The 72,089-nt window shown below is 38.4% G+C and overlaps 2 protein-coding genes across 2 annotated transcripts in view; both read left to right on the top strand.

Annotated features, from left to right (window-relative positions):
* The window catches only part of zdhhc18b (zinc finger DHHC-type palmitoyltransferase 18b), an 11,985-nt gene extending 2,799 nt beyond the window's left edge, over positions 1 to 9,186 (top strand). Inside the window, exons 3-8 of the mRNA XM_053490405.1 lie at positions 2,191 to 2,346; positions 4,103 to 4,240; positions 6,090 to 6,144; positions 6,358 to 6,460; positions 6,592 to 6,704; positions 7,848 to 9,186. Of these exons, the coding sequence (XP_053346380.1) occupies positions 2,191 to 2,346; positions 4,103 to 4,240; positions 6,090 to 6,144; positions 6,358 to 6,460; positions 6,592 to 6,704; positions 7,848 to 8,031 (749 nt within the window). The 3' untranslated portion in view covers positions 8,032 to 9,186. The remainder of the gene's footprint in view (positions 1 to 2,190; positions 2,347 to 4,102; positions 4,241 to 6,089; positions 6,145 to 6,357; positions 6,461 to 6,591; positions 6,705 to 7,847) is intronic.
* Positions 9,187 to 36,411: 27,225 nt separating this feature from the next.
* tent5bb (terminal nucleotidyltransferase 5Bb) lies at positions 36,412 to 53,734 on the top strand. Its single transcript, XM_053490410.1, has 2 exons — positions 36,412 to 36,823; positions 51,892 to 53,734. The coding sequence occupies exons 1-2, from the start codon at positions 36,665 to 36,667 to the stop codon at positions 52,903 to 52,905; spliced, it is 1,173 nt and encodes a 390-aa protein (XP_053346385.1). The 5' UTR covers positions 36,412 to 36,664; the 3' UTR covers positions 52,906 to 53,734.
* Positions 53,735 to 72,089: the final 18,355 nt, after the last annotated feature.

Here is a 72,089-nt window from a genome sequence, read left to right as displayed (position 1 = left end):
CTAGGAGCTGACTAAACACCAGTTAATCCATGAATGAGCAGAAAGGCTTAGCTTTAGAGCTAGCTTAGCTTTAGAGTTCATTTATATGCTAACATTATTTTGTGGTTGATCGATCGCTGTCATCACGCGTCAACTGATTAGCTGAAATGATGCATAGCACACAGCTAGCGGTATGACACCCGCAATCGGTTTTATTTAACTTTTTTATGTTATACATATAATACAGAGAATGTGTGTGGCAAAGATGCTACTTCTAAAGTTTACACAACATGGAAGTGACTAGTCTTGCTTCCCTAAAAATTTCAAGCTGCTTCAGCCGTTTTGGAGAGAGGATTTCTTAGGTGCCTCAAAAACTGCCATTTTTCCACCGTTACACTGTCTCGCTTTATGCAACAATAATAATTAAAAATGATAATTATTTATATTTCCTTATGAGATAATATGATTGATAATAAAATAAGTGTAAACTTCTAGAAGTCTATGACCTGTAAAAAAAAAAAATTGTTGCTTAGATTAAAGAATTCAGTGTAAAAGTAAGGATTTATTTTTCCCCCCAAAATTTGTAGTGTCCGTAACCATGTCAAAATCATTTTGCAATATTTAAAAAAAAATTTGCACTTTGTATTTAACTTATTAATACCCTTTTTTTTTCATGTGAAATCTTAATTTGCCAGAGTTTCACCTGAATGACAGTTAGGATCATTAAAAAGATTTGAATTCAAAAAAAGTTACGGACACTACACCTCCAGTAGGTGAGACACTTTTTAGCGGCATGTTTGGGCCGAATGCATCTGTCACTCAAATCAGGGATATGCCTAATTATGCATGATTTTATGGTCTAATGTAACTTTAATTGATAAGTTAAACATATGTAAACAAAGTAAAGTTAGACATTTTTAATTGGGGGGGGATGGGTCTATGGGTATTGACTCGCTTTTAGAGCCAGCCCCTATTGGTCATTCGAGGAACTGCATGTTTTGGACTCCTTTTCCAGTACTGGAGGTTTACTCACTCACTCATCTTCTATAGCGCTTTATTCTGTACTGGAGGTTTAATGATCACCAAATCCTTTGATGTTTCCATGTTTTTCCATCAGCTATAACATCAACACCACCGCCAGGTGAACTGAACAACACTGATCTTCAGCTACACACTGGTGAAACCGGTGACAGGATTACATTACTAATGTAGTGTAATGTAAACTGCCTGACTGCATTTCACTCAATTACTCACTTTCAGTGTCTGCTTATACTGGACAGAGGATACTTCATGTACTGTATAGGAGTAGGGCAACATGCACACACACACACACACGCACACACACACACACACACACACACGAACACGCTCATTCACAGTTTATCTTAGCCACGCCAACTACTGTTCTCGGAGGCAGCAATGCTCCCACTGCGCTGCCCCCTACCTGGTGTTACTGGTTATATTTGCCTTGATGATCTTATATGTTGTACACCTGCACCATGCAAACCTTAGCCAATTAACTTTTTTTTTTTATTAATGGTCATAACCATCAGTTTTTGGTCCAAAAAGAGAATGTCCATGTTGAACCTCCCCCAACATTTAAGGTATAAAACGAATTGATATTTACAGAAGATTTCAAACACGTTATGAAAGACTGTGACTTTTAGCCACAGTGAAACTTTTGAACGTTTTTATTTTTCGCTTTTCACATTTCCACATGTGTGGGACATTAAATGGGTTCCTGGGAGGCCAGCGTTTCAGGCGTTAAGCAGGCAGTCCGATTACGGCTCTAGAAATGACCGAGAAAACTTTCTACCTTGTTGATCTTCAATCACTAATGAGACGCTGGGGTAAATGCTTTAGTGTAGCAGGGAAATAAATGTAGTTTTTGCTCTTATAACTGATTTCTGTTATTCTATGATTTCTGACCTAAACTCCCTTCTCCAACAGGAAATGGGGTTTATCAGATACACCTTATCTAATTTCGACATCCCGCTATCTGATCATGGTTTAAGAATTTCCCACTGTAGAAATATCCTATTTTTAACACAACACGTCCCACAGCATCATGATACATTACACATGTTACGATAATATAAATAGTCCCCATGAATGCCATGATGTTTTAAAGCTTTTTTAACTTTGGTTGTTTATGAGCAACATCGTACTCCTTTGCTGTATGTATGTATTTATATATTCATTTATTTGCAGACAACCCCAACGGATGTACCTCATCTTATCGCCCTCCCCCTCGCACCAAGGAGGTCGTCATCAACCAGCAGGTCGTTAAGCTAAAGTATTGCTTCACTTGCAAGATCTTCCGTCCGCCCCGGACCTCCCACTGCAGCTTATGTGACAACTGTGTGGGTGAGTAGTGACGTAATGGCAGGGATGATATTTTCTTTCCCCCTTGGCACGGCTGTTCTTTTTTTTTTTAAAAAAAAAAGCTTTGCAGTTGTGCTTATCTACTTGTGAGTTTGCCAATTTCTATTATTAGTTCTTCCAGCCAGCCATCTAGGCATCTCTGTAGTACAAATGAGGACAGTGGAGGCCAATGTTGACCATTGTATTTATTCCCATTTTAATGACCGTGGTATAACCCCGGGTCAACATTCACACAAACATTCACACACCACAGGAGAATTTGGAGACACCAGTTAGCCTAATCTGCATTTCTTTGGACTTTGGGAGGAAACAAGAGGAAACCCACCAAGCACAGGCAAACACTGTGCGAACAGACCCAGAGGCGGGAAACGAACCGGGTCCCTGGAGTTTAAGTGATCTCTATACACTAGGAGGAGCAAGGCGACAGTGCTAATCACTAAGCCTTATTACTACTTAACACTGTCCTAAATGCCGCATATGTCTTGGGGAAATAAGTTGTAGTGCATATTTCAATTGATAGGATATAATCACCTGCTGGCTTCTCAGGTGGGATGGTTGGATGGGTGGTTGGATGGATGGTTGGATGGATGGTTGGATGGATGGTTGGATGGATGGATGGATGGATGGTTAAATGGATGGATGGTTGGATGGATGGATGGATGGATGGTTAAATGGATGGATGGTTGGATGGATGGATGGATGGATGGATGAATAAGAAATAATAGATGGGCGGATGGTTCTGAAATAAATATATGGTCAGATAAGAAATAATAGATGGTTGGATGGTTGGATGGATGGATGGATTTGAAGAATTGTGAACCATGTAGAAAACAAGTGTCAAGTGTCCATCATCCTCACTTGAAGGTTATTAATCATGGGATTCATCATAGCTAATGAATAAATGCTAACTAGGATGTTATAAGCTCATCCCTGTGATCTGAAAATGCATGTGACTGTTAAGGAAACTTGCCTCATTTGCTCCAAATGGGGCAAACATGCACAGAAAGTAAGAAAATCAAGTTTTTACATGACTGATATTTAGCAATTGAAGGCATTGTCAAAGATTTACACCACCACTCTCATTCTGAATAAAAACTCATTCAGATTTTGATGGATCGATTGGGCTATTATATTATATCCTGATCATTATTAGCGTAATAGGGTCCGTGTACAGTATAATGATAAACAAAAAGCCGTTCAGAAGTGTCAAGTTATTGGCCAGCGTTAAGCAAAGAAAGAAAGAAAGACTTGAATTGGGTCAAGAGCTGAACTGTCAACTCGGAAACAATAGTGTATAGAGATCACTTAAACGCATCGTGAAAAATGGCATTGTAAAAATAAAATCCCCAGTAGAAAGCGGAGCTACTGTATGCTTAATAGTGAAAGTAAGAGCATTTTGACTCACGCAATATGACGAGAACTCATATGATTAAACAGCTGTGCGGCTATAAGAAAATCACCTGTTAGTAAGGAGGAAAAAAAATAAAGATTGGACTTTAGAGCAATGGGAAAAGGTCATGTGGTCTGATGAGTTCAGATTGACCCTATTCCAGAGTGATGAGGGTAAAAAGTGATGCACCCATCATGCAACAGTGCCCATTGTACGAGCCTCTGGAGGAAGTGTTATGATCTGGAGTTGCTTCAGTTGCGACTCAGGTCTAGGCAATAAAATAAAATAAAGTCAGTGCTGTTTTAACTTCTCAATATGAACTCAGTCATGTGTTTTCCTGTTCTTTAGAGCGTTTTGACCACCACTGCCCCTGGGTAGGAAACTGCGTGGGCAAACGCAACTATCGCTTCTTCTACATGTTCATCATCTCGCTGTCCTTCCTCACCGCCTTCATCTTCGGCTGCGTGACCACACACCTGGCTCTGAGTATGTATGCTTATGTTGGACTTTCCAGCTTCACCTCAAACTGTGATCCCACACGAGCATTAACTCGCCACCGTTTAGTTAAGCACAGCAAGGAAATTAGGTCTATTTATTTGCAAAATGTTAACATTTAAGTTAGAGAAAGATGTGTAAGTAAAGTTCTGCAAAAGCAGACCATACAAACTGCTATGCACCTTCTTTACAAAATACTCTTGTTTTCAAGATTATTGCTTCATTAAACAATAAGGTAAAACACGGTTAGTGCAATACAAGCACTTACTGTACTGGGGTGTAAAGCAGAACAATGGGACTGTAATCAAAATATCATGAACCTTGATGGAAATATAAACACAGCCCATGTGCCACTCCATTTGAATTATTTAAACTATGAATTGAACATAAACAAGGTGTTCTTTATACCAGCGGACCAGTGATGTCTTTCAGGATCAGAATCAAAATTAGGTTGCTAGGTAAAACTAAAGCCATGTTTAAAAGTTAGTACCCCCTCTTTTTATTCTCTGCTTTTTATTGTGAAAAAAAAAACATATTTTACCATGCCAATATTTATTTACCAATAATTTTTGTAAAAAAATGAAGCCAAAAAGAAAGAAAGAAAAGAAAAAAAAAACATGTTTGCTATATTTAGTACCCTCATGGTTCAATAGCTTGTAGATCCCCCTGTAGCAGCAATTGAAGTAGGACTTCCTGTATCAGTCTCTCTCATTGTTTTGGTCAATATTTCTTTCCAACAGCGCATTTATGTTTTTGGGGCATTCCCTTATACACAACTCTCTTAAGGTACTGGGCATTAAGTCCACTAACAAGTCCACTTTGGTCTCATCTGTCCATAGGACATTGTTCCAGAAGTCTTGTGGTTTGTTCAACACAGTTTTGAGAACCTCACTCGTGCTTCCATGTTCTTTTTAGTCAGAAGAGACTTTCTCCTGGTAACAACTACAAACCAACCATATTTGTTCAGTCTTCTTCTAATTGTGCCGTCATGGACTTTAACTATATAAAAGGTCTGACCTTGGGGTGAATGTGCTGGGACGTCTAATCCTGGGAATATTGGCAACTGTCTTGAATGCTTCCCACTTCTGAATAATCTTTCTCAGAATGTTGGACTCAAACTCTGATGATCTGATGATTACGTATCATTTATTTTAATCATATTAATAATCGCAAGAGGTCTAAAGTACGACCGAAGATGAGATTTATGGATGCAGTGAGAGAAGGATATGAAGTTAGTTGGGGTGTGGGAGGAGGATGTAGAGGATGGGGTTGACAGAAAGACAAAGAAGAAGAGGCGCAGTGATAAACGCTATATGTTGTTGTTCGTCTGAGGTTGTATTTGCCTAATACTAAGAAAATCCGATGAATTTTTTTTTTTCACTTATGTATTTACACATATACACATAAAATCAAATTAAAAAGGGGGTATTAAGTTTTAAACATAACTGTAGGTAAGTGTTTAGGTCTACGAGCACCTGATGATGGTTAGGAAAAAAGGGTTTAGACAATCCGAATATGAAACATATGAGGGCATAAATAAAAGTTTTGGATTAAACTTGACCCCAACTATTTGTTCTCAGTGCAATAAAAAAAAAAAACATCAACTCCGTACCATTCAATCCACATTCTTCCACGAATTATTTTCTTATAAGCTTCAATCCCATGCAGTCATGTGAAATGTTGTGCTATTAATGTTCTTTTTCTTCATATCTTTTTATTTCTATATATTGCTAGCTTTATATCGAGTCAGAGAAACAACTTGCCACGTAGTACGGTCTCTTAATGTTTATTAATAACTTAACTAAGACCTAATGATTGTTAAATACAACTGGTTTTACAGGGTCGTCAAAAGAAGGAAAGGGGTTGGTTTACGCACTCCAGCAGAGTCCTGCCAGATATCCTTTTGTCTTCTACCTCCATTTTACTGTAGTCTCCTGTCTGAAGCCATTTGTCCTAAATAATTGATTATCCTCTCATTATGAATGCCCTCTTGTGCAATTACTGCCTTCTGTCTCTGTCTCTGCATGTTAAAGGCCATGTGTATCAACGTGATGCAATCTATTTGTGACTTCAGTCTTTTTTTGGATTTCTCCTTTACTCCCTTCCACTGCATTAGAGCTCGTGGTTTGCTTCTTTTCAGTCTGGTCCATTTTAGGCCTCTCGGGTTTTCATACGTACCTGGTTGCTGCTAATCTCACCACGAACGAGGATGTGAGTGTTGGACTGTACATTAATATATAAAGCTCAAAATTATGTATTGGATCTATCATGGAAAATAGGGCAATACATGATGTCCAATAATGGGGTTTATTTAAAGGCTTTTTTTTCAATCTTTTTTCCAGATTAAAGGTTCCTGGTCAGGGAAGAGTGGGAATGAGGAGACTGGGAATCCGTATAGTTATCAGAACATTTTTAAAAACTGCTGCTCGGTACTTTGTTCGCCCATGCCTCCCAGGTGAGTAAGCTTGACTGGTAGAATCGGACAGTTATGCAAGTTTTATAGATTTAATATATTTAGCAGTTGGAAATTTGACAAACGTTTGTGGACAATTGATCATCACACTAATCCTGGCCTTCTTCAAACTGTTGCTACAACCCTAAAAGCACACAGTTGCATAGAATGTCTTCGTATTCTATAATGTTATAAATTCTTTTCACTGGAACTAAGAGGTTCTAGCAAACCTGTTCCAGCATGTCACTGAAGACCCGGCATGACTAACCCAACTGGACACATTTTGTAATGAACTCCAGAACTCTTTGCATAGTGCATTTCTTGACTTACCTCACTAATGTTGATAATCCCAAATCCCCCAACCACAGTCCAGAATCTAGTGAAAAGCCTTTCCAGAAGAGTGGATGCCACAAAGGAAGATTGTCCATTACACCTTACCTCTGATTAGCAATTAAATACCAGACAGGATCATGGGCAACCATGCCTCATTTATGCCTGGAGGGACCAAAGACCAGCCCGTTCAGTCTGATCCCACAGAAAAGCCAATGAAGCACAAATCTTTGAAGCAAACTGGTCATAAAAGAAAGGCACCAGAATACTTAGTGCATCATAGACTTTCGCACAGCCAGCAAAGTGATCGCAATCTGATTGAGCACCCATGGTATGTGCTGGACAAACTGGTCCGATCCACAGAGGCCCCACCTCACAACCCAACAGCACACCCTCAAGGGTCTTGTGGAGTCATTTCCCTAGGGGCCATGGCTACCCAGCTGGCATAAGGAGAACGAACCTACACAATCCTGGGCATGATGTTTTGTGTTATAATGTTAAAGCTGATTACTGTTAGAATAGTGGTATCGAAATATTGGTATTAACTTTAGTGCTTTGATAAATCCCCAATGCATCCTTATTTATACAATTCTGCCCGGTCTCAACTTTTGAGGTCCACATTTTAATATTGTGTGAACTCTATATGAAATGCCATGTAACAGTAGCAAGGCATCAAGAAAGATTTCAAATAAAGACTATTTGACATTTAACAATGTATGGACTATACTATTGTGTCACTCTGGTCTTTTTAGATCTACTAACCACACCTCTGTGTAACAATTGAAACATGTCCCACTTTTTCTTCCACCGTCCCAGTTTGATAGACAGAAGAGGGTTCGTCCCGGCAGAGGACGCCATCCAGGCTGGTCCCACAGAGATCGCGTTACCTGCTGCGAAAAACGACATCAACCTGGTAGGAAGTGTGTCTGTATCAAGTCATGCTCCTCTCCCCATTTCTTCTACCCCAACCCTTCACATTCAGAACCACTCTACAGCCTGATCACATGCCTGCCCCAAACCGAGCATCTCCACCTTTCCTGGATGGAACATTAGGGACAACGTATGTTGCCTTTTATCATGTGAAACACAGATCCTATTGAAACTGAAAAATGTTCACGTCAAAGTCCGTGCTACTCCTCAGAATGGACACGGGGTTCGTGTTAGCTTTCGTTACCTCCTTTTTCATTTGAGGAACTGCCGATAAATTCAGCTGTCCAGCTTGCGTAACTCAACGTCACGTGACTCCATATCGGCGCCGTACCTCAGGACTTTGAATTGCATCCTCGGAATGGAAAGAGGAAATGAAACCTGTCGCCGTTTGCACAGATATGTCAAACATATGTGATCCGACTTCTTATTATAGGTTGGGTTGTGTCGATTACTGTAAAGGAAGTACTGTAGGGGCAGTGCAGATGTTACTGTAACTGAGATCATGGTATTGCACAAAGAGAGAATAAAAAAAAATGAGATAGTAGACCGTTTTTATTCAGCACATTTTTTTATCAGAATATCCGTTTACTTCTTAGCTCAGGGGGTTTTGTACGTTCTGTGGAGTTTGTGGTTGGTCGATTCACTAGCTGCTGCTTCGACTTCGGGTTCGTCAGTTACTGTCATTATTAACGATAATGTCAGTATTCTCCAAATGTCACATTGTTTACAGATCACATTGTTTTTGTATCCTCAAAACATAAGCACTATTGAAATCTTTCCCTCCCAGCAAGTCAAACTGTCCACGTGACTGTGTCTGTGTCTTATTTCCTTTGATCACAGAGCAGAGTAGCCATAGCCGTGCGAATCCTAATGCTGATCAGAATCAGGATTGGCTTTCTGTTTACGATTAGTTCAGGTCCTTACGAGTGGAGCCTCATACATTGTGCTTCGCTCTTGATGTTACTGTAGTCCACGTAGATGCCTTATGTGATCGGGTTGTGATGAGAGAAAATAGGTTTATATTCAGCCATTTGGATATAGAGAATGTGCAGTACTTTTATTTTGTTGGGAGAGTGATTCTATGTGATTTGCTGGAAAACAAAGCATATCTGGCGTGTTTCAAAGATTTTATATGTCTTTATTTAACTAATGGATCATGCTGTCTGATTTGTGTGTTTTTTAAAATCTATATTTCACAAATGTTAAATAAAAGTTTCTTTTTTTTATTGAATTTTTCCATGGAGGTTTGTAACTTTGTGTTGGTTTACACGTTAATAATAATAATAATAATAATAATAATAATAATAACCTGTTATAGATCGGAATCACACCATACGCTATCATCATGATACCTAGGTGCTGATCCGATTTGTGTTATGATTCTTTAAGTCACACGATTTGATAAATTTTTGATCCATACAGTATGTATGTTGCTGTGCTGCCTGCCAATGTGCGAATAGTTTAGAGCGCACTACTTTGACAGATTATAGATAAACAGAAATAAATACATCACTGAATTGATCCTCCCCACCTCTAATCCATACGGTTCTTAGGTTATCTATCTATTAGTGTCACAATAGTCATAACTATGGGTGTATGTTTAGGAGGATGATTGTCTGGACTTTGCGCTGTCCTGTTCCAGTTGATGAATAACGCGGCAATAAGACGGCAGTGGGATGGGGAGGTCAGTAAGACGTAGGCATCGGCTTTGGTTCACTAGTCAAGTCGATGGCATGGCTGGGTTCTCTCTGCATGCTGCCTGACTGAACAGTGAGCAGCAGTTTCTAAACCACAGCGCTGATCCTTACACTAACAGACAAAATTATGGTGTCAGATCTTCTTTCGCACTAATCAGGTCACGATGGTGGTTCTCAACCCACTGCCCAGCACATTTTAGTGTTCTTTTTTAGTTACCAAGACAACTGAACCCGATTCGGGCCTCTATTATTTAAAAAAATAAAAAATAAAAATATTTTAACCCCCCCCCCCCCTCAAAATTCTGTTTTTTTCCCCAGAAGGATTATGACATTAAACTCAGAATTCAGTTTTTTCTCTCAGAATTCCGACTTTATGATCAAAATTCTTACTTTAAATTTAGAATACTAACTTCAGAATTTCACTGATCTCAGAATTGTAGAAGAACTCGGACTATAATCCTACAATTCTGACTTTTCTCAGGTTTAAGAATTTAATCCCATAATTCCGTTTTTCTTCACCTCAGGATTTTGACTTCTTTTTTAGAATTTACTTTAAACTAAACATTCTAATCTAAGAATTATTTACCCCCCTCAGTATTCTCATTTAATTTAAAAATTCTTACTTTAAATTCAAAATACTGACTTTTCCGACCTTTTTTTTTTTTTTTTTTTTTACTCAAAATTCTGACTCATTTCTTCAGGATTCTGACTTTTTTTTCCCCTCAGAATTTTTACTTATTTTTCCTCAGCATTCTGCCTTTTAATTTTTTTAGAATTCTGATTTTAATCTTAAAATTATTTTTCCCCCTTAGGATTCTGATTTAATTTTAAAATTCTTACTCAAAATGCAGTATATTGACTTTTTTTAAAACAAAATTCTGACTCATTTCCTTAAGATTCTGACTTTTTTACTCAGAATTCTGACTTTTTTACTTATATTTTTTCCCCTCAAAACTGTGACTCGTTTCTTCAGGATTCTGACTTTTTTCCCCTCAGAATTTTGACACTTTTTCTCCTCAGGATTCTGCCTTTTTTCATTTATTTAAACCTTTTTTTTTTTTTTTTTTTTAGAATTCTGACTTTAAACTAACTGACTTTAACCTAAAATCCCCCCCTTTAAGATTCTGATTTAATTTTTAAATTCTTACTTAAAATTCAGTATATTGACTTTTTTTTCCTCAGGTTTTTTCTCCTTAGATTTTTTTCTCCTCAAAACTCTGAATAATTTCTTTAGTATTTTAACTTTTTCTCTCAGAATTTTGACTTCTTTTCCCCTCAGGAGTCTGACTTTAATCTAAAAAATATTTCCCTCCTCAGGGTTCTGATTTAATTTTAAAATTCTTACTTTCTTAGATTTTTTTTTCCTCAAAATTCTGAATCATTTCTTCAGGATTCCTCAGACTTGTTTCTCAGAATTCTCTAAAAATGTTAATATGTCTTTAGTAAAATCCTTATAATGCTCTTCTGTGTGATTTACACCATAGGATAATTAACAGCCTGTTACTGAAACACTTGAATGTACAGGACATGGGTTTCTTCAGGACTACAAATGGGAACCACGGATGTAGATGGTTCAGATCCTGACTTTAAAGTACATGTTGTTTGTCTGCTTAGTGTATGAAATAGGTGTTTGAATGTGAGACCATACAGTATCATGCTGCATAAGCTTAATATTTGAAGTTTGCAGAATTTGCAAATCTTTTCCTTTTTAGCTATAAAAAGGGGCATAATACATTGGCAACTTCTTTTTGAGCTATTTTATTTTAACAATGCAGCTAAAAGCTTCTATCGTTAACCATTTTCATAGAATGTATGGACACGCTGTATAAACACTGTGGAGTGATTGAGTGGCTCGCATCAAGTGCCATTTAAGTGATGGTACGACTGCCAGGGATGCAGAAAGTGCTGATGAAGTCATGAAGAAATGGCAAGTTTACAGAGTGGCTTCGTGTGTCCATAGCGTAGAGTAAACTTGCCTGATCATTTTCCTCCATATTACTCATCACCTGCATGAAGTCACTCCTAAATTTTCCTGTCTGCACGTTCCTGCCTTTTTGTCACTGGTTGCTTTAACTGCTCATCCTTTGACCTCTCTGTCCATTATGGATATCTTCGTTTAATCTTTTTCTATCTGTTCTTCTTTTTCTTTCTCTGCACACTCATCTCTCACCATTCTTTCTCCTTTGCTTCTTTTTTTTTTCTGATTTCCAACTTTCTTCGCATTTACTCTTCATCTTCCTATCAGGATACTAAAGGCATGTCGGATCCCATCGCTTGCTCTTCGCACCGCACCAGCCCCTGTCCTCAAGGCAAGTCCCAAGCCTTGTCCGCTCTGCCCACCATCACTCCTTCTTCTCCTGCGCAGCCGAAGGTCTCAAAGGTCCGGAAGACGCCGTCCCACAGACATCATCGTCATCATAAGGGGAAGTGAACCAACTCACAGTCTCTTAATCAAATCTACGTCTCCGGTTCTGGCTCTGGTACACGGGCACAATCGTGAGCCTGAGACGCTGGAAACATTCATAATTATTTTTCTCAGCAACAGATCACCTGCTTAAGGAAGGAAGTGGATCATTCCTTACAGAGCAGTTTTAAATTAGGGGACATGAGACTCTTGTTGATCTTTCAGGGTTCTCTGGATTGCTTGAACATTACAGTAACAATAAAAAAATGCATTTTTAATAGGCTGGTAGAAAACCTGCAGGTCAGATGTTTTCACATAGATGTCCAAAGTTAAGAAAGTGTCTCATCTGCGATAAGGAAAACCATGGAATGTGTGGATTTGAATATGGAGGTATCATCATCCATCCTTTAATATTTTAAGGCTTTTTGTCACATGATTAACAATTTAAATGTTTCTTGTCAAAAGGACACTAATGCTAGACTATCAATTAATATGGACCGACCATAAAATATCCGATGGTGATGATTTCGCCATCTAGCACACGACTATTTAGTCTCATACACGACCAATATACATATAGTCACAGCAAAAAAACAAGACGGACCAGTCAGGAATACAGTACCAACATTTACCTCAGATGTGTTGGTAAATTTCATCTGCTGAAAAAAAAAAAAAAAAAACCAACCATGTACTACAACAAACAATTAATAAACTGTCAACCACATTTTTTCAACGAACAACCTGTGCCAAAACAGCAACACAACAATATGCAATTGGAAATTTAATTTAAACAGCAATAATTTATGATTAATTCATTTCTTTTCTACGTCGAACAAACTCTGGGATCCGCGTATCTGTCCTTTCGTGGCTACATTTGTGTACACCAAAAAAGTGCACCAAAAACCAGCCTTCTTTATGCAAATGACTGTGCATGCAGAAAAAAGATTGCTTGCACTTTGTTGCCTGCCATGGTTTTAAAAAGTCTCATGACAAATACGAGGATTGTTCAAGTCAAACTGGGACTTTTAATTGTGCAGAATAATTGAAAACAGTTATGAGAGTGAAAATGAGCATACCTTAATCTCTGTACTGTATATAAAGTCCTGTTAGACTAATGCACTTATCTCATGGTTTTACTAGTCCTTGGATATCATCAAGGTAGAAAGTTTCCCCAGAACGCCAGAGCCATGATTCGATTGGCAGTTTCATAGTTCCAACGCTGGCCTTCCAGGAACTCCATTAATGGCTCAAACACGTGGAAATGGCTTGGAGCGAGGTCAGGACTGTATGGGGATGTGGCAATAGTTTCCAGATGAGTTCCTGTAACGTGCAAGTGGTGTTAGTGAATGATAGTGTACAGTTCCCTTTGACAGATGCATCTTTTCCGCTAGTTGGCGACGAGTTATCCATCGATTTTCAGGAATCAGGCGTCTCACTCGCTGAATGTTCACAGGAGCGACTGTATAGGGCTCCAAGCCACCTCGACAATAATGGTCATCCACGGATGTACAGCTTTCTTTAAAATGTTGGCACCATTCAAATGTTTTACTGTGGCTAAAAGTCACATCACCGCAGTGCACTTGAAGTGTTCTGTAAATGTCGATCGGTTTTACGCAGATTTTTATTCACAAGAAATTTCATCACAAGTCCCAGTTTGACTTGAACGCTGCTTGTAGTTATAGTCTCTCTTATTTCCTAGTTACTGTAGACTCACAGTAGATCTTATAATTACCTAGTAGTGTTTAGCAATTGTATCCCAGGTCATGTGATTTTCCATTAGCTTCAGAGTACTTGGTCATATTTAAAAGAAAAAAAAAAATCACTGCTCCTTTGTATTGAGGTGACAAAACCGTATTAGCATTCCAATATAAACTGTATGAATACGAGTGTAGGGTTTGTATGAAATACTATTATTCAGGTATGATTAATTAATATGCAATTTTATTATGGGTAAATATGGGTGCAGAATGTTCATGTTTGCCTTGCAATATTTGCACAAATAAATTCAGAAACTCGCTGGACTCCTGGATTTGGTGTACCGTTCATGGCATTTGCGTTTTATTTTAAATATCACGATTAACAATTATTTTTTCGTCAACTTATAGGGAACTTTCAGTAAATGCAAAATTAACTTTTAGTCATTTTTAGACATTCAGATGAGTCTCAGTGTTATTTTCTATCATTTTATTATTTTCAATATTGTACATTTAATGCTGTAACCTTGCACATACAGGGTACAGGTTCAATTCCCGCCTTGGGTCTGTGTGCATGGAGTTTGCATATTCTCATTGTGCTTGGCTCCAGGCCTCATCGACCCAATACACAGGACAAGCTGTATAGAAGATGAATGAATGAATGTGCATTAATGCTGAAGACATTCAAAGTATGAAAGAACACTTATTTAATTCTCTCATCAGATTCATGATGTAGTCGTCTGGAATGGTTCACAGGTGTGCCTTGTCAAGAGTTAATTTGTGACATGTCTTGCCTTCCTAATGTGCTTTAGACCATTAGTTGTTTAGGAAATTAAGGTGAGTTAAAAGCTCAAGGACTTTGAATGTATCTCTAAGTGCAGCCTCCACAACCATCAAATGCTATGATGAACCTGACTCCTGTGGATTGTGAGATAATCCACAAGAATGTGAGCTACAAACCATAAGAAGGTGAGTTAAATCTTATTGCAAACATGTGTGACAATCATATAGCATAGTATTTCCTAAAAAATACTATTATCAGTAGCCCCTGCAACCTGCCCAACCAGTTTACTGTATACCTGGACAGCACTGGTCGGTTTTTGTAAAACTATGGTTACAGTATTTCACCCCTAGGGCATTCATATGCAATTACCCTTAATATCATATCATGTCAAATAAGTCAAATCTTTGTGCAATGTGATATAGGTTCTCCAGATGTTAAGCAGCACACCTGGTAGGCCATAAAGTTGTTCATGGACTTTTATTAATCCTTGCAAAAATTATATATTATATGAATGATAATTAATATACAATTGTAAATAGTATAGAATTTAATACATGTTTTTTGTTTTATCATATGTTTCTTAACTACTTAGAAAAATGTTATTGAAAATTCTTTAGATGCTGGAATTGTAAAAAAAAATAAATAAAAAAAAATGAAGAAGTACAGCAGGTAATGTTAGTAGGTCTGCCACTAGATGGCAATAATTACAACCAAATAACTCTGGGTTGTTGCTGGTCTCAAAAGGGGGGATAATCTAATTTTTATTCTGTTTTGGGTTAGAATAAATGCATCTGTTCAGAATTATTTAATCTCACTGTTAGCAAAGTTATGATTCCTGATTAATTTAACTTTAACTTTAAATAATTTAACTCTTTTTTTTACTCTTTTTTTTCTTTATTTATGTTTTTTTTCTTCTTTTTACTAGATACGTTTATTGAAATGTAAAGCGCTGTGCAAAGTATACTTAATCACCGGCCTGATTCGGTCATCATCTGCCCCTGTTTCTTACTGGTTCATGCTTGAATGATTCATAGGTCACTGCGTGGCTTAAAAAGGCAAAAAAAAAAAAATTCCCATGAAATTAATCAGGTACAGGGCCGGGACTGAAAATGAGATCCAAAATGTCCTTTAGGAAGCGTGGAGAACTGTTCCTCAAGGCTACATTTTGCTGACTTTTTCTGCAGCAAAATATGTATAAATGAGTAGTGGCTCAAGCCTTTTTACACAGTATTATCACAACAGCAAAAGTATATATATTTTAAATAGGGACATACAAGTATACTGAAATAGTTTGCTAAGGTGATTAAAGCACAAAGCGCTAAATTGGTGAAAAAAATCACAGAAATGTATTTATTGCCCAGATAAAGGGCGAATCAAAACAATACCTGATTAATGAGGAGTCGGTCTAAACACGGATTAACATAATACACGGCATGAGGCATTACATAAATGTTAAAATTATGTTAAGGTTCATATTTATACTGGGAAGCAGAAGGTGTATGATAGCTGATGAAGGATTGAGCATTCTGGGAAGAGGGACCTCTGTAATGTGACTGAACCCCTATTTTCCCCCCAATTGGCAGTTCCTAAAGTTGTGCCACCCCTAAGATGGGGTCTGCCCCTTTCTCCGTAATGTCCCATGAATTGCCTACGATGTCTTTACTGACAACCCACCAACCCACAATCTTTTCCCAGTACTGTAAACACACACACACACGCACACAAGATACAACATCTGGTTGCTCCATTACCTGGAGTCAAGACACATCCTGAAGACGTAAGTATGCAGTTGTGAGTAAGTCCTGGATTTTTGGAGGCTTGTTACTTCTTTCTGGCTCTTTGGAGTTCCCTGGTGGGTTCTCCAAACTACAGAAATACTACTGTGGTTGGTAATGGCCTAGACTGCTCTAGGATGCTGCTGTGACTTTCTGCAATGTCTGTAGGGCTGCTTCAACCCAATAAGATAATAAGGCTTTCCTTTAAGGAATGAAATCAGAGTGGACGTCATAGAAATGAATCCTCCTTGAATCATCAATAGAGGTTTGCAAAACCCAGAAACTTTCGGTGTGCCTTGGTTTGCTGAATCATGATCATGACGTTACTATCTCCAACTTAGTCATGTTAATTTCCACCCCATGTTCCTCAAGGATGTAGCCTAGGAACTCGATGAATGGTTGGTGAGCTTCACATTTTTTGCCCTTGACAAAGAGGGAGTTCTCTCGTTTTTTTTTCTGAAGTACCTGACAAATATGGTTAACAGAATGTTTTTTCGGTTTTGAGAATGACCAACTCTTCAGGGATTCATGGAGCATAACAAAACAAAAGCTTGGAACACAAAAGGAGCATTAACCAGACCACAAAGCAGGTCTAAATATCCCTAGCTAAGCATTAATGTGGTATTTTATTGCTCTCAGTCCCTAATTAGTTTGGGGGTATACGCATATGGACTGGTCTGGCTATGTGAATACTTTTGCTTCTCTATATCTGCATTCAACAGTTGTCTCTACTCACAACATGTTCTGACAATCCACCCGGGCCCCCCCCCCAATCCCTAATATTTTTTGGGGGTGAAATATACCCTAAGTCCAGAACTTCCTTCGTGTACACTTTGTTACTTTAGTTTCTGGAAATGACGGGGGGTATGCTCTGCTGCGGGAGCCAGAAGCGAGGTCAATGGCTCAATCTCTTGGGCAATATTGATGCAGGAAGTGATTTATGATTGATGTAGTGAAGAGTCATACTTTGTTGTCATGAAGATGTAATGTTCTGGGTGGACTTGGCATTCATTCACACTTGGGTGTATCATAATTTAGCACAGCCAATCAATCCACCAACCGGCATGTTTTCCCAGCACAAATCCAAACAGCCATTACGACACCACATAGACAGTGACCCAAAATCAGCATGGAATCACAACTCTGGGGTGATTAAATGCCAGCCCTATTGCCTGTTCTGACATTGTGAAGAACCATGCGGTTTTTATTAGTGAAAGATGGATCAATACAAAAGAAGCGGGATTCCGAATAAACTCTCAGGGCGGGTGTGAAAAAGTGAAGAAGACTAAATTACATGTGGCCTAAAAAGTTTACACTGTTCACAGATAATTAAATACTTCACTCGGTGCCAGTGCTGCTAAATGATTGGGTTAGCCCATATTATCCCAGATTACTTTAGTTAAGCATTTGTGACTGCCCTTTATCACCGTGGCGTGCACACACTCATCTCTTATTCTCACGTCTCTCAGCTCTCACTCTTCGACAAGCGTGGGCATGCTGTGTAACTCTGTTTACCTCCTCTACTGTGACTGATCATGGGGGAGATCCAAGTGGTGCTCAGGTTGTAACTTAAACCTATACTTCTGTTGCCTACATAGTGTGTGCTGCTTTATGAGGTTAAATCTGTACAAGAAGGCACTGAATGAAATATTAATTTCCTTGTTTCCCCCCCCCTTTTTGAAGAGCAGCTAATAAGTGAAGAGAGGGTGACTCCTGTCTCTGGATCTCATTAGAGGCAGCATTGTCTGGTCTGCTAGAGGCCCATATCACAACGTTTCATCACAATATTTTATGACTTTTTTTTGGGACCTGGCTCAGCTTACTCAGCTTCTGAAGAAAAGCACGCACTCGTTTCCACTAGAGTTAACAGCCCAGACACCACAGTTAGCCCCGCAATAAAGTACCCAGTGTGCATTTTTGTATGCACCCGCATCTGATTAGATATATATTACTTTTTAAATATACAAGACCTGTTAAAACCTAAACAATCGTGCCAAACTTAATTACTTCAACTTGATTGCTGGTATCTAAACTTTACTTACTGATCTCCCTTTACATGCTGTATTCGAGAACAATTTGAACTTGATCCTAAGCCTTTGCAAGGTTGATGGTGAAGGGTATTATGAAGGTTTATCACTCATCAATGGTCACAGCGCATACACTACTGTATATGGACAAAAGTATTTGGCCAAACCCGCAATGACAACATTGCTTCCAAATACATTGTTTCCAAATACATAAACTTCAATAGGGCCCCTTTTGCAGCTATAACAGCTTCTACTGTTCTTCAAGGGCTGTCCTCAAGATTTTGGAGTGTTTCTGTGGGAATTCATGGCCATTCATTCTGTAGAGCATTTATGAGGTCAGGCACTGATGTTGAATGAGAAGGCCTGGCTCGCAATCTCTGTACCAGTTCATCCCAAAGGAGCTTGATGTGGTTGAGGTCAAGGCTCTGTGCGGACAAGTCAAGTTCTTCCACACCGAACTCATCAAACTATGTCTTTATAGTCCTTGCTTTGTGCACTGGAATAAAAAAGGGCCTGCCACAAAGTTGAAAGCATACAGTAGCATTGTCCAAGATGTCTTGGTATGCTGAAGGATTAAGATTGCCCTTGACTTGGGATAAAGGGACTGATTGAAACACCTGATTTCAATAATGAACAGGGTTGGCCAAATAATTTTTCCATATAGTATATCTACAAGCTTGCAGATCTTAAGATTCTGGGCAATGTGGAAAACATAGAACAATGAAAACAAGAGCACACCAGTAGAGAGAGTAAGAGATGAGGGCTGTACTGAGGAACAGCAACAGTTTTTAGCTAACCATGCAGTAACTTATGCAGTATGTGATTGGAAACAAGGCTAGGATGTTGATGAGGAAACCTAGGAACCATGGAGTTTTAAAAGTAGAGAATGAAAATTATACACACTGCTGAATAGATGAGGATGAAGGATGATGAGAAGGATGGAATCCAGCTTTGGAGGACAGAGTGCCTCAAGGTCAGACTCTAGTCACAAACTGTAAGACAAATATCTTTGTAAGGTTCTTGCCTCATACACACAGCAGAAAAGAATGTTTGGGAGTATGGCTGTTGCATTGATTGCAAAGTTTTGTATGTGTGTGTATGTACCCACTGTGTTTTAACTATGTCGCTTACATTCTAGTATATATTTTAGTATATCAATGGCTGTTCTATTTGCTTTGCCATTCCATTAGTCCACATCTGACTCATCTATAGTGGCAGACACTTGTTATACCTGCCATTGTTCTCCAAGAAGGTTCTAGCTCCTCCATCAAAGACAAGATGCTCACTTCAACCAAGAATACTGTAAAGTTGTACTTCACAGTAGCATGTAGGTCTGTATTTATCATTGAGTTTATCTCCTCCAACAGCAGATCCAACAATTCATGTTTAAATAGACCATGCTTTGAGTTTTGTACACCTTAAATTTAGTAGATGAGCCATTAGGTCCCCCGATCAAAATGGAGAGACTTTACCCAGGCATGGGCTATACTGGATTCTTGACGTGCTGTACAGGAATGTTATACCATGTGAAACTGATTGTCTTGCAAAGTTTCTGCAAATTAGAAAGCTGAACAGCCAAAAGGCGCTTGATTGGGTTACACTTGAGGGACTGGAGGCCACAGAAGCAATGAAAGCTGTTACTAGAAACATCTGGAGACTTGCAACCACGATCAGGTATCATGGCCCTAATATAAGCCAGCAAACCAATCCTCGCAGCAGCACACTGGTAGGGCTTGCCTGACCTGCTGACAGTCAAGAGGGTTGATCTTGATACTTCGAATGAATGATTGAACATCATCTTAAATAGGAGAACCCACCCAGAATTTGATGCACAACCTAATTTATTTGGGTTATCTAATATCAGCACCTGGTTAAAGTCATATAGGGTCAAATATTTGGTTGAATGTCTTGTAGCAAATTTTCACGTTTTGCAGATTAGTTTTTGAAAGCCATCAACAAGTTTCTGGCAGAATTCTGGTTGGATATTTGGCCACTCTTCTTGGCAGAAGTGATTTATAAAAAAAAACTTTTAATAAATTTGTTGGTTTTCTAGCATGCCCAAAAGGTTCTACCACCACCATGCTTAATACTTCGTACAATGTTTTTGTGGGTCTCACCTTTAATCCTCCAAACATGCATCTGTTTAAAACTTTTCTCCATGAGTCTTTTTCCTTTGTCCATGTGGTCAGCTTCTTGGATAGTCCATAGCAATTTAAACCTCACTTGCCTGTAAACACTGACATTGGTGTTTCAGCAGCTTCCAGTTCATGGCATGCTTGTGTCTTGGTCATTCCTGGGTTGTTCGTAACCTTCCAAACCAATCATGCCTGAGCTTACGGGGTGACAGTTTGGGTCTTCTCCCAGACATTGGCAAAGTGTCTACACCACACCTTGGCTTCTACTTACATACAATATAATTGCTCAAACTTATCTTGGAATCTGCAGTTATTCAGGATTGGCACCTAGAGATTTTCCTGAGTTGTGTAAATCTACCATTCACTTTTCAGATCTACACTGAGCTCCTTATACTTTCTCATTGCCAGCTGTAGTCAATCAGCCTCACTAATAGGCAGTTGAGAGGCAGTTTGCTTGGTGAATTACATGACATTTCAGAACTTTCATCCTGACTGAACTGATAACCTAAGTGGGTGTGTATAATGCTGACTGTGTTGATATCAGAAAGAAAAAGAAGAAGAAAAAAAAGAAATTAAACCTTTTTCCTGCAAATTATTGGTGGTGTCTACCATTAAAATATACACAACCTGACCTGCTTTTAGTTTTTAATTGCATGCATTTGTTGTGGAATATTTTGTCCAAGGTCATAAATATTTAATTCCATCCATTGTTCTATGCGTTTGTATTAATGGAAGACTCGAACCACTTCTGAAGTGTTCTCCAGCACAGAGTTAAGGTTGGGACCATGAAATTGATTCCTCATGTACCCATAACCATTATTTTACAATTTTACAGTCCTGCGATATGGCTTGCCATCAGGGAAGAACAAAACCATTCAGGTCATCAGCTGACTTCATTTTATTGCCACATAACGTTGATGAAGCTAGACTTGACTGAAGCACCCACAGATCATAACACTGTCTCTAGAGGCTTGCACATCGGCCACTATGTTTGATTGATGCTTTGCTTCATGTGCTTCCCTTTTTACCCTGACACACCACATTCGTGTTTTTTTCTAAGTCACATTTCTTTCACAAAGTTGACAGTTCAGCGTGATCCATCCAGGTTTCAATAATGTGTTGGACAGTTCTTCACCCAGTTCCAGTAATTCTAATGTTTTCTTTGCTTGATCGAGGCCAACTATTTGACCCTTTGGAAATACATTAACAGTTTTTCCATGAACACGGGATATGTCTTCCCAAAATGATTGTTTAAGAAATGAGAAGCACTCTCTGCATCAGAATTGTTGCCAGCTGAAACATATTAATCATTCCAGTAATGATCCAATCAAAGGCTCTTTAGTATTTGCTTACATAAAACCATTTTTTGGTCAAGAAGCGTGCTGTGTTACAAAGGCCAATATTGCCATAACATTCCCATTCATAATGAGTGTAGAATATGTTAAATTCTGACCGCAACTGTAGTCAAAGGCTTATTATTATTGTAACGGACCCTATTAATCCGGACACTGTTGTCTACTTTATTTCCTTTATGTTTGGAGTGCTTTTTAAAAATGATAATAGCACTCATTTAAAATGCATTAGTTTAGGCATCTGTGATAAAAGTGTATCCATTTAAACAGTAACTCAGTTGAATGTACTATTATGATGACATAGTAATACACTCAGTCTCTCTTTCACTAATCACTATACTGCTTTATCCTGTATACAGGGTCACGGGGGCCTGGTGCCTATTCCAGGAGGTACACCCTGGATGGGGCGCCAATCCATCACATGGCACACACATACAGTACACATTCACAGACTACAGGCAATTTGGGAAGGCCATATAGCATAACCTGCATGTCTTTAGATTGTGGGAGGAAACGGGATTACCTGGAGGAAACCCACCAAGCACAGGGAGAACGTCATGCACACAGCCCCAAGGTGGGAATCGAACCTGGACCCTGGAGGTGCAAGGTGACAGCGCTAATCACTAAGTCATTAATGGTACATTCTTTAAAAAAAATAAAAACTGCTTTTAGTTATCTTGATAACATTATTTTGTCGGTAAAAAAAAAATCATTTAGTATGACTAAATTAGGATTTGCAGATGCTTATCTCTGTAAAAAGGCAGTTATTTTACTTTTATGCCTGCAAAGAGATTCTGCAACAATGGCAAGACAATACATTATTCTTTACAAATTTAGTAACTTATTATGTCTTTCATTTCCCTCTTTTTTTTAAAAAAGCTTGGTTTTCCCTGTCGTTTCATTTTCCTGTTGTCCCTTCTAAATATCCAGACTCAGGAAGCCTTCGCAGCATTCTGGTGGAAACTGTGACGGTGATGACTTATCCTATATATGTGTTTGCGTTTAAAATGGGGAAGCCACCGCATTGTGTAAGCATAGTTAAACAGAGGCAGGAAAAAGTCTGGGCTATTCCTCTGGGCTCTCCTTCACACCCTGTGATTAACGTATCTTTGGCTTTCAGAGCTATATATGCATTTTTTCGGGATAGAATTCCAGGGAAGCACTTCTAGGAAAATCTTGGCATCAAATTTCTCTATGCTTTAAAATTGCTTTGCTGCACTGTATTAATCTTCAAGTTCAGTTTCTGCTCAAGCTTTTCTCTGTCAATCTTCAGAATTAGTCTTAATATCCTAATATCATTTATTAGATTACATTATCATCATTCCTTATTAGGTTACATTATTATCATTCCCACCTGTTATCTTTATGATTGTGCAAGATTGTGCCTTTGGAGACAATTTGTCACTCTTAGTATTTCCATGATTGTAGCCAGGTCTACGTTACGTCCTAGACTTTCCAAGAACCAAAGGAGCATAAAGGAAATAACATTTGGATTTACACGCTATACAAGCTTGCGGCCCAAAGTTTGGAGGATGGTGGTAGAGAAAATTATACCATACTGTCCAGTGCATTACAACTAAGTTGTTTAAAGAATCATTCACCGAGAATTTGCATTCCAATATCCAGTCTTATACAGTTACAGTATTTTTTATGTGTATTTCTGTAAGGAAACCACACCTCCCTGCCCCTGAGAGCTCACTGTACTTACAGTACTTCTGGGAAACTGTCTCCTACTGTACTTGAAAAGTCTGGGGAAGGAAACCAGATCTGAGTACTCCTTTGTCGGTTTGTTTTGGTGTGCTGTAATAACAGGCTTCGTCTTTCATGCTATGATGAATCCTGTTTTCTGTGTCAGTCGCTTCTGTTTATTTCCCTGGTGTGGAATTTTTGACGTAATCTGCTTTTCACTAGAGGGAAAGCCTAAAGAAGACAAGCTGAAAGGCTTTCGGCTACCGAGGCATGAAAGGTTATCTAGATAAGCAAGATTAAGCGAATCAAAACATGAATAGTGGGGATGATATTCACACCATGGCCTGAGGTGTGCTTCGTGCTGGCTCATTAGGAAAAGTGAACCATCAGCATGATGTGGTCTCGAGCAGCATGGAGGGTTTAACTCCCCTCTTAAGCACCATATGAGCCAAATTTTTTGCAAAGCCCCTAAATAGGGGTCATCCAACTAAGAAGCTAGGCAAAGCTTTATCCTTTGTACAGTGTCACAGGCACCCTAAAGCCTATCGCGGAGGAAACCCACCAAGCATGGGGAGAATTTGCAAATTCCATCAAACAGACCCGAGGTGGGACTCTAACCCAGATTCTGATGGTGCAAGGCGTCTGTGCTAACCACTAAGCCACCCTGCCACCCAAGTCAAATATTTAAAATAAATAAATGACAATTAAAAAGAAATGACGTTAAAGGTTCTGAAAATAACTTGGGTGGTTGGACGACACTGTTAATCCATTTTACCATTGTAATGGATGTGCGATGGTACGCATTTCCAGATAACGACTGAATAGAGTCTTTAAGAGGAAATTATAGGGTTTTAAATTGGGGAAAGTGGCCCTGCAGTGAAAAGACCACCCCTTGATAAACGACAGTTTCCATTTAGGTTTCAATTAATAACTTAACGCACTGTAAGTTATGCTGATTTTAGCAAAACAGCATCGAAGCTGTGCATTTTATCATTTCTTCCATATTCTCCTCTCTTTCTCTCTTTATCTATATGAACTGTAAAAGCAAATATATCAAATCAAGATTAACCATCAATGCAACTTTAAATAAAAACCTGTCTTAAAAAAATGGTAGGTTCGACTTCAAAGCTCTGTGGTACATCAGCAATATGATGCATGCCTCTTGCCCTCACTTCAAACAGTGCTCGTGATAAATTTACGTGGCTATAAAAGAGCATTTTGGGCTAACTGCAACTGGTGAACATCTGTGCTTAATTTTTGGAGTAATGTGTAACAGCTAGCATGTGGTCTTTGTTCTTGCTGAAGCTGGTAGGTAGAGCTGCCAGGTATGGATCGTAAGGTACCCGAGCACTGCAGAAATGTGTAGCACAACACTTTTGTGCATGTTTCAGCACTGTAAAACTGTAGGTATATAAAACTGGAAGAGCAAGAGTTTCAGAAATTTTATGTATTTATGTACTTGGTAGGCATATAGTTACATTTAATGAATGACAAACACTTTCATAATATGTAACAGTTTGACAGCAAAATGAGATAAATCCATTCGTGGAGAAAACCAAGTTTTGCAAACTCAGAAAACATTTTTCTGCATTACTCACAATCCGAGGTTCCACTGTACTATTTTATATTAACTCTGCGTCTCATCTTTAAAAATTCTGTAATATTCTTTTACACTAATAAACTGTTCTATAAATCACAGGATTTTCAGGAAATTATGATATATCATTTACTTGGAGGCAATGCAACAAAGATTTGCATCCCAGCTTTATTATTTTTTTTCAGGTTTACACTCCTAATGACTTGCCCTTTTATAACCAGTTCTATTGATGTGCATGGTTACATGCTCAGTTCGTATAATAACACATATATTGCATGCTATAGGCAGCTACAATGTTCCAAATTATTAAGTAGACTTAATCACATCAAAGGTTCACCATTGTTCCAAATTTTCTCCATTTGTTGATAACGGCTCTCACAGTGGTTCACTGGAGTCCCAAAGTCTTAGAAATGTCTTGTAACCCTTTCCAGACTGATACATGTCAATTATTTTGCTCATCCCTTCTTAAAATTTTTTAGATCGCGGCATTGTTTGTTGCTTTTTGAGATTTTTTGCGTCCTTCACTTTGTCAAATAGGTTCAATTTGAGTGATTTCTTGATTCAACAGGTCGGGCAGTAATCAGGCCTGGGTGTGGCGAGTGAAATGATTCATGATTTAGCAATTTTTTAAAAACTTTTTTACATAGGGCCAGGTAGATTTAGACAGCTTTTTCCCCTTTCAATAAAGGGAATTTAAAAACTTTAAACATTTAAAAACCACATTTTATATTTACTCAGCTTATTTTTGTCAATATTAAAATGTGTTTGATTTTGTCATACAAAAAAACAAACAAAAAAAAAAACAACAGAAATTACTTTTCCACAGCACTGTAATGTCGTATCTGGGTGAAAAAAAAAAAAAAAGCAATTTGGAAATGTGATAAATCAAAGATTTGACATTCCAGTTAGCAAAGCTGTATTGCAATTTATAGCTCAAAAAGTTACACAGGTTATTTCTGAGACAATAAAGCATGGGTTATTGAACCAATAAAACCTTATTATTCTGTAAACCTAACTACTGTTCAGTTTTATAAGGTTCTATTTGGCAGTTGTTCACTCTTGAATTTAGTAGAAGATTATTTAAAATTGGCATTTTAATTTTATGTGAAGAAAGTTGTTAGCATTCAGGTGCTCAGGCTAATTTCAAGTCAAATAGTCAAGTCAAGTAGGCTTTTATTGTCATTTGAACCATATACAGTTTAGTACACAGTGGAACGAATTTTAAGAGAAGACAGGATTCAGAATATCTTTTTTTTTTTTTTTTGCATGATGAGCCAAAGAAGTGATAGCTCAATGGTTAAGACTGTGTGTTACTGATCAGAAGCCAAGCTCATTCTGTTGGACCCTTGAGCAAGGCCCCTTAACCCTCTCGGCTCCAGCATTGTTGTCTCATAGCTGACCCTGCAGTCTGACCCCGGCTTTCTAACATGAAAAGAATGTTGATGTCACTGTGAAGTAATGCATGTGCAACAAATGATGGCTTCTTGTTCTTCTAGATGTAAAGATGAAAAGAGCAGGTAGCTTTGAAAGAGGGGATACAGTGTACACTATCAAGAGCAAAATAAATTTTTGCTACTAAATAGAGAATGAAATTGTATTCATTTTCTGTGTGCAACATGCAAGCTGAGGCAGGACACAAATGTGTACAACTGGTGTGTTGGTATTTATTTATCAAGGTGAATCCATGAATCATTATCTATAATCCAGAAAATAAAGAAGAGAGCATAACGCAAGTGTAATCTATAATCGGAAATAAACAATAAACACACAGTATAGTAAATATTGAAAACACTCAGTTAACCTTATTACTTAGTTAGCCATAACTTCATTAATTTATCATAAGCCAAGACCGGCTTTAGGGCTGGTGTTGTTTGGAAAGATTGAATAACTGTGTTCTTTTATTCTGCACAACCAAAAGTCCCGGTTTGACTTGAACAGTCCTTGTAATACATATCCTAACATGAGAAAATCTCCAAGTCCCTCGCTACGTATCATTTTACACTTGCCTTCCCCTCAAAATGACAGTCATCTAGTAGTAATGCAGAATAACCTTTTGGAGAGACACAGGATGAGATGTGAATATCAATAATTGCATGATTTGTTTTCAGTAAGGATGAGGTACATATGTACTATTCTATGAAACAAACAGATAAAAAAAAAATCACACTCTGCATAAGAAAATCATGTTCCGGATGCATTGGTATGTATACTTTTTTTTTCCAGTTAACTGTTAGTTACCAAATACACAGCTTCATTTAACAATATAACACCTTACAGTCTGTAAAATTATGGGATGTTTCTGTTGCCCATTGAATGGTAACCTCTTTAAGATGTCATCAGGTTTCTTGCCTTTATGTACATGCACTATGCCAATCATCTATCTAGGAACCTCTGTAGTCCATCTAGGGACCGTGGAGGTCAATGGTGACCATTGTATTAATTCTAATAAATGGAAGGACCATGGAAGGACCTCTTGTCAACATTCACACATCCATTCTAACACTATAGGCAATTTGGGAACACCAATTAGCCAAATCTGCATGTCTTTGGACTGTAGGGGGACGGGGGATGGAAGTACCTGGAGGAAACCTACCAAGCACGAGGAGAACATGCAAACTCCACACACACAAACCCTGAATTGGACCTGGACCTTGGACCCATGTACAGTTAACACTGATGTTAAATCCTTGATTCTTTAAGGCTTTGATTAATTTTCTACAACTGCACAACTCTTAGGTGGCACGGTGTTGTAGAAGTTAGCACTGTTGAGTTGCACCTGCAGGGTCCGTGTTCGATTCCCTGCCAGGCTCGATTCCCGTCTCTGTGTGCTTGGAGTTTGCATTCTTGGTGGGTTTCCTCTCTCAGTCCAAGGACCTGGGCCCGTATTCACAAAGCTTCTTAGAATTTCCTCAGTGAGCTCCTATCTTAGCTTGAAACGTCCTAGCTTTGGACTTTTAGTCTAGGACTCCCAGCTTAGGCCGGGAGTCCTAGACTAAAATTGATATAGGAAATTTCTCAGAGCAACTCTTAGTAAGAAAGTACAAAAACCTTTAACTTAGTGAGGAGGTGTGGTTAACCCTGCTGCTAGGAATGATGTAGCTATTTAAGAGCTGTGATTGGTTGATATAATCTCTGACCTCTGCAAAGGTCTTGAAATGTGTTTTTTGTAAAAATAGAATACATGATAATAGAACAGTTGCTCTGAAAAGTTTCCTAAGCCACTTTTAGTCTAGGACTTCCAGCTAGGATTTTTTAAGCCTAGCCTTTTAAGATAGAAGCTCCCTGAGAGAATTCTAAGAAGCTTTGCAAATACGGGCCTGCCTGAATAAATGAAGCGATAAAGATGATGAGTAAGAGTGAGTAAGTGCACAACTCTTGTCACGTGTATAGTATGAAACTCATTCTCTGGGACTTGCATCCTGGATGTGCTGCATAATGTAAGACAATAAATAATAAATGGTATGGAGAAGCTTTCTGTAAGCAGATGTTCATAATAACAGAATGTATCTGTCAGGATTTATTTTTAAAGTGCAGGTTAATTTGTTTTGTGTTCATTATTTTTATGTATTTATTTTTTGGGATGTGTAACAAACAATTTGAATTTCCATGATTTCCTATGCTTTATGAGTGTTTTGGAATACGATCCCACTTCCGAACGAATTATGCTCGTAATCCAAGGTTCCACTGTAACAAGTACCTCTGCTTTGTGGCTGGTTTTACCACACCTGCAGATCTTTAATAAATTTCCTATAACTTTCTATATACATTTTTATATAAGTATGCTCTGTCATGATATATTCCTTATAAACATCCTGAAATGAACCATACAGGAAAAAGATGCAAAACCAAAAGTAGAGCTGAAACTTTACTACAACTGGGAATGACCTTTAGGGAAAAAAAAAAAAACTTGCACACCATTTATATTTAGAAAAAGTATTTTCTCCCCACTTAAAATCGATGACACAGAACAATGGAAATAATATGGCACAAATACCACTATGATGCACACAGATGTAGAAAATGTACAAAATCCTGTCGGCCTTTAAATAGTAGAGTGCAAGCACCAAGATAAGGAAGCTGCAACACTCAAGTACAAAGCCCAACAGAATACAATGGGCTACCCACTGTGTGGCTCTGTATACACACATATACCAGTAGAAATAAGTGATAAAAAATGCTTTTATTTACCAAGATAATGCTGCAACTGTAATCCAAGTGTCTAACTTTAAACAGCTTTACAAAGATTTTACTACAGTAAAATGTAACATTTTCTTGTTTCATTATGACTTATGAGCGATGTTATTCATTAATGTCTCAACTTCCTTGTTAAAAACTTTTTTTATGAGAACTGCTGAGATAACACAGTAGCCTATTTTTTTTTTTTAATGAAGAAGAATATCATAAAAGAAAAAAATGCATAATAGATAAAACATAAAAACTTTTTGATCCAATAAAATTTATGGACCTGTGCCTGCCAGCTTAGGATGCAAAAAACTAGGCTAGTTGGCACTGTATCTCGCTCAAGAACTTCTCCTAGAGCTTTTCTCTCATACCTTACTTACTGTATACCTCATGCACTGCTTTGAAGCAGATGTTTCCATGATGACTACTGCATCAAATGGGACGCATGCTTTTTAAAACATTTTACAATAGAATGACCTAATCATCCAGTTTGCCCTAGAAGGACTGATCTCTTGAGCTTAAGGTGTTAGAAGAACCATAAAATGGCTGAAGAGTGACCTTATGAGCAGCCCAGGGATGGATGAGGGATGGATGTCAAATACTGTAGAATATAAATGTGTTCTTTTAATGTTGCACCTCGAACTCGATTCTGTTGGGTTCACCATACCCAACAATATATATATTGTTACTTAGCGAATTGGATAATTACTGCAGTAATTAATGTGGTTCTGCTGGCTACAAGTTATTTAACCCTAACTGATGCACTGAATAGCTTCTCATTTCTTAAACAACTATGTGAGAAGACACAACCTGTGGTTGAGGCACAGATGTTACCAGTCAATAAGGGGCAGGGCGCCGCCCCCTTAAAGTTAGGCAGAGAAGAATGCTACTTTAACATTGTGTTATTTAACATAATTATTTATTTTAAAAATGAAATTAGGTAATTTAGTCACGATAGTCTGCTGTGTTTAATATACTTTATTTACTTTAAAAAAAACAACTAAACTGTTTTACGTTCATTTGTGTTTATGTACTTTGCGAATTAATATTTCTAAATATTTGGGCTCATGTGTTTCGACCATTCTCACCGAGTCTTATTAACAGTCAGCAGATTGTTAGTTTATGTATTGAATAGTGATTAATGTGGAAGCAGATAAATATGAGAGAAAATTCTGTAATTTCTTTTCTAAAATACCCCTTCGCAAGGCGATCGGACGAAGAAAGAAAAAAAGTTAAAGAGCTTGGACCAGATTGACCTGATCTTCTAATTAAGCAGCAGTCAAGTGATCACGGCCGAGCTTACACTCTGTGCTTTTCCAACATTTCTTATGGCTATTTCTTCTTCTTCTTCTTCTACTTCTTCTTTGTCTTTCGGCTGTTCCCTTTCAGGGGTCGCCACAGCGAATCATTTGCCTCCATCTACCCTATCCTCTGCATCCTCTTCTCTCACACCAACTAACTTCATGTCCTCTCTCACTGCATCCATAAATCTCCTCTTTGGTCTTCCTCTAGACCTCCTGCCTGGCAGTTCCAACCTCAGCATCCTCCTATATTCACCATCTCTCCTCTAAACATGTCCAAACCACCTCAATCTGGCCTCTCTGACTTTATCTCCAAAACATCTAACGTGGGTTGTCCCTCTGATAAACTCATTCTTGATCCTATCCCTCCTTGTCACTCCCAAAGAGAACCTCAACATCTTCAGCTCTGCTACCTCCAACTCTGCCTCCTGTCTTTTCTTCAGCGCCACTGTCTCTAAGCCGTAGAGCATTGCTGGTCTCACCAATGTCCTGTACACCTTTCCTTTCATTCTCGCTGATACTCTTTTATCGCACAACACACCTGTCACTTTTCTCCACCCATTCCAACCTGCCTGTACCCGCCTCTTCACCTCCTTTGAACACTTACCGTTGCTCTGGACCGTTGACCCTAAGTACTTAAAATCCTGCACCTTCTTTACCTCTGCTCCCTGTAGCCTCACCGATCCTCCTGGGTCCCTCTCATTTACACACATGTATTCCGTCTTGCTGCCACTAATCTTCATTCCTCTGCTTTCCAGAGCATACCTCCACCTCTCCAAATTTTCCTCCACCTGTTCCCTGCTCTCGCTACAGAGCACAATGTCATCTGCAAACATCATAGTCCATGGAGACTCCTGTCTTACCTCATCTGTCATCCTGTCCATCACCAAAGCAAACCAAAAGGGGCTTAGAGCCGATCCTTGATGCAGACCCACCTCCACCTTGAACTCTTCTGTCACACCTACAGCACATCTTACCACTGTCTTACAGCTCTCATACATGTCCTGCACCACTCTAACATACTTCTCTGCCACTCCAGACTTCCTCATACAATACCACAGCTCCTCTCCTGGCACCCTGTCAGTCGCTTTTTCTAAATCTACAAAGACACAATGCAACTCCCTTTTACCTTCTCTGTACTTCTCCGCCAGCATCCTCAAAGCAAATACTGCATCTGATGTACTCTTTCTAGACATAAAACCATATTGCTGCTCACAAATGCTCACCTCTGCCCTTAACCTAGCTTCCACTACTCTTTCCCACAGCTTCATTGTCTGGCTCATTAGCTTTATACCTCTATAATTGCCACAGCTTTGCACATCTCCCTTTCCTCTGGAATCCTCTCACTCTCCAAGATCTTGTTAAACAAACTTGTCAAAACTCTACTGCCACCTCTCCTAAGCACTTCCATACCTCCACAGGTATGTCATCAGGACCAACAGCCTTTCCACTCTTCATCCTCTTCAACGCCCTTGTCACCTCACTTCTACTAATATTTGCTACTTCCTGTTCCACAACACTTCCTGTTCCACAACATTCTTATGGCTATTTACAGGCAATTATTAAATTGTTTCATTTTAATTTTGTTTGCGAAATCACTTAAAAATTTTATGAAATCAAATCATAAAAAACAAAACAAAAGTAGAACTACTGACTATGTTTGATGGTGAAATTAAGAGCATTTTCACATGCAAAATAGAAAGAGGTATATAAGAGTTTGGGACTAAACAGCTGTCTACTCTTAAGAAAACCACTTATAAGTTGCTTCAGTTGGTCAGGTCTACTGTTGGTCCTGCAATGTTATCTAGAATCTTTAATTACGTTAGTAGTTAAACTAGCTAACAGCTACTGTAAAAAGTATTGTATGCATTTTGCCATAGGCATACTGCAAGCATACAGAATACAATATGGTTAAATGACATGCAAAAATTGATCACATACAGTATGGAAAATACTTTTTTGCAATTTTGTGTGATTGATACACAATAAGTAACAAGACTCGTAAAACATAGTGAGTTAAAGTACAGATATTCTATTAAAAAAGACTTATGTATAATAACAAAGTAGTTGCCACTGCCAGAAAAATGTGTACACTTGAGTATTTTATTTAACCGCCTTCAGCTTTGATCATGGCATGCAATGTGGTTTCCAGTTCATGTGTGGAAATGATTCCTCATGCTTCCAGAACCACTCTTTCGCAATCCTGGAATATACCCATGCCACAGTCCTGGCATATACCCATGCCCCCAGGGGTGAAAAACTCCATAGATCTGATAACCTGGTAATTCAGGTCAACATCAACTGACTTCATTTTATTGCCACATAATATTGAGTCTAGACCTGATCGAGTGAAGCAACCCCAGATCATAACACTGCCTCCGGAGTCATGTACAGTGGGCACAGTGCATGATGGGTGCATCGCTTTATGTGCTCCCTTTTTACCCTGATATGCCATCTTTATGCTGCCTAGAAAACTGAACTGGTAAAAACTAATGGTAGTTTATTAACAAATGGTTTTGTTATGACCACACAATTGTTCAGTCGCACTGTGAGTATAAAAATCGTTTTAATTTCATGATTAAACATGGCTCTGATGCCCTGTTGATTTTTTTTATTTAACTTCAGAAAGCATTTAGGCAATCTTTGATCACATTTAAAAAAGATTATCACATTTCTATCAAGTAGTTGACATTTTAGCAATAAACGTCTAGATTTTAATAAAGCAAAGGAGATTTCCTGACCAAATTCCAGTAATTTTAATATTTTCCATATTTCATGTAGGCCAATAAATTGATCCTTTTGATCCTTCTTAAACTTCAACTCTTTTTTTTCTTTTTCTTTCTTTTTTTTTGGCCAGGCAGTATACATATCTGTGCATAACATCAGCCAATACAGTTTAAAGAGAAAAAAAAAAAAAAAAACTCCATAAGCAACAAATCCATGTCCAATGCAAGTCCAGACCAGATGAATTTAGGACGCAGATGATCATTCCCGGGACTCTTTCAGGAATTATGCAAGTTAAGAATTTTTACTTAATCCCCAAGAGGGGACCAACTTGTCTTGACATGGTTCGTTTTAAAAAAGCCTTGATTTTGTCCAGGTAATAAAAGAGAGTTTAGTGAGCTTGGTGTTTAGTCAGACCTTTATGCTTTTCTTATATCGTAAAAATAACTTTCTGGATGCAGAGGTGGAAAGCACACCAACACATTTGCAGTGGCAAATCCTGGCAGTGTTACCAGAGACCAAAGAATACTGTGCAAATAAATACTCAGTGTCTCATGCCTACCGAGTTTTACTGGCTGCAATAACATTACTTTGAGGGGCTTTCCTTATACAAACCAGATTTTATCCAAAATGCCAAAAAAAGCAAATGTCAAGTACCCAGAAGCAGCTGTTTTTAAGCTTCTGCTTTTCCTGAACAAACGTAAACACCTATTTAAGAAGAATAAATAGGTCGACATTGGATCGTTCCCCGTTTACTGTCTCTTGTCTTTGGTGTATGTGTGTTGGTTTTGGAAATATTTGATTCCTTTTCTGTTTATGTTCCCTTTTCCACCAGAGACTCTGCTTTGACTTTACTCTGTGAAACTGCGTCCCATCAATAAAGAATTTGTTGCTCATTAAGCGTGAATTAAAAAGTGCCTTGTTTCTCTTAGGACTGAATTTCTATTAGTATTGTGACACAGGTCATGTAACATTACATAACCGGGACAGCTACAGTTGCCAAGGGAACAGCCAATGATACTCTACCCTATACATTCAGTCTCTTATCATCATCTTTCAAAAGAATGCCGTCTCGTATATCAGTCTAGCTCTTTAGTTCAAAAGCACTTCTCATGCTTTCCCTCCTCACATGCAACTTCACATGTGGTGTTTTTTAACCCTCACGTGAACCTTCACATATAAAATTTTTAAAGGTAAAAAATAATTATAAAAATATGCAATTAAAAACAAATAAAATTTTTTTAAAGTCAATTTTCAGTTTGACTTGAAGCCAGTTTCTCTTTAGATTGGGAGAAATATATTTGAATTTACGACTACCCATCAGTAGTCTAGCTGACGCATTCTGGTCCATTTGACGGCATCCAATTAAAGACTGGTTTGCACCATAATAGAATGAATTGCAGTAGTCAAGACATGAAGTAATAAAAGCATGGATAACAGTTTCAAAGATTTTTTGAAAAAGAAAAGATTAAACTTAAACAAGATATCGAAGGCAAAAAAACCCCCAAAAAAACGGAATTAATCTATTTGACAAACTTAAGACTAGAATCAAAGAACAATCCTATATTTTTTGCACACGAAAAGATGTAAGAACTGAGATCGTCAAGGTTAAGATCACCAACGTTATAGGTTATAGGTGCCAAACAGCACTACTTTGATTTAATTCTTATTTTGGGCCAGAAACTTTACCGTGTAGGCCACCGTTTTACTTCCTGTAGACACTTAACAGGACCTCAATGGAGCTTAAGTCATTATGTTTAATTGGAAGATAAAGTGGGGTATCATCAGCATATAAATGAAAAGAAACTCCAGATTTGAAAAAAAAAAATGGAAGAAGGAAGTAGATTAAGCAGATATAAAGAAAATAGGGTTGAAGAGAGAACAGAGCCCTGCGGAACACCACAGGAAAAATAAGCAACTAAAGAGGTGTATTTTCCAATACATACAGAAAACTTCCTATTTGTTATAAATGATTGAAACCAATTTAAAACAGTACCCTGAAAGCCAAAAAGAGCTCTCAGTCGAGAGAGAAGTATTGCATGATCAACCATATCAAAAGCTGAGCTGAGATCTACAGTAGAAGGATCAAAGCAACAGCACTCCCACTATCAATGGGCAACATTATATCATTAGTTACCTTCAGTAGGGCAGATTCTGTACTATGTAATTTTCTGAAGCCAGATTGAAAAATGTCATATAAAGAATTAGGACTATAGTTGACTAAATACACTTTTTTCCCCCAGTATCTTAGAACCGAAAGACATATTTGATATTGGTCTAAAATTATCCAACTCGGATATATCAAGATATAGTTTCTTTAGAGGCATGTTATAGGCAGTCAGGGACCGTGCCAATATAAAAGGTACTTTAAATCTCCTCCATCTTTATTTTTCCATGCAATATTCAAAGTTTTTTATTTATTTTTTAATTAATAAACATGTTTCTGGATTTTTTCCAAACTGAACTGGTATTTTCATATTTGTTGTTGCTCTTATGGTAGGTTAATTTAGCTTTTATTATTCAAGGATTCAAGGATTCAAGGAGCTTTATTGTCATACCAGCACACTTCCATGTTCTGGTATGAAATTAGGACCCAGGTCCCGTTTAAGCCACAGAGATAGCATAGTAATATAAATATGAGGGTGTAAATATGTATATACATGAATATAAATAAGAGCAGTCAGAGATATATTATGCAGGAAATTAGACATAAACTATACATAGTGTACATACATTATATATTATTATTAATTTTTAGTAAATAACAATTTATTTATAAAAGGTACACACATTTTATTTTCCACAGTGCAGTTCTTTAGAAGCCTGTGTAGCTAACTCGCTACAAATCTGTTAAATCTCCCTGTCCTTGTGAAAACATCTGCTCCCCACCACACGCGCAGATGCGCGCACGCACGCACGCACGCACACCACACGCGCGCTGGCTCTGTCCTAGGAACCAATCACTGCAGGTCTAATCATGTGACGCAATAAATGTGGGCGTGGCCGTGTGGACTCGGTGTGTAATAATTCATGAAGGCTGGCTGTAAGGCGCTGTGCTGCGGGGACTGATCCCTCCTCCTCCTCCTCCTCCTCACTGCGCAGAGAGAACTCCGCCACCGGACTCCGGGTCTCACTCAGGACCAGCGCGCTCCTTCTGCTCTCTCTCTCTCTGTCTCTCTGTCTCTCTCTCTTCGTGCCGAGTCACTCTGAGCTGCCTGAGCTACAGTATGACAGCAGATGTTCCGCTCATTTAGTAGGAATTAGGGACGTGTAGGCTGACCGTACAGACTTGTAACGCTTTTTTTATTCTCATCTTTATCGCGGGATAAACCAAACTCGGCCATGACATCGCGCGAGGACGCACCGGAGCAGAGCCGGCGTTTCTGCGTCTTGTCCTGGGAGCAGGTGCAGCGTCTCGACTCCATCCTCGGGGAGAGTGTGCCCATCCACGGCCGCGGAAATTTCCCCACCCTGTCCATATCCCCACGCCAGATCGTGCAGGTAACACACACACACACTGAATCTGCACTGCATACTTTTACACTACTGTACAAGTTACTGTTTCACTCTTAAAGCGATATATATATATATATATATATATAGGGTTTTGTCTGTTAATTGGTCAGAACTTGCTCTCCTTTACATTTGATATATATTGGAGGACCCGAAACCAGTCTCAAAACATTTTCTGTCTGTCTGCATGTCTGTATGTCTGTCCAGCCAGATTTTTTTTTCCGGACAGAATGTAATGAAACTTTGCCAGTCCTTATATATCTGCCTGAAGTTTAACCTGCGCCATACAGTAAATAAAATTAAAGTACAAGTGTTAAGTAGAAGTGAAGTCGCGTGCGTCAAACTGTGGGCGCGTCTTAAATCTACCGCTGAACAGAATTTTATGCAACTTTCGCAATACTTTGATATCTGTCTGAAGTTTAACCTGCAAAAATCGAAATGGTGAGTAAATGCGATGTTATGGACAACTACTGTGTGTGCCGGATTTAATTATCTACTTTAAAATAAGCTACTTTGCGTCATGTAAACAAACAAACCAGCACCAATAGATATTAATTAGAAAAGTTACAAGCTGAATTTTTTAAAATTTATTTTTACTGAAATAACAGCGCTGAAGAGTGTGGTGGAGTCGTTTTACTAAAAAATAAATCTTTATCCAGTCGATTTTTCCTCTGTGATTCACTCTTCGATTACCGAACAGTGAGTGTATTTGGCTGACTACAAAAGAAGTACAACTTGGCGTAAACAAGATACTCAACCTAACAAAATTTAAGAATTAAAGTTGATCAGCTCATTTTTAGCTGTAACCTTTTAACAGTTTTTTTTTTACAACCTTTTAACTCTTTTCCCATCAAGTACTAACGCTTATTTTTTTTATATATAGATGGTACAGTGTCATAGTGGTTCGATTCCCACATTGTGGAGTGTGCACTTTTTCCCTGTTTACTTCAGGTTCCTCCGACAGTCCAAAGACATGCAGATTAGACTGATTGTCATTCCCAAATTGCCTGTAGTGTGTGTTTGAATGAGTGTGGGTGTGTGTATAGGCTCCAGGCTCCCCATGACCCAGTACACAGGATAAGCAGTATACAAAGAGGCATTATATATCATATATGTATATACAGAGGGGCCCAAAAATGTACAGTATACACACTTCATCATGCCTTTTCTTTTGACAGTCACATGATAGCATCAACAATGGTGTGAGTACTGACTTCTTTAAAAGGAAACATAATACTACACATGGTTGCCATAATTCAATTCAAGTTTTAAAAAAAGGGCATCTAGGTATCTGACACCTTTGATATTATGATCTTGTGCTGTAGTAGTAGTAGAAGTAGTAGTAGTAATAATAACAACAACAACAACAACCATAATGTTTCTCATAAACATACAGCATAGTGAAATTATTTTTCCACCAGATTGTCAGGAAGGATCACAGGGTCAGTCATGATACAGAGTTGTGGGCCTTGCACAAGGGCCCATCAGATCAGTAGTGCCCTAACCTAACCCCAACCTCCAGACTTTCTGATTACTAACCCAGACTGTTAACAGTCGAGCCGTCACTGCCAATTAGACAGTTTTATCGAACAAATAAAAGAGCAGAAAATTGCAGCTTTATTTAAAAAAAAAAAAAGTTTCCTGAGGTTAAGGTTAGGGTTAGATTTTGGTGCAGGCATAGCGGTAATTAGCATGTGTGTGTGTGTGTGTGTGTGTTGGATGCACGTGTTATTGCTGCTATTTTTGTCAGGCTCAAACACTCCTTACAGTTTAAACCAAACAAGTAAGTGTGACTACTAGGAAACTAAGCTGATTTTTCAGACAAACCCATTTCATTTGAGGTTAAAAAGCATTATTTTCACATGTACGACAAAGTCGTGTATCCATTAGGCAAAATGGTTAAACTCAATGCTGCAATTTGGAAAAGTCTAATGTTGAGGCTTGAGTCAGTCTGAAAGATGTGGATATTATCTTTTAGTTTGCATTAAATTGTTAAAAAGAGTCTATTAAAATGAATGATGTATAACAAGACAAATGAAATTGTCTTTTTATAGTGTTATGCAAAAAAAACAAAACGCTATACTGATCTCCACTGTTAGAAGGGTGTTTGCGCAATCCTTTTGTTTTTCTTTCCTTAATAGATTTCCCATCTGTAATTCCCAGGGTGCAACTCAAGAAGCTACTGTTTGCCTTCTGTCTCATAAACAGAACACAGTTATTTAAGAGACCCAAGATTTCGTCTGGGCCGATAGTTCCACTTGGGATTTTTCGATACTCACATAACCTAGTCGTATCCTTCCTCATTTCTCAAGTGAAGAATATTTTGGATCTGATTATATTTTTATTAAATATTTGTTTTTGCCCTAACCTATTTGAACTGACATGTTAAATATTAAAAGGATTTAGATCTCCTTGTTCTTTTATAGTGATCCTTTTTATTTTTTTTTTAAGAGCTATCTATTTGTCTTGTGTGGACAATACCCAGTCAGTCATTCTTTAAATATTTAACAAAGCCTATGTTAAAAAAGGAAAAAACATTCCTCTTTACATAGATCTCTTTCTCAAAAACAACAATCCTTATTTTCCTGATTAAAACGTAAACAAAAAAAGTATATATAGAGGCTTATGGGGTATATAGTTGGTAGATGTTATTGGATTGAAAGATATCCCTGGCCATACAAACAAAGCAAGTCGTATGCACCAGCATCTGTATTAAACATTAGTGGATGTTCTCAATGAGGCTTTTCCTTCCTTTCTCTTAAGTTTATGGAAACCTGCACATGGAACATAAATCAGATCCAGTCGGGAATTTCCAAGTATCCTGCTTTCAGTGGCTTAATTTGAGCATTCCAAGACTTTGCTGACAGCCATCACTGATCATTTTAATTCAGATTGAGTTTTATAGACTGTTTTTTGTAATCCAAGTTTGATACCAGTACAAATGTTAAGAACATGTTATAGCTGGTGAAGAACATTTTTTTTTAATGTGTTGGGCAAGCTATTGCAAAGCTTCAGTGGAAAAATGCATCATGTTTTCTACAGACTGGCAAGAAGTAATGCTCCTATTCAAATGCCTTGTGTCCTTACCAAGAATGGAAAATTACAAAAACTGATTACATGGATTTTTGTTGCAGTACTTGAATACATGATTAACTGTGATTTACATTTTTTGACCATACATAACATCAGTACTTTTTCATATTGTGGAAAAAGTTTATACAATTTGTTCTTAAACTACAATTTATGAGAAAATTGCAGAATGAACAAAATTTTGTATTAATAAAGAGATTTAAAAGATAAACAAAAAATATATAGATTTGTTTTCGGAATTAATCATTTTGGATGAACTTGCATAATGAATATGAAATTTTCACAGTAAAGATGTGACATGTCCGAATAAGTCCTATACAAGCTACAGCACATAAAGAATAAGCTTTAATAGTTATTTTAACCAGTATATTTGATATAAAATTTTATGAAGAAAATCTAAATAGAAATTAATTATATCAGCAGTTAGTGACTTTTATCTCTCCCTTTCTTTTTCCCTCGTTTTTTTTCCATACATTTTGTGCCTTTCATTCTTTTTGTCTACTTTCTACAAGTGAAAGTTTAGTCAGTTTAAGCAGATGTAATTGTTATATACTTTACAGTACAAGAGTTGTTCAGGTCAAACTGGGACTTTAGATTATTTAGAATAACAGAACAGTTACTGTATGAGAGTAAAAACTACCTTTATTTCTCTGTATAATCCCCTGATATACTAATGCACTTATCCCATAATTTCACTAGTGCTTGGAAACCAGCAAGGTTTTCTTAGTCCGTCAGAGCCAGGATAGAACTAAAACTCTATACTGTAAATTATGCCTATAGTTCTCCCCATGGTAAGCTTAACCTTTGCATGGAATTGCCCACAAAGACCACAATTTAAAAAGACAGTATTTAGGACATCTTTATATTTTATGTCAATTTAAAGTAAAGCCCTTTTGTGAACGTATGTCTACAGTTCACATGCGAATAGTTAGCAGCAGAATATCTGTGATGGGGAGACAAATGAACATCCCTATCCCGATGTATCAGATATCTCAGTGTGATTGAAATAAAAAAAAAAAATCAGCATGATAATGATCTGCAAATTATGCGAGCTAAATCCTGTATAGATATAAGCATTTCTTGGCTCAGCTTTCAACCTGTGGAAGCACGTACAGGTGAGATTTTAGCTACATAGGTGATTGAGCTACTTGAGCTAGCCAGATGTTTTGCAGTATAAGAGCTGTGTGTTGAAGCTAAGATGTCACGTTGATGTTTGGTACGTAGCAAGTTTCAGTTGTGCTAAATCTATCTTATGTGCTGCTCTTGGATTTAGGGACTGTACCAGGAATTCGCCTAGGTTAAAGAAAAAAGGAAAGAATAGAAAATTTCAGATTAATTTATTAGCTAAAGTAGCAGTCCTTTTACTTGTTAGTACATTTTGTTCTACTTGCCTTAGCATAAACATGCACATTTTCCTTTATAGATTAATGTATAGACTATTTTTCTATATGAACTTTTAATTACACTGCATACATGTCTGTCTTCTGAAGCCTTACCTTTGACGAAATTATTAATGCAGCTAATTCATGCTATGCCTTAAGCTAAACCTCCGTATACTTGATAAAAGGAAGCCTTTAACTTGTTAGGACCAGCTAAATGTCCCACCAGGGTCAACGCTGACAGATTTTCTAATCCTTGTTGTTATCATGTGACTTAAGTTTCCCTCGGGCAAATCATATTCAATATGTGGAATTTAATGCAAAGCTTTTTTTTTTTACTTCAATGCCTGTAATTAACTCTTTTTGAGAAGAGCTTCCAGCACCTTTACTGTAAACCAAAAGCATGATGATTTGAAAACATCACATAACAAATAGCCAATTATACTCTGGGTATCCATCGTCTTCAATGAAGGTAATAATCTGGGGTTGCTTCAGTTGGTCAGGTCTAGGCTCAGCAACGATATGTGGCAATAAAATGAAGTCAGCTGACGACTTGAATGTACTGAATGAGCAGGTTATCACAACAATCAACATTTCCCCCCCCCCTGAAGAAACGGGCATATTCAAGGATTCAAATTGTGAAAGAATGGTTCTGGTCGCTTGAGGAATCATTTTCACACCCGAATTCGCCATGTATGTTGAAGACCCATATAGCAGAAAAGGTCACTGTCTCAGAAGGGTCAAATTATTGGAGTGCTGAGTTGTCACCTTTGCGGAAGGAATGTGGTTAAATGTTTGGTGAAGTTGCTTTGTAAAAATTGTACAGTGGAAATCAGAGCTACACTATATGGCCAAAGGTATTCGGACAAATCTGCAATGACATTCAAATTTTCCGAATATATATATTTCAGTATGGAGTCGGTCCCATTTTTTCAGCTATTACAGCTTCCACTCTTCTTAAAAGGCTGGCCACTAGATGTTGGCGTGTTTCTGTAGGAATTTATGTTCATTCATTCTGTAGAGCATCAGGCACTGATGTTGGAGAAGTAGGCCTGGCTCACAATCTTCGTTCCAGTTCATCCCAAACGTGTTCGATTGGGGTTGAGGTGAGGGTTCTGTGTTAGGGCCAGTCAAGTTCTTCTACACCAAACTCGTCAAACCATGTCTTTATAGTCCTTGCTTTGTGTACTGGGGCACGGTCATGTTGGATCAGAAAAGGGACTTCACAAAGTTGAAAGCATCGCATTGTACAAGATGTCTTGGTATGCTGAAGCATTAAGATTGCCCTTCACTGGGGATAAGGGGACTGATCGAAACTCTGCAACTTAACAGGTTTGGCCATGAACTTATGTCAATGTAGTATATGTTTAACAGTGAAGGTAAGAATATTTCAACTAGTACAATGTAATGAGAACTCAGGATTGGGACTAAAGAGTCTTGTATACATTGAAAAACCATTTGTTAATGAGACTTATCAGAAAATCAGAAAGCTTCAATTTGTTAGTCGGTATAAAGACAGTCATGTCGTCTGATGATAGTAACTATAGTGTGTCTAGAAAATAAGGCCATTTTGAAGTAGGGATCTGGAAGTGTGATCTGAAAGTCTTGAGAAGAGAAGGCAAGAGAAGGGATCAAATTGAAGACCTTCTTGAGATTAATTGCAGCCAGATGGACTTTCAAATTATAAGGGTGAAGGTGGAGACTTGAGTAAGTGTAGTAGTGAAGGCATGGTGTTAGGCTCTCAAAATGAGGTGTCCTTATTGTCTGTAAAAATTCAGTCAGTTATCTTTGTATTAGAACGACTCTGTTTATCCACTGACGGCTCTAAAGGACAGCGAGGGTAGTAAGGTGTGACTTTTATAGGTTGAAGTATTGGCTGACTCAAGGATGAGAGAGGGAAAGTTCTGGGGTAGGAATGGCAAAACATCATTTCTACAAGAGACTTGTGTGTTCAGTGACAACGTTTGGTTAGGAAAAGTGACTCATGAAATAATGTTGCGGAGAAAGGGGAGTAGACTTGGCTACAGGAGGAAGAGGGGTGATTTTATAATGCATTGTCACCCTTTGTAAGGTGAGCAAGGGAGAGAGTTAGGGTTGAATAGAGGGAAGTAGTTGTGATAAATGTGTGGGAGAGTTAAGATACAATAAGTAAATAAGGTCATGAGGAATGAGGGCTTCAGAAGGAGAGAAATCTGAACCCGGAAGTTGCCTCCTGCAGCGTGGCGATGTTGGATGTGCAATTAAGTTAGCTTGGTGATGCATGATGATATCGGTCGTCTGGTAAACATTGTATGGAGTAGAAGGGTAGTGAAAATGTTGTTCTTAAAGTTTGTGCGGGGAATACATATGTGACTTGTAAGTGTCGAGTTAAAGCTGATTTATACTTACTCTTAACTTTGTGAAGGCATACACAAGATGATCCATGATTTTTATGGATGGGAATGACCAGATACGATATTACCACGATACCTAGGTGCTGTATCAATCTGTATTGCGATCGTGATTTCAAAAATATTCCAATTAGTATTAATTATCAATGTTATTATTATTTATTTATTTATTTTTAGATAGTGTTACAGTTCTTAACAAACATTTCAAATAATTTGCTCCTAATATGCAGGTTGCTGTGATGCCCTCCAATGTAGGAATAGCTTAGAGTGCACCAGCTGTAGGATTATAGAGGAACTGCAGCATATTACCACCTTAAAAGCAAACAAATATTAATAAAAAATATATATATAAAAAAAATAAAAAAAATTTTGGGTTGAGTGCCACACAAAAGTATCATGATGCATACCTGAATTGATTTTTTTCGATATCTTTAATGCAGAATCATTAGTAGACCTGGACGATATGGACCAAACACGATAATTTACGTTATTTGATAAGATTTGGTCTAAAGGTTTAGTTGCTACAGTACATGTACTTGGTCACATGTGGTTTTATTAAAGCATGCTGTAATCAGAATCAAATGCAAAGACAGGGTTTCGCTTCCTGCTTGAAACATGGAAATGAAAGATTATGTGTAGAAGAAATCACCTACTGTATATTAAAAGAAAACCAACCTGTCTCTGAGAATGTTCATTCATTTGTTCAAAACAACAATAACAGACTGATTAAAGTGGTCCTAGGGTGGTGATTTGATAAGTACATATTGAAGGCATGTTGAATGAGCTTTCTTTTCCGGGCAGAAGTCTTTCAAGGCTGTGAAGGCTTCCAGGCACAAAGCATAACATATTTTGTACTGCAGATTTCCGTGTCGATAATGCCTTGCAATTTATTTCAATCGTGACGTTTTTGTCTTTCAAGCGTAACGCTATACATTCACGCTAGCACGATACCATAGTCAACAAGGCTGTACAAGTTTAAACGGGTTAATGTATAGGCGTGGAGGAAGAGTGCGGGAGATGAGAGATACAATACAAGCGCTAGCACAAATTAACGGATGAAACAGGTCATCAAACACAGTATGAACGCAGATCAATTCCTGCTTTCTGTTTCACCCACATGAGGATGGGTTCCCTGTTGTGTCTGGTTCCTCTCAAGGTTTCTGCCATCTTAGGGAGTTTTTCCTTGCCACTGTCGCCCTCGGCTTGCTCATCAGGGACTATCTGACCATTTTGATTCATACGCATTCACATTCCATACAAACTTAAATAATTCTTTTGATTGTGTAAAGCTGCTTTACGACAATGACAATTGTTAAAAGCGCTATACAAATAAAATTGAAAATACAATATATATATATATATACTGTATCATCACCGGCCTGATCTTCTGTCATCATCTGCACCTGTTTCCCACTGGTTTATACATTAAGTTAGATGTTTTTATGCTTAACTCATTCATAGATCAATGAAACTGCCTCGGAAATTCCTCCGAAACTACTCAGGTACGCAGAGCCCAAAAAGTCTATTAGAAAGCCAGGATAACTATTCCTCAAGACGACTTAAAAAAAAAAAAAGAAATAAAAGAAAGTCTGGTTCTTTGGAAAATTGTAAGGAAATGAGGGGTGGATCACGACTTTTACACAGTACTGAATGTACTGTAAAATTTGTACCTCATAAGAAGCCACTCACTATTAACCTGTGTAAAGTCCTTGGGTTACCATGGTAATTATGCTAGGAAGAGATTGGAACACTAATATACTAAAAATGTTCACTATAAAGGAGACATGGTTTCCTTGCCTTTTATTGGTAATTGTCATTTGGAGCAGCCATAAGACACAGTACAATGGACACTTGCAGGGAAGTTGTTCCAATTCTTTTATTGAACGCCAAGAAGAAAGCGAGGGGAAAAAAGTGGAAGATAAAGAAAGACTGAAACTAGGAAATAAAAGACAATCAGTGGATGATACTACAAGTAGAGACATTTGGTTCTTTTTATGATCAGCATTAAGTATAATTATGAGAACACGTTTATTGAAAAGGTCATATGAAAAATTTCTTAAAGAAGGTCTGTCATTATGGCCTAATCAAATTTAAAAGGCATGACATACCAAATAGCAAGCTCTGTGTTATCTAGCATGGATAAAGCTAAATCAAAATACCTTTCATGCTCTCAACTTGTGAACATGACAGATATTATTATACGTTTTTTATATTGTTTATTTATTTATTTATTTTTTATTTTTTGCCCACCCTGATGTCTCTCTGAACCAGTTTAAATGTCTAAAGTGCAAAATGCGTTGCTTATTATAAAAAAAATCTACTGAGAGTTAAAAAGTTTGACTTATTGGATACGCATAACTGATTTCTTCGGGGTCTAATGATACCCTTGGCACTAATTGTTTTGTTGTGTGAAGATAAAATATGACTGTTCAACACAATAACAAAAACAACATAACCTCAAAAATAAGAAAAAAAAAGATGTGGACCGTGAATATCAAACTTTTTGTTTTGATACTTTTACTATATCTTCTCTCTGAGCCAAAGGTTTTAGACTTAAAAAAGACACCCTCATATACCCTTGGGCAAGACACCCTCATACACCCTCATACAACGCAGCCACTGTATGCTATACCACTCCCAAGCCTGGTTAGAAAATTGAAGGGTTGCAACAGGTAGAACGTCCATTGTAAAACCTGTGCTAGATCTTGTGGATCAACTGATCCGATGTCGTGACCCATAGGATAAAATGAACAAAGCCCAAGAAAAAAAAATCATAAAATTAGTTTTTATTTTATTTTTTTGTTTGTTTGCAGAAAAAAATATTTGCACAGTTTGCTGTAGTATCTACAACTACCCCTGGGTTTTATAAGCCGCAACAAGTTTATTATATGTTTAATCACTAATTTAAAAATGTGGATGATCAATCATCTATATGCTATAAATGTATAAATTTATAGATGTAAAGATGTATAAATACATCTATATCTGTATTTTAAAATATAACATTTAGTGTAGAACTTTTAACCTTTTACCTTTGTAGAATCTTCCACAGTTGCCTAGGTCATGCACTTTTTAGACGGTCCCTAACTGCCTGCATTAGTATAAAGCAGTAATGATTAGTGTTTCTCAGAGATAAGATTCATTAGATTCATATATCAATGAGCAAAATGTAAAAATATATTCAGTTGTACTTGGTTCTCTGTCCACCCCAAAGTAAGAAAATACACACTTTTGTCCTTTTGCGTGTTTATTTCTGACAAAACAGAAGTGAGAATTTCAGCTGTGCTGTATACGTCCGGTACGTGGTGTTTGAGGGTATGATTAAGCATACAAAGCTTTTTATTGTGTCAATACAAGTAGACCTTGTGGTAAAATAGGACAGTGCTAATGTGGCTGTTTCAGATTATCAGCATTTTTCTGACTACTTCTTAATTTCGTCAGACTACTTGCTGTCCGTTGTGATTTATTTCGCATTCTGTTGTTGTTGGTTGATATCCGATATGCATGTTGGACCATGTAGACAATGGAAGAAGCCTGCTTCCTTTCTGACTCAACACACTGTGGTGAGAAGGAATGAAGAATAAAGTTTACTTTGAACTTTGATTTTAGTGTCATCATGTGGCAAGTTTGGCAGGGAACAAAACAATTTCTTTTGTGTTTGCACACCGACGTTCTGGGTTGATGCGGGTGGACGTGCACAAAAGGTGGGCGTGAGAGTTAAAATTTGCTGAACCCGCTTTTAGTAAACACTTTCGGTTAAGGATGCACTTCTGTTTTAACCGTTGTGTAAATTAACACCAAACATAATGTAGCAAGAATGCACACTTATTTGCTTTTATGTGTATTGATTGTTACGTACCCCTCCCAGAAACATAAACTGAATAGAAATCCATCTTAATCCAGAATAAAATGTTAAACAATGTAAATGTTGAAACAAATGGGAACAAAAACTAGGGACTGTAAAAACTAGAAGCATGGACTATACATGAATGTATCATGCATTTGAGAACACACAACACTACTAAAAACAAATGGTAGAAAAAGTGTGCTATACAACATAAACGAAATACCAAACCAAAATATGAATCATATTCAGGCCATATTTGGTGCAATCATGACCGAAACGTCTCTTTAAGGCTCGACTCCTGGACCACCAGCGAAGTAGCAGGGTCTCATGGGCTCTTTTTGGTCTACAGGGACCAACCATGGTGTAAACCTTATTGCAGTGGTCAAAAAGTCACTTCCTTGGGGTAACGACAACCTCATTCGACTCTGGCCAGAGTGGATGATGTACTTCCGTCTGGTTGACATCTGACATGAATGTCCCTTGGGAGGCCTCACTGATGATTTCCATTTCTTAGTCTTTGGAAAATAGTGGTCCTCATTGAACACGGTGCAGAGTGGATGATGTACGAGACCATGAATTCCGTCTGGTTGACCTCTGACATGAATGTCCCTTGGGAGACCACATTAATGATTTCCATTTTTTGGTCTCCAGAAAACAGTGGTCTTCTGCCTCTATTTAGTGGCCATCTTTCATCTCTGGAAAAAGAGAAGTACTGATGGTATGGGACAGTACTTCCAAGTTATAGCAGAGAGTGGTATATAAATTATCTACATACTTTCTTTTTTTTTTTTTTTCCCTTTTTGAGGGTCAAGATTATAAAGGCTACTATAAATTGGAAGGGTTCGACTGCCTTTTTTTCTGCTTCCCCATTAATATCCCATGGACAAGGGCATGGTCAACCTGAGCTACACAGATCTCATTAGAAACTAAATGTCTCCTCGCCGTGGCTCTTCCTCTTTGACCTCCTCCCATGTGTACTTTTCTTCTGCCATCAGGTATTTGTAGATGAGTTCTTTTAAAACAAGTTACTGCTAGTTGGCCCATGCATCTTTTATTAGTCTTAGGGTTTAGTGTATTGGTGTGTTTCTCAGTTTAAAAATTTTTATTCATGTGTTAAAAGCAATCATAAAAAACTGTTTTCTTGTAATGTGATCAGACATAATCAATATGCATGTAGTACCCCATGAATATTCATTTCCACCAATAAAAACAAAGTTTTTATTAAAAACATTCAGCATATTTTCAGTCTGTAAGTGTAAACTGGATCCTATATTTTATAGTGTTTATAGTTTTTATAAGATTTTTTATGAGCAAGGGAAAACACTAAGTACTTGTGAATGACTCCTGGCTCGTTTTTCTTTCTATATTCCGTTAATGTAATGACGTATCGTCTGCCATAATGGTCAGTGTGCCAGACTTATGGCTTGTATTAAGCACGTTATCGTGAACGTAGAGCTTTGGGTGTTTAATGGCAGGTGTTAATAGTCTTATGGGTCAAGTTCTTATTGTTGGTAGTAAAAATAGTACCGCACCTTAATGGTTAAGGACCGCAGTAGTGTAATATCACGAAAATTCCTTAACCTAAAGAAACACAAGTTCCATGGCCTAAAATACGTAAATGTAAAAGGAAAAAGTAGAAAGACAGTTATTCAGTGGGATTAGTGGCAGGTTTCTTGCCTGCCACGTGATAAACCCGGGTTCAATTACCACCCAATGCCCAAACCCCGGCCACAGGATGCAGTGCCGGTCCCAAGCCCAGACAAAATGGGAGGGTTGCATCAGGAAGGGACTGAGGCTTAAAACCTGTGCCAAGTTTTGTGTGGATCAATTGGTCCTCTGTGGCGACCCCTTTATAGGAGCAGCCGGAAGACCACCACCAACAATTCAGTACGTTAGAAAACTTTAATGTAATTTTTTATTTTTGCTAAACATTTGTGCCCAAAATGACAAACAGTGCATATTTTAATTATTTATTCAGTATTATAGATTCAATAGAATATTTATGGCATGTAGTAAGTCAAAAGTTCAGAAGTGTCTTGTGAAATGTACTAAGCAAACTGCAAGAACACGTCGAGTACACGTCTGTTTATCTAACGCATCTTTACGATAAAGTTGCGGGTGCACCAGTGAACCGGGTGGTTGTAGACCTCACTCAGAGAGTCAGAGAAAGAGCATGAGAGAGAGAGAGAGAGAGAGCGAGAGAGAAAAAAGCTGCCAGGAGCTTTTAAACCAAGACAAGCAGTGACTTGTCATAGCCAGAGGATAATCTGCATGCTTTGAGAGAACTGAATCCCTTCACGTGTAAAGTTAGATGGCTAAATCTCTCATCTGTGACAAATCAGGTAGGTATGTTTGTCCATGAGAACAGTGTGTGGAAGAGAAAGTTAATATTTTGCTGCCCCGACTGTGTACGTCTAGCGTGGAAGACTGGAGAATGACTCAGTTTTCCACAATTATCTCGTCTGCCCAAGAACGTTGGACACAACATTTATACCGCCAACCAATACAGATTTTTTTGCACACATATTGTTGAATATGTCTAAAATGCTTGATTTAGATTTTTTTCCCCCCTAAGCTAGATGGGCAACTTTCAAACTGGATTTGATATTTGGGTATTTGACTAACGAATACGAATGCTCAAATTTTATGTACTTTTTGATTTCGAAGTTACTGTTCTTGCTATGTGATGATCAGTAGTGGTGCCTGAAAAGGTGAAAATACTGTAAATTTACCCCATTAATATGTTTAAAAAACAAAAAAACAAATTTGTTCGTCCAGCGAAGAAAAAAAGCCCCGATTTATAAACAGTGACATTGAGTGCATGAGCGTTGGGCTGCGGTTACCTGAGCTGTTCCTAGCTACCAGCACTTATGTAGCATCCTTAGGTAATTTTTTCCGAAAGCTAATTTTTGTTTGAATAGTCCACTTCATCCCTCCCTGTTAATTGGATTATTTTAATTTTCCACAAGGGGCCATATTTTGGTGTCCTCCATAATGGTCTGGTGGAAGAAAATGATATTTTTCCACAGTTTGGCAAAGCAAAGGCATTCCGCGCTGCTCTGCCTCTGATTAGTTGAATCGAGAACGTTAAGCCGATCACCCTTCCCTCCCCTAAATGTAACCAAACCAATCAATATAGGGTGGAAAATAATGGCTTATTAGCATGGATGTAGAAGTGGGTATGACCAATGGCGGCTAAAAAGTAAGCAGATGCACGCCGTATGCCTGCACTACACCACTAAGTGTAAACCACAGTTTCCACCAAATGTCTACAAGGATATTTCTTGAGCTATGGCAGGACAAGGACACATTGGGCCAGGCTTTACTGCCAAATATAAAGACATCTAAGAGCTCTTTGTAAGCTAGCTACACAGGTTAGCCAAGTCCAGTAATCGAATTTTTGTTATGAGTTAATGCTAATTGCCATGAATAGGCTAATATGGCTATTATTAGGCTAATAAGGCTAACATGCAAATATCTACTGACCATTAGGTTTGTACAGTATTTGTGTATTTTTATCACTGGTTCTAATTCGTTTTAACCAACTGAACCCAAAAAAGATTTTCACTCCTATTTTAAATGATGACCACGAACCTGAAATTGTCCAGAAATGTCATGAAACAAATATGACTTGGGGTCTCCAATAAAGTTGCAGGATTGTATTTTGGATCATTTCATAAAAACGTGTGATTAAACTTAATATATTCGATCTTTTGTTCGTCAGTTTAATTTATTGATTCACACGTTATGTAGGTTAACTTATATGTAAATGTTACTTTGTCAGGAAATTCAAATAAACATCTTGCATTTATCTAATTTTGCTAAATTAGTGCTTTTTCTTCTTCTTTTGAATCATTGGGCAGTTTGTGCATTACTGCCACCTACTGGACTGGAGTGTGGGGTGTATGATTGGCAGGAAAAAAATAATTTACTGATTTGTACAAGCCAAACTATCAACAATAGAATCTACGCATCATTTGTTTCATTTGGTTCATCAGTGTTTCTTAGAAACTTTAGAAGGTTTTAATGCTTCTGTCGAATCAAATGAAATTGGAAATCACAATGCCCCCCCCCCCCCAAAAAAAAAACAAAAACAAAAAAAAAAATTGAATTGAGTAAACAGTTTTTCTACGATCCACAGCTTTAATGCTGATATGAATGATAAGTGCTGTGCTGTATTGATCCTTTATGGATGGTGTAAAGGCAGACAAGTCTGGGTTACTCTTAGTATTCTTATACCTACAGTACAGAGCATGTCCATTTATATGATAGTGATGAAATTGTATTTGTATCCAGAAGTGTGCTAATTTCATTCTGTTTCTGTTCTTCTTTTCTTCTTGTTTGCTGTAGGTGGTCAGGGCCAGGCTGGAGGATCGAGGTGTGGCAGTCCGCGATGTCAAGCTTAACGGTTCAGCCGCGAGCTACGTGCTGTACAAGGACACAGGCTTAGGCTACAAGGATCTAGATCTGATCTTCGGCTTAAGTTTGCGTGATGACAGGACGTTTGATGTGGTAAAGGAAGTGGTGCTGGCCAGCCTGCTGGACTTCCTGCCAGATGGAGTGAACCGCGAGCGCCTCAGCGCCCTTGCCCTCAAGGAGGCATATGTACAGAAGCTGGTTAAGGTGCGTACTGAGACAGACTGCTGGAGTCTCATCTCTCTTTCCAACAACACCGGCAAGAATGTGGAGTTGAAGTTTGTCGACACGCTACGGCGCCAGTTTGAGTTCAGCGTCGACTCGTTTCAGATCGGGATCGACTCGCTGCTGCTGTTCGACCGCTGCTCGGAGGCACCCATGTCCGAGAGCTTTCACCCAACCGTGCTGGGCGAGAGCATGTACGGTGACTTCGAGGAAGCTCTGGAACACCTGCGCTCCAAGACTATTGCCACACACAGTCCCGAGGAGATCCGTGGCGGCGGTTTGCTGAAGTACTGCCACCTGCTGGTGCGTGGTTTCCGGCCTGCGTCGGAGGAGCACATGAAAGCTCTACAGCGGTACATGTGCTCGCGCTTTTTCATCGACTTCCCTGATGTGTGTGAGCAACGACGAAAGCTAGAGGCGTACCTTCAGAACCACTTTGCCGGCATGGAACACAAACGCTACGAGTGCCTGGTGACCTTGCGGAACGTTGTCGACGAAAGCACCGTGTGCTTAATGGGTCACGAGCGCCGACAGACCCTTGCGCTCATCTCGGCGCTAGCGCTGCGCACACTAACCGAACAGAACGCCATCCCTGCGCTCCCCAACGTCACCTGCTACTACCAACCAGCACCATACGTGCACGACGGGAACTTTAGCAATTACTACGTGGCTCATGTGCACTCTCCTGCAAACACTTACCGGACATGGCTTCCATGCAGCTGAGTCACGACAAGAGGCAAGACGCCATGCCGAGATGCCAAAGAAGATGGCTTTAAAATGTGTTCCAGTTCTGAGCTGTTATTAGGACTGTATGTCTTTCCAGACTTCATCAGAGAGGAAGGGAAAAAGGGAAAATACTTGTGATCCTAATATCTTTATTTTTACGTGATCATTAGTGTACTGTCTTCTATCGCCAGAAAAATAATAAACACTGCTGTAACTAGAAAACTCTTAACTCTTTTGAGCCATTCTGAGTTGTTTAAGTTGAAATTTTATAAAAACACATGCAAAAGCATAAGCAAAGTGAGAGACAAAAAGAATCTTAAAAAAAACTAATATTAATAAAAAAAATAAAATAAAAAAAATCTGACGCAGTTTTCTACCTTACTTTTTCTGATGTAATCCATTTTATGGATATACAACAAATATATATATTTTTGTGTATGTATATACAAATATACAATAAATGTTCATAACTTAAGAAAAGATAAAAAAAAAACCTCCTGATCATTCTAAAAAAAATAAATAAAATAATAATAATAAAAAAATAAGTTAAAAAAGGCGACAAAATTTACCAAGAGTCTGCAGAACGCTAGTGTTCAGGTCTGACTGTGGTGTTTGATTTTTATTTGAGCTTGTGACAACCAAAGAGTTTATTTTTAAGCTCCCTGTATTGAATTGCTATGTCTGTGAGTCAAAGTGCCTGAAACTGACTACAAAACACAAAGGTTTTATCCTTTGAGATATTGTAGAGTGTATTTTTACATTTTTCAGGCTTTTTCTTATTGAATCTTGAAATAATATTAATAATAAATAAAAGACAGAAAATATACTTTGTCTTCAATGTGTTTTTTATTGTAGTTGATAAAACGTTGATCTGCTCTCTGTTTTATATATACAAACATAATATATGCACCTAATATTAACTAGGTTCCCCCTTAGCCACCAAAACAATTATGCACTATGTGTCCTGACACCATTCTACTGGAACCAGCATTAACTTTTACATTAATTTAAGCTACATTAGCTCTTTTATAGGATCAGATTACACGAGCCAGCCTTCATTCTCCATGTGCATCAGTGATCTTTTGCCACCCGTGACCCGTGTCGCCAGTTCATTGGTTTTCCTTCCTTGGATCACTTTTGCTATGTCCTCACCACTGCAGACCAGGAACATCCCACAGGAGCTGCAGTTTTGGAGTTGCTCTGACTAAGTTGTCTAGGCATCATAATTTGTCCCTCGTCACAGTAGCTACATTTTTTTATATGTTGTATTAATGGCAGCTGGAAGTGGGTGGGATATACTGTATTAGGCAGCAAGTGAACCTTTTTTCCTGAAGTTGACGTGTTGGAAGCAGAAAAAATGGGCAAGTGTAAGATTTAAGTGACTTAATGCCTTTAATGGCTCAAACACATGGAAATCACTTGGAGGGAGGTGACGACTGTATGGGGAATGTGACAGTAACTCCTGTAATATGCAAGTGGTGTAATTTTTTTCTTTTTAATCAAAGGAAGGGCTATTAAAGGGTTCTTAGGAGGCCAGTGTTTCAGATGTGACGCATGAGAACACTTTTCAGCTATATGGCACTAGTGAAATGCTGAGAAAATGAGAAAAAATACATATGATATATTAACATACAAATATGAAGCTGCCATCCCTGCCTAATTTGGCATCCTTACACACTTGTGCCTCTCAGCTATATTGTAAATAATTTTTTAAATCAGGTTTTTTTTTTCTACATGCAATACCAATTTCACCTATCTCACTCTGAGATTCAAGTTTTATAAAAAAACTTTTGAATATTTTTTTTTTTAATGGAATATTCAATTATTTATTAAAAAAAGGGGGGACCACAAAAAAAAAATCTATTTACAGATTAAATACATAAAAAAAGCTTATACACATTGTTTACACATTGACATAAACCTACTGTAATCACCTTGTCGATTTTTTTAACAAATTCTATAGCAGCAGAATGGTGGCTTAGTGGTTAGCACTGTCACCTTTCACCTCCAGGGTTCGGGTCCAGGTTCGACTCTCACCTCAGGTATGAATGTATGAATGAGTGTAAGAGAGTGTGTATGTGTGTGTGTGTGTGTGTGTGTGTGCCCTGCGATGGATTGGCCCTATTCACTGTGTACTCCACCTTGTGCTTTACAGTAAGTCTACTGTGATAGGCTCCAGACCCCCTGTGACCCTGTATACAGAATAAAGTGGTACAGACGGTGGGTGAGGGAGCGAGAGTGAAATATTGCAAAAAGACCCAGACAATCAAAGAAGACTAGGGAGTATGAACTTGAAGCACTTTTTTTTGGTTGAGAATATGATAAAATGGAAAGCTTTGGAAAGGTTGCTTGTTTGTCTGTCCTGGACCGTTATATACTTACTGCATATTTATGAGCTCTTGGTCTGTTGAGATGAGTCTTTGTTAATGGACCGATTAAAGAGAGAAAGAGAGAGAGAGAGAGAGAGAGAGAAGCAGGCAGAGATGAGATGAATTTATTTATACCCAGTCATAATATAGAAATTGGGATTTAAAGTATGAAAAAGAAAAAGATAAAAAGCTATAACAATTAGTTACCTTATCAATATATTTAATCTTATTTAAAACATAACTGCAAATGATTCATAAATATATTTTAGATTGACACTGAGATTATGGATGTGATATTTAGGCTGATACTGTACTTTAAAATAAAAGACCCCAGAGCACAGACATCTTGAATGAATTTAAATCTCCTTAGCTAAAAACAAACAAATCCTATAGATTTATATAATTATTTACATCCTGAAAATATCTAACGTTATCAGTGTATCATGTGACATTTAATAAACAAACTTTTTTAAAAGAGATTTGAATTAATTATAAAAAAGGAAGGAAAAAAATATTTCTGTCTGTACAGTATATCTGTATATCTGTATGTCTGTCCAGACAGATTTTGTCACAGCATCATGCGAAACTAGCTGGGCAGACTTTAATGAAACTTTGGCGGTACATAGATATCTACCTAAAGTTAAATCTATAGCATAAACAAAATCAAATTGTTGTTATTAACTTTATGAGCAGTTTTGTGCTAGCACCTAGCGCTTTTTTGGAGCTTTTTCCCTTAAGGTGGGCGTGGCTATATGCATCAGAGCAACAGAGCCAACGAATAAAATAGTTTGCCGTGTATGCACATTGTATGCCGCCACAATCCTCGCAAAGCAGAAATACTATTGTGACACAGAATGGTTTACTCCACGAAAAAAAAGGCAAGTACACTATGAAAAAAGGGCAACTTAGCATAAACAAAGCGTAAGGCTCATTATTTTGGTGCCTCTTTGTGGCCTTTTGTGGAGGCTTAAGTAAACGTTGATGGAAGCATGTGTAGTTATTTTAGAGTATCAGTATGGTTTGCTATAAACCGTATGAATTATTCCTATGACAACGTTGCCCTTTGCCTGGAATTGCCCAAAAATTATTGTGCAAAATTGCACAAAAGTCACTATGTTTAAAGTCCCAGCTTAGTGCTTTTGGGTTCAGACCAGTCATAGATAAGACTGAATTCTTGTAAATGATCAGAAGGGGTAAAATTGTAATTTTTTAAATAAAAAACAATAAAGAAGAATAAAAAAAAAAACTAACTGTTTATAGATGTGATAAAAAAAATCCAGCAAGTCAATCATCTCAAACATAATAATAATAATAACAATAATAATAATAACAACACATTTTCTCTTTTTTATGTCCCATTTCTCTCCCAATTTTTTTTAATTTCTTTTATTGTAGCATACTGTATGCATAACTGTAGGCATTGGACTTTTATCATGATATCTACTGTAGGTGCCGATTTAATTTATATTTTAATTCTATCTAATTATATCTCGATTTTATGTAATTTTTTATTATAAGGTTATGTTGTAATTCTAAACACACTAAGCAAACTAATTTGCTCCTACCACGCAGGATGCTGTGCTGCCTGCCACTGGGTGAATAGTTCACATTGCACCACCTGTAGGACTACAAAGGGACAGCAGTATATTATATAATCATCTCAAATGCAAACATATAGGCTAAATGAAAAAAAATATATTTTTTTTAAAGATTTTTCAGTCAGTGTTGTGAGACATGAATTGACATACAAAAAAGTAACATACATAACTTTCTACAGGCATTAGTTTCATATGGGAGCCCAAGCTACAGTAGCTTAGATTTACTTACAATGTCCTATTAACTGCTTAAATAAAAAAAGACATAATATTAATTGTTGTTTATCAACATTTCTGGATTTAATATTTCTGTTTTCATGTTTACGCATTCTTTTCCCAACCAGCATTCAGTACTGGATGGATCCATTTAGCTGTACTTGGTTCATATCTGTGAAGTTATGAATGGTCCAACACATGCCTTTCATAATAATGGTATTCATTACTAGCAGATTCCGCTGGCAGACGACTCAGACCATATGTCTCTTTAGAGCAGCCACCAGAATTTTTCTTTTTTCAGTATTTTCAGCAAACCCATGAGGCAGTAACTGAATTTTTGATCACAGGCCATTTGAGGTGGAAGGATATATATATAGATCAGTGTGACTACTGCATTGTAAATAAAACCCATATGATCACTGCCTTTTTTTTTTTTTTTTGGTAAATCTCTGAATATTTGATATTTCGGTATAAAAAAACCCTTTAAAGCGAAAAACGTCTTTATGTGGTTATAAAGCTTTATGGTGAGAATATGAGGCTTTCTTCAGCTTCAGGGTCTAGAAGTGTCCGCTGGAGATTTTCTGAAATGGGTAGGAGTGTTTACCCAATATAAACCTCCTGCTACCAACCCCACACCAAGAAGGAGAGAGAGAGAGAGAGAGAGAGAGAGACTCACATCCTGAATCAATTTGTTTAAAGCAAACAACATAAACTCATATAGATTTTTTTTCTCATTGGTATATTTTAATTCAGGATAACACTATGCAAACTTGGGATGCTAGATTCCAACCGTAAGTGTCTACATATATTTTAATGACATGCTTTAATGCTTGTGGACTGGTTTTATGAGGACTTCTATTTCTAGAAAAAAGAATAAAACATTTATTTTAAGCTTCGTTTTAGGAAATTTGGCACGTTATTTCTTATGCTAAAGAGGCCTTTTAAATTTTTTTGAAATGCCTTGATGTGAGCATATATACATAATGGTTAAGGTTATGCAATGATCATGCATATATATATATTCAATTCAAATTTTTTTTTTTTGTATAGCGCTTTCAACAATTGTCATTGTCCCAAAGCAGCTTTACACAATCAAAAGAATTATTTAAGTTTGTATGGAATTTGAATGTGTATGAATCAAAATGGTCAGATAGTCCCTGGTGAGCAAGCCGAGGGCGACAGTGGAAAGAAAAAAAATTCCCTGAGATGGCAATAGGAAGAAACCTACAGAGGAACCAGACTCAACAGGGAACCCATCCTCATTTGGGTGAAACAGAGAGCGGGAATTGATCTGCATTCATACTGTGTGTTAGTTGGCAGGCAGTTCAGCATAACAGTTGACAGTTTATATATATATATATATATATATATATATATATATATATATATATATATATATATATATATATATGATCATTGCATAACCCTAACCATTGTGTATATGGTGACAAAATGAGGATGTTGTCTGTGTTTCTCTTTTTTAAAAAAGGTCATTCTTTTATACGATCTTCTAGTGTTTTGTCACTTCCTCAATTTTTTTGCTAAAATGCTTGTTATGTATCTAGCTGTGTTTCGACGAAATCTGTATTTAACATCCTGGCATGGTGGAATCAGCTAAATAATTTATAGTTTTAAAGTGCTACATCTGACACTGTAGGGATAGGGCATAAAGCCCATCAGTAATCCAAAAGGTGACAACGTCCACCACCATGTCTATAATAAGCCCCAAAGTTATGAAATAGTCTTCCAAATAGTGTTCGGGACTCAGACACAGTCTCAGTGTTTAAGTCCAGGCTAAAAACCTATTTATTTAGCCAAGCATTTTTATAAATAGATTTGCCATAGGTAAAGGAGCAGATCTGGGGGACTCATGGACGTAGAGTATTATGGTGAACTGGTATGTTTGGATGCTGTCTTCCTCACTCTCATTGATCACTCAGGTTTGCTGACGGTGAGGTGATTGTTTGCTTTACATGTCAGGAAGCCCTCATGTTTGTGTTTCCTTCTGGCTCTCCCTTTTAGTCATGCTGTCATAGTTAGTCCTGCCGGAGTCTTTGCTTGCACTCTACAGTTAATATACATTCACATTATACATTATGTGATTGTGACCATACCTAACTGCCATCTCTCCTCTTCTTCTCTTTCCCCCCCCCCTTTCTCTTTCCTCTCTCCTTCTGTCTCCCCCTTTCACTCTTTCTCTCTCTCTGTCGAGCTACACATGTCGTTCCTGAGCTGCCAGTGATCCAGACTCCCTCTGCCCTCCGGACCTGTCTGACCCATCCTGGTGCCCCGCTTCTGGCTGAAGATCTCGTCACATGGATGCCCCGTGTGTCTCTCTGGGATGCGTCTGGTGTCTGGGAATGATTCTCTCTACCTAGAAAATGGTTCTGGCCTTGACTGGTGTTGGCAACTGTTTCTCTGGGGACTTGACAGTTCGATAGTTCATGACTGGAACTTCTTACAAGTCTACCTGGGTCTTCAATAACTACCTGGACTCCATATTAACATCAATTAACATCAGCTATTATAGCTGAACTGCCTCCCACCCTACACACTGTATAAATGCAGATCATTTACTGCTTTTTGTTTCACCCAAATGAGGATGGGTTCCCTGTTGAGTCTGGTTCCTCTCAAGGTTTCTTCCTCTTACCATCTCAGGGAGTTTTTCCTTGCCACTGTCGCCCTCGGCTTGCTCACCAGGGACAAACTGACCATTTTGATTCATACAAATTCACATTTCATACAAACCTAAATAATTCTTTTGACTATGTAAAGCTGCTTTGCGGCAATGAAAATTGCTAAAAGCGCTATACAAATAAAATTTAATTGAATTGAATTAAATATAATCAGGTTCCAGAAATACTGTATATGTGTCCATCACATCAAAGCAGGTATTAAGTCGCATTTTTTGGGTGATTTTCCTAATGCATATTTTCAGATTCTGGATTTTAATAATTTCCCTTTTGGCACCAAGTTTGGTTCTGTATCATGTCAGGTTCCTGAGATATAGCCAGTGTGATTTTGTTTATAAGGAGGGGCTTGGAAAAAAAAACTGCCGAAATCATTTTTTTTTTTTTAGAATACTTGAAATACTCATTTTGACACTAGAATTTCCTTGCTACCCATACTGTAAATATAATTTTGACTGTATCACTGTTTAATAGCAAAGTTTTTCCATCACAACTGGACTAACCAGCTTGAATCGTATTCATAAAAGTTCCTGTATGGTTTAATACCTGACTTGATATGAGGGAACCCCTTATATATAAATTTCTGCCACAATAAAACAGTTGGTCTGAGTATTCGATGCCCATCATCCAATCGAAACAGTGCCATATTGTACTTTTGGACCAGAGTTTGCCTTTACTGAACATGCCAAAGTTATATTGATTCACATTGTTGGGTGATTAGACTATGATCAGCCCAAAGTCCTTAAGGAACTCTATGAATTTTTATACATAGATAGATCTCATTCCCTTTTAGCAGGGATGTGATAAGTTTAGAAGTCCAAGAGTGATGCTACAGTGCCGAGACTGCTACAGACTGTCATGGGAATCTGTATTTTGATTGTGCATTTAAGTAAAAATCAGTTGAAGAGAAGGATAAGTTTAGTCATGGGCTAATGTATCTTGCCCCAGCTGGGTGGCTGTACCAGGGTGACATACAATAGTATACATGTTGACTTGCAGCTTTGGTAAACCTGTCTAAGAAAACAGTTTTGGGTGCAGAAACCACTCATATGGGTACATACACTACCTCAACTGAGCAGATGGACCCACTTGAGAAGATTCCATTGAGTAAAGAACTAAGGTTGACCTTTTGCTGTCTCGATGGTTCATGTAACTGACAAAATCTGCACAATATATATAATGGTGTACAGTATAATACAGTGTAATGCAGTAACTCTGCAAACATTAAAATATATAGTAGTGCAAAGATGAGCAAAACATTAATAAACAACTTTTGGATACCATAAATAAACAAACAGCATCATGAAGCCCAAGAAACACACCAGACAGGTCAGAGTGTAAAGTTGAGGAGAAGTTTAAAGCATGGTTAGGTTATTAAAAAAAATATCCCAAGCGTTGAACATCTCACGGAGCACTGTTCAATCCATCACCCAAAAATACAAAGAGGACAGCACAACCGCAAACCTACCAAGACATGGGCGTCCACCTAAACTGACAAGGAGAGCATTAATCAGGAAGGCAGGCAAAAGGCCTGTGGAGGTTCTGGAGGAGCTTCACAGCTCAGGTTGGAGAAACTATTAGTTGTGCATGTCTAGAGTGGTAAGAAGAAAGCCATTGTTGAAAGAGATCCATAAGAAATCCCATTTACAGTTTGCGACAATGTGGGGGACACAGCAGACATATGGAAGAAGGTGCTCTAATGAGATGAGACAAAAATGTAACTTTTTGGCCTAAATGCAAAACTCTATGTGTGGAGCAAAACTAACACTGTGCATGGTGGTGGCAGCATCAGGGACAGAGAAACTGGTCAGAGTTTATGGGAAGATAGATGTATGGAGCCAAATACATGACAATCTTAAAAGAAAACCTGTTAGGGTCTGGAAAAGACTTCAGATTGGGGCGATGGTTTACCTTTCAGCTGGACAACGACCCTAACCATACAGCCAGAATTACAATGGAATGGTTTCGATCAAAGCATATTCATGTGTTATAATGGCCTAGCGTATGTCCAGACCTAAATTCAATCTGACTGGAGCTTGAGCTATTTCGCAAAGACAAATGAGCAAAAATTTTACTTTCTAGACGTGCAAAGCTGGTAGAGACACACCCCAGGACTCGCAGCAGTAGTTGGAGCAAAGGGTGATTCTACAAAGTATTGACTCAAAGTGGGCTGAATACAAATCCAGACCACACCTTTCAGGTATTTATTTGTAAAATAATTAAAAAACATTTGTGTTGGTCTATCACATAAAATCCTAATAAAATCAATGTATGTTCAAGGGGTATGAATACTTTTGCAATGCACACAGTATATACTATCAGTGCATAATTTCTACAAAAGTGTCTTCACTGTGATTAATGGTTCCCATTACAGAAAAAGTCACAAAATCACTTTCCCACTTCTCACTCCCCTCATTCAGGTTCAACTTTTTCTACTTTTTCCTTCTTCACCTCTTTTGAACTTGCCAAATATTTGAGTTTCTGGAGTGTGTTTCTGGTGGCACTGGGCCACACAGAGGCTCTTCAGATGGCAGCTTGTTTGGTTTAGCAACGCGTGGTTGCCCTGAGCTCACTCGCCCATTGACTCGGCCTCCGTCTCGGGGCGTGCTGGCTCTCGGGTCCCCCTCACACACTGCACATATTCAAGCACGCACAGGAGTTTTGGTTATTGAAATACAGTATGTTCTAAAAAGCATAATGTGACTTGACACGTACAGTACAGGACTAACCCAGTCATGATACTTGTTGCTCTGAGAGGAGAAACGCAATAAATCAAACTTTTTTGACATACAGACAGGATAGAGTTAACATTTTCTATCAGCTAGGCTCTGTTTTTTTCCTTCACTTTTTTGAAGAAAAAAAAAAGGATTTGGATCTCAAACAAATCAAATCAAATCTGCCTTTTCCCACCTTAGACCTTTCTACATTCTCTCCTGAACAGCTGGTGCAGAGCTGTGAAACATATACCTGATCTGATATTTTTCTTGAACCAATCACGGTACCAGTACTGTCTCTACATGCTCATATTTACATGTTGTCCAATTTGTGTTTAATTACTTAATTAAATGTACTGTAACGTACTGTGCATGTTAAATACCATATTAATAGAATCCCAGTTTAATGGCTGATTCCAACCCATTATGAACTCATATGCATGAAGTGGACTGATTTGAGTTGAAGATGCTCTATGAAAATGCATGCTAAAAACTGCAGTTATATACGTGAGGGAAATATCATTGGATTATAACTATTCCCATCAAACCCAGTGACCCTACATTGTGAAAGACAGACTTTATAAATCCAAGTTTAGGAAAGGAGAAAACTGTTTCATAATGTGCGGTTTCTAGCTTACTGCAATTCTGGTTTGAAAGAGGGGATACAATACACACACACACACACACACATTATATATATATATATATATATATATATATATATATATATATATATATATATGTATATATATATATATACATACAGTAGTGCTCAAAAGTTTGCATCCCCTAAAAGAAAATTTGAAACATTGCCATTTATTTGGAAAATATGACTAATTAATGCAAAAGATTATCATTACGTCATTAATTATCACATAAATGTTTGAGTCCTTTTTTGGAATCTAATGATAACTGAAATCATCCAAACAACCCTGATCAAAGGTTTACACATCCTTGAATGTTTGGCCACATTATATTGTATACCACCAGGTTGACACACACACACACACACACACACACAGGTTTAAATGGCTAGTAAAGGGAAGTTTCCACACCTGTGACTCATTGTAATTGTAATTAGTATCTGTGCGTAGTTTCTCAGCTCATGATGAGGTGATGCACTGACTTGGCCGGATACTGCACCACGGGGAAGACAAAAGACCTGCCAATGGACCTGCGTAATAAGGTAGTTGAACTTTAAAAAGCAGGAAAAGGATATAAAAGGATATCTTGACACTAGAAAATGTCAGTCAGTACTGTTTAAACTCTGATAAAGAGGTGGAGATTCTGTTCATGGTAAACCGCGGGCAGGTAGAATAAGAAAGCTTTCACACACTATTGCCAGAAGAATTGTTTGAGACCCAAAGGAAAACCCAAAATAAAGAGGTATTTGAATACAAATGAGCTGCATGGTCGAGTTGCCAGGAGAAAGCCGTTAGTGCACCAGACGTTACGCCAGACGGCACCTTGACAAGCCTTGAAAGATTGAGCAAGAGGCATTTGGAGTGATGAGAACAAAACTGACCTTTATAATCACAGAGAAGTCAACAAGGCCTACAGTGAAAAGTACACCATTATTTAAAGCATGGTGGGGGATCTCTTACTGTATGTTATGTTTCTTATGTTTTGGGTTGTGTGAGAAAAAAAATTGATGGGTCATGTTATCAGAAAATACTTGCCGACAATTTGGATTATGGGACACTTCTGGATGTTCCAACATTACAATGATCCAATTCAGGGAGATCTTTAACATGCAATTCATGCAAGACAACCAAAATGAACAAGAACTGAAGGCATTTTGCCAAGAAGAATGGGCAACTATACCACCCGAGAGAATTAAGGACCTCGTGCAGGAGCTAAACGTTAAGAACTAAAAGCTTTTTAACAAAGTTTTAAAAAGGGGTTATTTGCTTATTTCCTTTATTGTCATGTTTTGCTTGATGATTGTGCCATTCTGTTATGTCTTACATATTAAAATGAAAAATTGTATTTGTCACACAAAGTCACACACAGTATGATGAAATGCTATATGACTGCTCTTGACGTAAAATTTAAAAAAGAAGATAGAGTATTCAAATACTGAAATTGAATATATAAAAGGAAAATTATACAAATATAAAAAACTTTTTTGGGACAATTTACAATATGTACAAAATTGCTAATGAAATTGAAATAGAATTTGTTCCCTATAATAAATAAAATAAATTATTTTGCCTTCTCACTCATATTTTCTTGAAAAATTGTACACATCTTGCAAATTCTCACAAGGTATGCAAAAATATGTATTTTTACATACATACATACATACATACACACATATAGAATTTTTTTAACTCCTCTGAACAGTTGATTTTGAGATGCATCTGCTACTTCTGCTCTGTAAATCCTTCATACTGACTCTAATCTGGTGCTGGTGGTTAATTGGTGATTTCTGCGGTAACTGGTGTCTCTTAATGAGCCTTTCCTCTACAGCAGAGATAAGTATTGGACTTGTGAAGGTCTTCATGAGAGTCAGTTTCATCATGGTGTTTGATGGGTTTTGCAATTGTGCATGAATTTCACAATACTGTTCTTGCAAAAACACTTTCAGAACAGCTGACCTTTGTGTCTTAAAATAACATAAGAATACAAAAATGCTAAGCTTGCAATAAAAAAAAGAGTTCATTCAATGTAGTATACTAGATAAACTTAATTATTAAAAAATCCATAAAAAATCCAGTTATGGATATCATAAACTTCATGTTACTAAGCTAAATGGTCTTTCTATACATAAACTGAGAAGAAAAAAAGGAAGGGGAGAAAAGGAGATGTGTGTCATGTGAAGAAACAAAAAAATAAAGCTAAGTCAGCTAAGTGTGAATTTGCTGATTACCGTGTTCTTTCATGGAAATAGACCATTTGTTCAAAAACATACATTTTGGGCTCCACTTTGAACAAGATAAAAGACTTAATGAAGATGAACGAATGAAACTTCAGGATCTGTTCAGAATCTCACTTTTTTCACTAATTAAATGAAAATATATTATATAAATCTGTCTTTTAGACTAATCTGCAATAGGATTTGTATTATTTCCAGTACCACTGTCTAACAATTTGCTTTAATTAAAAGCATATCCAGTGATATTTATATGAACTGTCACCTAAGGTGGTCAAAAAAATACTTGGTTTGACAAGCTAATTTATGGCGTACCCAGTGAAATACTGCATAAATGAATAGATTAAAGTGTGGATCTGTTATTGTTTGTTAAGCACATTTCTTGACATGACACATTGCCTTGACGAACAGCATGCCTTGCGGAGGTTTCTGTGTGTTCACCCTGTTGGGGAAGGGTGTTTGGGGTTTCGGCTTCGGATTTTCGACCTACTAAAAATCCAAGCAGGCCGCCGAGTAGCAAAGCGACTACTCGGGAAGAAAAAGCTCTTTCCCGACGGAGCGCAAGCACACCACGGCGACCAAAGCAGAGCGGCGAGATGAAAATCCCGGCACTGGATCTCGGGGCGGAGGCTGACGCTGCGCAAGCGCCGGAGCAATTTACAGCTCCGTGCGCAGTCAGTCGGCGAGGCGACCTGCAGCTGCGCCTTCCCTCCTATAACGGCGCCGTTGAACCCCACGCATTCCTCGCCCAAGCTAGGCGCCGAATTCGCGGGCTGGTCCCCGGCAGAAACAGCAGTCCGGGTAGCTCTCTCGCTGGAGGGCGACGCGCTCCGGGCGCTGGAAGACCTCCGGACCGATGAGCGGAAGGACTGGGTAAAGCTACAGGAGTTGCTCCACTTCCGGTTCCTGCGAGGCCAGGGCTATTCAGAATTTGAGCATGACAAGCGGGAAGAGCTAGCTCGTTGCGCATTTGTCCGGGGACTCCGACCGCCGCGGCTCCGCGAGCAGATCAGGTTAGCGGCACCAGCTTCCCTTTCCGAGGCGCTGCGCGAGGCCAAGCGCGCTGAGCCCATAATGGCGGAAAATCACGGCGGAAGAGCCGAGCGACCACCCGCAGCTCGGTAGGTGAACCTAGCTAGGGACAGAGCTACCCGTCGCGGCTAGGCAACGAGCACGTCTCAGAGGTTTCGCGGCGATGCCGAGGCACGGGACCTCGGGAGTACCGCTTCAACGTCCTCAGACCTGAGGGACAGCGTACTCCAGCAGCTGCTAAACTAGCGCTGGGGGGACGTTTGGGAAGCCGTGCTGGGATTTATGTCAACTGTGTGCTGGACGGCGTCCTTCTATGCGCGCTCGTCGGGCTCCACTGTTTCGCTGCTGTGCTCTGGATTACTGGGGCAAAGCAAGCATATTTGCAGATGGCCTGACCCAGCCTTCAACATCCGCACCGTTACTGGGGGCTACGTGAAGGTACGGGCGTGTCGCACGGTGCGAGTCCAAATAGGTAAGCTGGCTTATTCTCATGACTTCTTTGTGGGGAACATTGAGGATGAGTGCATTTTGGGGTTAGACCTCTTAGAAAAGTGGGGTGCGGTGTTGGATTTAAATGATGGAACGCTGCGTGGTAACTTCGGGTTAGCCAGGTTGCTAGTGCCCAAATCACAGCCAGACGTGTTGGTAGCACACACCTGGGGGGTGGAACTTCCGGTAGCAGACCGAGCGGGAAACCTACACGTTAACGCCGGCACGTTATCCCGATGGCCTGGCAGCAAAGCGTGCCGCCAGTACTGAGAGCGAGTTGAGCGCCGTTGCGACGTAGAACCCTCGACTCCGAACATTCTCCCCGTCCAGTCCTCCAGGCTCTCCGGTGGTGATCAGCCGTCCGAGCCAGCGTGCAGCCGAGTTACTGTGTCACCCGTAGTCGCTTTGCCAGTGTCACAGCTGGACCGTGATTCGCTTATCACCAAGCAGGAGAAGGGCCCCACCCAGCGCTCGCGGGCACCGCTGCAGGACTTTCGTATGGGAGTGGACACTCACAGCTGGGGGCGAGATTTTGCTGCTGGAGAGCAGGTATGGGTGTGTTTCTCCGAAAGGAAAAAGGGGCTCTCGGCCAAGCTTATGTCCCACTGGGTGGGCCCCTGTACGATAATTGCCCAGCTCTCCGATGTCATCTACCGGGTGCGGTTGGCGGGGCGGGCACGAGGTGTGCTCCACCAGGACCATCTTGCGCCTTACCAGCCGCACGCCGACGAAACATCGAACTCTGTGGAGGCCGGACCGCCTCAGGACAATGTTTGCGCTCATCCCTCCCCCACCAAAGGACTCCGGCGTTCCCAGCGCCGACCGCCTTCACGCCTCTGAGACGGAGTTCGTCATGAGGGCAGCTTAGCAGTGTGGCCGTGGGCGGGGCGGCGGCTGACGACCAGCATGCCTTGCGGAGGTTTCTGTGTGTTCACCCTGTTGGGGAAGGGTGTTTGGGGTAGTGGCTTCGGCCCTGTTTGTGTGTGTGTGTGTGTGTCTTGTTGAATGTGCTCCGGTTCACAATATTGGTTGTAGGTTTTTGTATGAATGTGCTCCTCATGCTATACACGCTGTGTGTAAAATAAAGTACTCCCAGCCATTGCATTGGGCAGCAAGTAAGCTCACTTGTCTCTCCAACGTCCTTTCCGGCGGTAAAACGCTACAATATTGTAAAAGAAAACTGGTCTGAATTTTTTTTTAAGTCTATTGTATGGGCCTTTTGTGTGGGAAAGAAGTGCTATTTCACAGGGAAACTTAATTTAATCTGTTTAGCAATATAATATTTAAAATAAGGCTAAACCTCCAGTTGTATAGGTTAGTGGCTAGCAGTTAACCTAGCTTCTTTCAGCTCTTAGTTGTGTTTTTTAATATGTTTAATGTGTTTAATTTTTTAATATCACTGAACATTGATGATGCCATCATGAATTAAATAAATAAAGTTTTGTTACTCAAAAAACGCTAAAACGTTTTTCTGCTTGTTTTTGTCAGAATTGTGGGTCGTAAAGCTGCGAAACAAGTAGAAAAATGCCTTATATTGTCCCAAATATGAGGAGGTTTAAAAAAGTTTTTTTTTTTTCAAAACCAATTTCTGCTCCCTGTCCAGATTAGGTTAAAGAAATGGGAATAAATATTTCAATGTGACAGGCTGCATAGTGCCAAAATTGGTTGTTTATGTAAAAACCTTAGCAGCAGCCTCATTTCCCCTTTCATCTGTTTCAACAAGAGGAGGTTGAAAAGAGGGTATTTTCTTTTAAACAGTTTCTGGTCCCTGCTTTTTAATGGCTAAGAAAATGCACTCCCATAAAAGTGCATTTAGGGGCAGTTCATTTAAAGCTGCACACAACTAACTAACATGGTGTGTTTGTAAAAATAGTAAAAGAGAAGGAAATTCAGGCATGTCAGGATCTGGATTATTGTCCAGCTGGAATATGAAAAGTAAATATTAAGGTATAGTACTTACATTAACTTGTTTAAAAAAAGAGTTTAATTTGTGAGCTTTAATAATCATATTATTATAATACCAGATGTATCCTTTCACTGGCTATGAGATTATTATTTTTTTATATTATTAAAATTTTATTTCATTTAAAATGCCTTATAAAAAGAGCATTTGTTCAGACCTATAATATTGATTATAATATTTATATTATTTATATTAAATATTATTATTTAATATTTATTTCTGACCTAGATTATTATTATTATTATTATTATTATTTATACATTAGATTTATTTTTCTTTGGTTAATCTAATCTAATGTAAAATCCATATTTACAGTACTACTGTTTAAATTAGTAACAAGATAAACGAAAAGTATTCAGGGCTTCATTATAGCATACAAGGCAAGTATGAAATGAATGAGGAATCTAATTCATAATGTTGTGAAAAATGGCAATGTTGTGAAAAAAAAGAGAACATCTTTAAGTTGAACTTATTTCTGACTAAATTAAGTGAACAAAATGATATGAAATTATAATTAATAATATTAATTAAATTATAATAATTCTTATAGTTTTGTCTTTGTTGGAAAAGGTAGAAAAATCACAATATATTTAGAGACAAATGAGGCAGAAGCAGCAAAGCAAAAGTCAAAGCAGACTAGTTCCAGCATTTCTTATTTTCATGACTTTTGGAGGAAAATGCCATGACTTTTTATAGCACAATGGCTGGGTGGGGTCAGTGAGTCCATGCGGCTGACATCCAGTCCAGAGCAAAGGAGTAAAAAGTAAAAGTAGCAAAGCAAAGACTGCAATGAGAAAATGAGAGACAGAAAGAAAGAGATGGTGGGAGAGAAGAAACTTCATAGTGATCAGTGGACAGTACGTCCTAATTGTATCACATGTAAGTGATATACATTACTGTGGTAAAATCTTCTACAAATCCGATTACAAAAAAGTTGGGACACTGTCCAAATTGTGAATAAAAACAGAATGCAATGAAGTAGGAGTTCAAAATTTCAATATTTTACTCAGAATAGAATATGGATAACATATCAAATGTTGAAAGTAAGACATTTTGAAATATCATCCCAAATTTTGGCTCATTTTGGATGAGAACTACACATTCCAAAAAAGTTGGGACAGGTAGCTAAGAGGCCGGAAAAGTTAAATGTACATATACAGTAAGAATCAGCTGGAGGACCAATTTGCAACTTATTGGGTCAATTGGCAGCATGATTGGGTATAAAAAGAGCCTCTCAGAGTGGCAGTGTCTCTCAGAAGTCAAGATGGGCAGAGGATCACCAATTCCCCCAATGCTGCGGCGAAAAATATTGGCGCAATATCAGAAAGGAGTTTCTCAGAGAAAAATTGCAAAAAGTTTGAAGTTATCATCATCTACAGTGCATAATATCATCCAAAGATTTAGAGAATCTGGAACAATCTCTGTGCATATGGGCCAAGGCCGGAAGACCATACTGGATGCCCGTGATCTCCAGGCCCTTAGACGGCACTGCATCACATACAGGAATGCTACTGTAATGGAAATTGCAATATGGGCTCAGGAATACTTCTAGAAAACATTGTCGGTGAACACAATCCATCGTGTCATCCGTCATTGCCGGCTAAAACTCTATAGGTCAAAAAAGAAGCCATAGCTAAACATGATCCAGAAGCGCAGGCGTTTTGTCTGGGCCAAGGCGACTGTGGCAAAGTGGAAAACTGTTCTGTGGTCAGACGAATCAAAATTTGAAGTTCTTTTTGGGAACCTGGGACGCCATGTCATTCGGACTAAAGAGGACAAGGACAACCCAAGTTGTTATCAGCGCTCAGTTTAGAAGCCTACATCTCTGATGGTATGGAGGTGCATGAGTGCGTGTGGCATGAGCAGCTTACACATCTGGAAAGGCACCATCAATGCTGAAAGGTATATTCAAGTTCTAGAACAACATCTTCCATCCAGACGTCGTCTGTTTCAGGGACGACCTTGCATTTTCCAACATGACAATGCCAGACCACATACTGCATCAATTACAACATCATGGCTGCGTAGGAGAAGGATCCGGGTACTGAAATGGCCAGCCTGCAATCCAGATCTTTCACCCATAGAAAACATTTGGTGCATCATAAAGAGGAAGATGCGACAAAGAAGATCTAAAAACTAGAAGTCTGTATTAGACAAGAATGGACCAATGTTCCTATTCCTAAACTTGAGCAACTTGTCTCCTCAGTCACCAGACGTTTGCAGACGGTTATAAAAAGAAGAGGGAATTCCACACGCTGGTAAACATGGCCTTGTCCCAACTTTTTTGAGATGTGTTGAGGCCATAAAATTTAAAACCAACGTATTTTTCCCTTAAAATTATACCTTTTCTCAGTTTAAACATTTGATATGCCATCTATGTTGTATTCTGAATAAAATATTGAAATTTGAAACGTCCACATCTTTGCAATTTGCACTTTTTTGGAATTGGGTTTGTATTTTACTCACTCATTTACTCTTTACATTTACACTCATTCATTGTCTATTCATTGTCTTATACTTTATCCTGTATACTGAATAGCAGGGGGCTTCAGGCCTGTCCCAGGAAACTTAGGGCATGAGGCGGGGTACACCCTTGACAGGGTGCCAATCCACCACAGGGCACATACATTCACACACTCATTCTCACACTACGGGAATGCCAATTAGCCTAATCTGCATGTCTTTGGATTGTGGGAGGAACTTGGAGTATCCAGGGGAATCCCACCAAGCACAGGAAGAACATGCAAACCTGGCAGAGAATCAAACAAGGACCTTGAAGTTGCAAGTTGACCACTAAGCCATTGTTCCGCCACCTCTATAAATAAACAATTTAAAAAATGTGTTGTTTATGTAGCAACCTCTGCAGCAACCTCATTTCCCCTCTCGTCTCTTCCAACCACTCAGCATTCAACATCACCACTATACAAATCACTGGCCTGATCATCTGTCATCATCTGCTTCAGTTTCTCACTATTTCATGCCTTAAGTTAGATATTTTCCCCTTTGCTTAAATTATTCATAGGTCACTTTGTGGCTTAACAACCCCCCCCAAAAAAAACATTCCTCTCAAACTGCTCAGGTACAAGGACTGGACTGAAAATCAGAGCCAAGAACTTGCCAGAAATGAGAGCTAAAAAGGTCCTTCAGGAAGCCTTGAGAACTATTCCTCAAGACCACATTAAAAATACAAGAATGTCTGGCTCTTTGGAAGCAAAATATGAAGTAATGAGGGGTGGCT

Source organism: Clarias gariepinus, chromosome 28 (genome assembly GCF_024256425.1).
Source record: "Clarias gariepinus isolate MV-2021 ecotype Netherlands chromosome 28, CGAR_prim_01v2, whole genome shotgun sequence".
Classification (NCBI taxonomy): domain Eukaryota; kingdom Metazoa; phylum Chordata; class Actinopteri; order Siluriformes; family Clariidae; genus Clarias; species Clarias gariepinus.
Note: the sequence above shows the minus strand (reverse complement) of the source record. Positions and strands in the feature narration are given on the sequence as shown.

What these genes read in the sequence shown, in the direction of transcription:
- tent5bb (XM_053490410.1), top strand. Translation starts at nt 36,665, where the DNA reads ATGACATCGCGCGAGGACGCACCGGAGCAGAGCCGGCGTTTCTGCGTC. An exon ending in CCCCACGCCAGATCGTGCAG is followed by an intron (nt 36,824 to 51,891) that starts GTAACACACACA and finishes TGTTTGCTGTAG; the next exon opens with GTGGTCAGGGCCAGGCTGGA.